At 39.5% G+C, this 71,772-nt stretch overlaps 3 protein-coding genes across 6 annotated transcripts; 2 read left to right on the top strand and 1 right to left on the bottom strand.

The window, feature by feature from the left end:
* Nucleotides 1-10,322: 10,322 nt before the first annotated feature.
* On the top strand, nt 10,323-14,075 carry LOC122653762 (sm-like protein LSM5). The gene is made up of 4 exons (XM_043847700.1): nt 10,323-10,435; nt 10,575-10,698; nt 13,482-13,554; nt 13,803-14,075. Exons 1-4 carry the CDS (start codon nt 10,402-10,404, stop codon nt 13,833-13,835), a joined length of 264 nt encoding a protein of 87 aa, XP_043703635.1. The 5' UTR covers nt 10,323-10,401; the 3' UTR covers nt 13,836-14,075.
* A 6,758-nt stretch (nt 14,076-20,833) lies between these two features.
* Nucleotides 20,834-63,094, top strand: LOC122656181 (E3 ubiquitin-protein ligase RNF6-like). 4 transcript variants are annotated; one of them, XM_043850643.1, is made up of 10 exons: nt 20,834-20,977; nt 21,673-22,913; nt 37,753-37,894; nt 38,033-38,560; nt 38,669-38,755; nt 40,078-40,266; nt 48,442-48,533; nt 62,347-62,446; nt 62,573-62,671; nt 62,762-63,094. In XM_043850643.1, exons 1-10 carry the CDS (start codon nt 20,891-20,893, stop codon nt 62,822-62,824), a joined length of 2,628 nt encoding a protein of 875 aa, XP_043706578.1. In that variant the 5' UTR covers nt 20,834-20,890; the 3' UTR covers nt 62,825-63,094. The 4 variants fall into 4 exon arrangements, with proteins under 4 accessions (XP_043706578.1, XP_043706579.1, XP_043706581.1 ...); XM_043850644.1 differs by having other exon boundaries at nt 21,661-22,913; XM_043850646.1 differs by lacking the exon at nt 20,834-20,977 and adding an exon at nt 21,471-21,540.
* Nucleotides 63,095-66,341: 3,247 nt separating this feature from the next.
* LOC122653513 (3-ketoacyl-CoA thiolase 2, peroxisomal-like) lies at nt 66,342-71,126 on the bottom strand. The gene is made up of 15 exons (XM_043847365.1): nt 70,973-71,126; nt 70,625-70,701; nt 70,437-70,521; nt 70,209-70,335; nt 70,013-70,111; nt 69,862-69,929; nt 69,636-69,743; nt 69,469-69,546; nt 69,235-69,367; nt 69,034-69,130; nt 68,396-68,519; nt 68,192-68,300; nt 66,771-66,854; nt 66,525-66,661; nt 66,342-66,481 (listed from the first exon to the last, which is right to left on the bottom strand). The coding sequence occupies exons 1-14, from the start codon at nt 71,057-71,059 to the stop codon at nt 66,552-66,554; spliced, it is 1,386 nt and encodes a 461-aa protein (XP_043703300.1). The 5' UTR covers nt 71,060-71,126; the 3' UTR covers nt 66,342-66,481; nt 66,525-66,551.
* Nucleotides 71,127-71,772: the final 646 nt, after the last annotated feature.

Genomic DNA, 71,772 nt, shown 5'->3' with positions numbered 1-71,772 from the left:
TAGTAATGATGTATGGAGCTATGTGTAGGGCAGTGAAGCAACAACATATAAACAAACTAAGAGTACCTGAAACGAGGAATGTTAAGATGTATGAGTGGTAAAACTAAAAAAGATATAATCGATCCTAACCGGATGATTACGAATTACTCCCATTTCCTATAATATTTTACTTCACCCCGGTAAGAAGATAAAATATCAAAGCAAGGTTCGGTTCATTTGAACTATGTTATGGTTCGAAATGGAATCGCGGGTTTACGTGAAATCACCACTATTTTCGACCGCGACAAGATCAACAATTCCATGAGCTTGGGCTTCTATTGCTGACATAAAAACATCCCTTTCCATGTCTTCGGTTACAACCCATAATAAAGAATGAACAAATTAGAGTTGATTTAGGAGTAGCTCCGATACATGATAAATTGCGAGAAAGTCGTTTGAGGTGACATGGACATGTGCGCTGAAGGCCTTGAATGTTCTAGTACGGAGGGATGATTTCATTCTGATCGAAGGAGCTAAAAGAACCAGGGGTAGGGTGAAAATGACTCTAGGAGAAGTGGTGAGGAAAGGCATGCATAGCTTAGGACTAGTAATGAGTAAGGCTTTGAATAGAGCTGAATAGAGAAAAAGGGTCAATGTAGCTGCTCCCATTTAGTTGGGATAAGGCTGAGTTGAGTTGAATTGTATTAAATGTAAGATATGACCCTAGATATAATGTAATGTGAACATGATTCTTTTACTCAAACTCAAGAAGTTGGGATCAAGCATTACTGATTTTGGATGGATTAAACAGTTGATGTGGAACAGAACGAGGGAAGTCAAATTTCAAGGTATTATTTGCCAATGAAATTTAGGGGGGGGGGGGGGAGGGGGAAAGAAAAAGAAAAATCAAGGTTTAGGTGGGGTTTTGATTGGAATTGGGAATTTATCAAGCTAGGGTTTAATGGACGAGAATTGGGAATATCCTAATGGTTAAGAATTAGGAGCCCAATAATGAGGGCTGATGAAGCAGGATGGTTACCAAGGGAATGATGGGTTGGTTTAGAGTTTGATAAAGGGAGATTAGGATCTTAGGAGGAACATAGGTAGGATGGCTAGTCGTCGGTTATGGATTCAGCCATAAAAATAACAGAAAATAGAGAGAAGCACAAGGATGAGTCCTATTAACATTAAATCAAAAGGTTTCTAGAATCACATTAAAATAGGCCCTTTAAAGAGATTTTCATAGAGGACCAAAACCAGAAAAGTAATTTAAAAAAAAAAAATCATAAGCCAATGAAAGCAACCAACTAGAGACTTACAAGAGCCTCCATGTTTTGGAGACATATCCCATTCATAAATAAAACTAAACCTTAAGATTCTAAAATTCGAACAAAATAAGCCTAGGACAACTAATACTGTAGCTGGAAAGAAACTGATAATGTGTAATTGATCCTAAAACTGGTAGAGTCCAGTGTCGTTAAGGTGAATGGTGGTACCATGAATGACAAAGCTCCGTACCACCCAAGGCAACAGTGGTGGAGGGCCGTGGAGGATGGGAAGAAAACTGAGAAGGGGATATCAGAGTTGCAGGGGAGAGGGGAAATCGCATAAGAAGAAGGGGAGGGGGGGGGGGGAGAAGAGCGCACAATCACTTTGGCCACGCAGGCACTCACAAACACATCACTATTCCATTCTTCAAAGTTCAAATCTGATTATCGTTTGATTACAATCTAGTATTTAAAGAAACAACTGGTGACTCCTACTCCAAAACTGACACAATCCATAATCCTAGTAGAAATCTAAACTGAAAAGACTAAAAGTGACTCAACCTTATACGACCAAGTAAAAGAATAAAAAGACCAAAAGATAAATCCAAGCTAATAAATCTAAATATCCTCCTAGACTAAATCCCAGATTTAGACACAGCTTATCTCCATCTGGATTCCCAAATGGGTTTGGGTCGGTCCAAGGTAGTGTTCCTACATCAAACAGGCACCAGCTGAAGTTGAAAGCAAGATTAAGGCACTATTCTCTCTAAGAATATTGAATAAAAGTACTTTGTAATGATCAGAAATGCTACCTTTCTTTCCCTCTCTTTTGGTCTAAGTTCTTGTTTTGTTTCCTTTTTCTTCTCACATTACTATATGATCATCATCACATAAAATGATCTAGATGTCCACCCTTATAACTAGTTACACAAATGATAATAATAACAGTACCAATAACCAAAAATAAACAAAGATAAATAAATGACACCGTAGGAAGTAGCTTATTGAAGTTGATTGTCTGAGAAAATATTCAGCAATCAGGCCAACGCCTAGCCCAACCAGGCATTTAAGGCAAGTGCCCATTTGTGTTTGGAATACTGCTTGAATCTCACACCAAACAAACATTAAGCCCAAAATCCCAAATGCCTGACATCTACAGCATGGAAGTTTCTAGTTGTCTCCAAAAATAAATATTCAAGAGGAAATCCAGTCTGGAAGATGCAAAAATATTTGTGAAAGCCCATCTATGGGCCCCACTCAACAACTGCTTTGCCAGACAGGTCTTGAACTTAATGATTTTGCCACTTTTTTGTGCCTTCTGTAAAATCCCAACTACAGATCCCTATCAGTAGGAAAGCTCCACTTTTTTGTGCCTTTTGTAAAATCCCAACTACAGGTCCCTATCAGTAGGAAAGTTCCAAAGTTATTTATCTTTTTCTTTTTCTAATGGAGCTCTGTAGTTTTTCTTTTCCCTTTTGGGGGTGGGTGATTAGGGAGAGGGGTGACGAAAGCTGGATTCAATCCCAGGCCTAAGGTATGAAAACACACGAGGCAGGAGAATTCCAAAGTAATTTCTATTTTGTTTGTCTCCATCTTATCCAGTGCCTGAAATGAGGATGTTGAGAAGGATGAGTGGCACCCCTAGGGAGGATGAAATCAGAAATAAATTACACTCAAAGAAACCTTAATGAAGAAAAGGCATGTTTAGAGGGTTTGTACTTCTGTACCAACACCATTGAATACACCTGTAAGGGATGATATGGTGCAGACTAGAGGCATAAAAGGGATGTGGAGAGTCCAAAGAAAGATGAGTTGGACTGAGAGGGTGAACAAAGACAAGGATACTTGTTAGTTAACAGCAGATATGGCATTAAATAGAATAGAATGGTGAAACAGGATTCATGTAGCTTACCCCAAATAGGTGGAATAAGGATCCCCTCCTCCCAACTGATGACAAGCTTAGTGAGTTGAATTGAGTTGTCTTCCCCCCCCCCCTCTTTGTTTTTTCTCTCTTTCTGATGAACAAACTACAACAATATATAGTGCAATAACAACAAGAAGGCCAAAAGGCCACACAATCTAAATATGGGCACTGTTCAAAAGGACAATGACCCAAATACAAGAAATCCTTATCAACCCTGCCTTTGGCTAGCTTATCAGCCAATGATTTGATCTAAACCTGCAAGAGAAAGAGAAGCTTCTATTTTAATTATTTGTAGAACAATTCATGATGGGTAAATATACCAAAGTACCCCTATAAACAAAGGAAACTAAAAATGAAAAAGAAATACCCATATGTATTACAAACTTAAATTCCATTATAAGGAACGACAACAATAAGATACAATAACAAAATACTAGCAACAACAAGCAAATTATTATTATTTGTTTTTCTTCTTATACAAAGGAAGATCCATAAGATGCTTTATGGAACCAGTTGTCAAAGAGACTGCTGAACAGAGCAAAAAACAACATACCTCGTCTTGTAAATGGCACATGCCAGGATCTTGCCTTGATGATATTACAGTTGTTACAGAGAAACATTTTGAAGAAGCACCATGTTTAGATCCTATTTCAGATGCAGAACAGCAGTAGTTGACCATTGCACATTTTTTCTCAACCATTGAATTATTTTTTGTCCTCTTCACATCCTTCTTTTTGGCTCTTCGACAGAAAGTAATCAGTGGGGTACTACTGCATGTTAAACAGGATTTATCCTTGTAAAGGGAATCTGGGTTTTCCATATCAACACTGGGACGATCAGAGCTGCAATTTCTTTCAACAGATGAATCTAAGCATACGGATTTTACTTTAAGCTCTGTATCCACATCTTCAAATTGAGAAACCGTTCTTGTTTCACGGAATGCACTCTTGCATGTGGACCCAGATTTCAAGTATGCATCTGCTTGCAGTGAGCTACCTGTTCCCTTAACAGAGATAGCCGATCCATGATTCGTTAGCAGAAGCACTTTATCAGTTAATCCACCCCCTGCCATTTGCCCCCCACACTCTGGGACCTGATACTCAAGGGAATTTCTTGAACTTTGTAGTTCGGTACAAGTAGTGCATAGCCATTGCTCATCAATAATATGCTTCAGGGAGAAAAGAAATGCGTACTATCAATTTCACATGACCAAGCAAAAAGTTTCTGTTCTAACATTTGTAAATTTCCGCATACCTTAGAAGGAGGATCAATGCATTGAAGATGGCAAGTCCGAGAGCAGCTACCACAGTGCAGCAGGATTCCTCCCAAATCAAAACATTTAATACAGAGCTGAGCAAGGGAAAAATAAAATAAAACATGAAGATATAGGATTCAGTACTTGGGGACAAATGCCAATGTTATATGTCTAAAAATTAATTTAAGATACAGAGGAATTCCACAAAGCACTTTTTTTTTTGGGGGGGGGGGGGAGGGGTTGGATGGTTGGGGAGAGGGAGAGATCCGTAGCCTATCAGTTCATTAGGCAAGGAAGCTCACAACAGATTGTGTATCTTAATATTCAAAAAATACAAAGAGACGTAGAGATATATGTTGACAACTTCGTTGTATTAGACCAGGAATTCTAACAATTGTCCTTTTAGCTTCTTAACATATTTGGTAATAGATATACAACTATTAAAAAAATTTGATATGGTTTCACAAAAGTTCTATATCTCATTAATAGCATTAGCACTTTAATAACAATAATAACAATAATAATAATAATAATAATAATAATAATATTAGCACTATTACTATTACTATTTACTACAAGGATGCCAGCTTGCTCAGTTGGTAAAGTATGTGAAGGTTTGTACCCTAGACCTAATTTTGAAAATCGTCCTTGTCTGCTGACAACTAACCATTGAATGAGCATATATACTTGTCACCCAAAAATTAATAAATAAATGAAAAACTATGAACATCTAACTTAGCCAAGTTTTCCATTTTTCCTTTTATTTTCCTAATCTAAGAAAGAGCATAGATAGACATGGCTGGATGGATGCCAGAAGAAATAATGGCTGAGGTGCACACTTGGTTGCCTAGGCATACTGAGTGTAGTATTGCTCTTTTTCTTTTTTTGAATAGTTAGGCACTTAGGCCCCAAGGAGAGTTGAACTCATGACCTCTTAATTGTGAGGTGTTGGTCTTGCCAACTGAGTTAGCCCCTTGGGGTTAAGGTACCCATGTGCTTGCTTAGCTAGCCATCACCCAGTCTAATGATGCGCCAAACAGGACTGTCTCACTGCCTCAGCATTACCTTGACAACATTGAAAGAAAACCCACTCTTGATAACAATAACAATCGCTAGAATTTATAGAAATAATAAAATTGGATAAAGAAAGTACGACTCAAGAATAAAGTGATCTTGAAGAATTTGAAGAATCTGACCAAGAAACCAAGAAACCAGTAAAATTAAGTGCACTGTGAGTCAGGAATCAAAGAAAGAACATCAACAACTGTAGAAAGATAACCGCAGATTATGCATAGAATAAAAATACACAAAAGAAACCAATAAAACAGGAAGGATTATGTTTTAAGATTCAAGAAATCTGATATGTAATGCAAGAACTGATGTGAGAATTGCAAAGTACATTTGATCAGCAAGTCAGATTAGTAAATATTCAAAAACAACAACTAAAAGTCAATCAACAAGACAGAGGCAAGAACAGGTCAGTAAACCCTGGCTGTGGCCCTTCCCAAAGCAAACCTTTATTCTTAATTAAATGAAAACGCAACCTGAACCAAGGATATGCTTTCATAAACCATACCAAATCCTTATCTTAAGAGGGGGGGGGGGGGGGGAAGAGCATCCCAGTGCATGGGGCTCCCCCGCTATTGCAGGATCTGGGAGGGGCAAAATGCACGCAGCCTTTCCCCCACTTCACGAAGAGGCTGTTTCCATGTTTTGAACCCAAAACCTGAAGGTTGCAATAGTGCAACTTAACTGTTGCACCAAGGCTCGCCCACTGATAAAATAGAAGAAAGAAATGAGACTTCGAACCAGGTTGATATACACCCCATCATGATTATGAACAAAGAGAGTTGTGTGCTTCTCTGGTAAATGTATGTCAAATGGTTTAAAGTTTTGTACTCTCACCCCAGCATCTTCTTTCTGATTTTCTGGTGAATACTTTTTACTTGATCCATCATGCTGGCCTAGTCTTGTTGCAAGATTATCACTTGGGGATTCAGAAGTTGAATAAGCACACTGAGTTCCACATGCAGGTTTTAGTCTTGAAGATGTCCGCTTTCGCCTATATGTTAATACCGGCTTACTGCTTATCATTTTAGCCTTCAAGCATCCCTGATTCTGCTTCCCAATTTGACAATGAAACCTATAGAACTACAAAAATGAATGTATTAAACTCCATGAACTTGATTTCCATTGCATACTGAAAGGAAATTAAAATCGGAAACTAAAGATACATGCTAAAATGTAACCTCTATGCATATATGCATGTTTAAAAGTCCGAACAGTGTAGGGAAGAATGCATCATTTGAAAGAGCAATAAGTAGACAAACATGTTTCTGAAATGCTATATTGTGGTGTAGAAGCTAGTTATCAAGGTCATCTAAAACACAGTGGACTGCACTCTAATTTAGAAATATTGGTTTTGTCTGAAGCAACCTATAAATAGACAGAATACCCCAACTGTTATTACTTATTAGGTGCAGTTACAGAGAATGCCAGAACCATAGGTACATGAGTTTGAGGTAAGTCCAAACACAGAAATCACATTGTTTTGATGGTAAGAAAATCATGTCATTCTACCGAACCTTCAGAGTACCAACAGCCTCTAACATACATAATGGCATCACAGTATTGGAAAGTCATGCATCTTGGCTTTATAGTTCCATTTCAAGTTTTTAAAGAAAAAAAATATCAAACAATTGAAAATCACCACAAGCCTGCCATATCAAACATGAACAAATACGCCTGTGTCACTTAAGATCTCTGATACATCAGGTCAACAATGAATCAGTTCACTGCAAGTCTTTTTATGTTGTGAGTTTACATTTTAACTACAGAAGCAGCTCCAATTAAAGACTTCCAAATTCCATATACTAGAAACCAAATCATACAATGATGGACAGCAGCAGGTGGATTTAGGCTCAGTTCATTTATGGTTTCCCTCCCACATTTTAATGGTTTGTAAGGCCATACACTTCGCATAGCACTAAGACAAATTACTCAAGAGCTAGTAGCACCACTGGGGGAGGGGGCAGGGGATACATAGGGAGCTACTTTTCTTCATTCTCATTTAACTAAACATGCAAGATCATAATTCTTATTTTGTTCATGACTCGCAAACATTTTTAAATAATCTCATTTTAATTCATCCACCAATATGGAGTGACGGGGGGCGGGCTTTGGTGCAACGATACGAGTCCGGATCCTCTCCAACGACATTTAAGAGGACATCTCTCCAACTACCTTCTCCTTACGTAACGTTTCCTATCCATTCACGGAGAGAAACCTTTGTTACCTCTATTATTTTTCTTTTCGTTTTCCTCTCTCTCCCTCTTTTACAGAAATCCATTAAACATCATTTGCACTCAAATAGGTAACTAACTCTATTTGGGTGGTGTAATACGCTCTTCCCAACTATAATCATGTCCCAACTGTTTAAAGCTTTACCTAGAAATCGTTGAAGTTTAAGTTGAAAGCTTTGACGAGACAGTTTACCATGGTTTGAGGTATTGGTATCGCATCGCCCATATTGGTATCGTAGGTCACTGATCCCAATACTGTGCCGATACTGTATTGGTGAAACGGTACAGACAAAGGGTAAAGCAGTAAAAAAAACCCATTTAAAAAAAAATCAGGGGTAAACTTATCCGATCTGTGTCGAAACTGTATCGGTTTTGCAGGTGATCAATACCCGATCGATACAGGTGACCAATACCCGATCCCATACCATGCACTAAAACCATGCTTTTTCATGTCATGCTGACTCACTGTTCTTATGTTTTCTTTGATATAACTTAATATCAATGCAAACCAATAAACTAAAATCATCACAGGTTTCATCAAGTGGGCGAGCCTTGGCGCAACGGTTAAGTTGCGCTATTGCAACCATCAGGTTGCGGGTTCAAAACTTGTAAACAGCCTCTCCGTGAAGCAGGGGTAAAGCTGCGTACATTTGCCCCTCCCAGACCCTGCAGTAGTGTGAGCCTTGTGCACTGGGACGCTTTTTATCACAGGTTCCATCTCCTTTTATCACTAGAGTTCGACAGATCATTCTCGGATAAAGAAGCACCCAATGCGGCACTTGGAATGGAAGTTGCAGGATTCTTTCGCATGGAGAGCGGCAAGGTGTGAGGGGGAGAGAGAGAGATTCGTAGAGATTCTGTCATTATCTTAGTTAACTATTTTTTTAATGGATTCCTATAAAAGAGGAAGAGAGAGGAAAAAGAAAATAATAATAATAATAATAATAGAGGTAACGGAGGTTTCTCTCCATGAATGAATAGGAAATGTGGCATAAAGAGAAGGTAGTTGGAGAGGATATCCTCTTCAATGTCATTGGCGAAGATCCGAACTCCAACGGTAAGGTTGCTCCATTGCGACCTATTGGTTGTGGGTTTGAGTCTGGAAACAGCCTCTTTGCAAAGTGGGAGTTAAGGCTGTGTACAATATGACCCTCCCCAAACCCTGCAGTGGAGGGAACCTAATGTACTGGGTACACCCCACCAATATGGAGTGATTGTGACTTTTTCAACTAGCAAAGCACCAAGATGCATACTTCCTAATGTGTGGTGGTGTGCTGGAGCTCAGAATTTTATGGAGTGCACAAAGTTATATTTGTCATCAATCTCTTACGCACTCTAGTAAACCGTTATTTCGCTGATAATGATAGTTGAACAACCAAATAAATATTAGGCGCACTTGCAGGACTAGACATGAATATTGTTTTGCTACAAAATCTGAAACCCATTATTACCCAGAAAACAGCTAAATTTGCAAACGACTCATGTTTGATTCTCACTAAAATAAAAGGAAAAAATCCATCTGCAAGACCATTATCTCTACATTTCTAGTTCACAAAGTCTGTCAAACAAATGAAAAAACGTGGAGCTTTAATCACTACAAGTCCACAGAACTATAATCTTGCTTCAGGATCAAGCCCAAAAGGTACACAAATGTTAAATTAAAAAACATAATAGGTTTTTTCTGTATCACCGGAATCAATTTGATCATGTTCCAAAAAAGTCTTCCACTTCTAGAAACCTACAATGGCAATATGATTACCAAAAATGAATATATATAAATAAACAACATATATGAGATAGAGAACGCCGACCATCCACTTTCACTTTTCCCTTTTTTTTTTCTTTTCAAAATGCGAAGAAGCAGTCCCAAAGAACAGATAAATGGTAAATGCAAATTTTGCAAGGAAAATATGAAATCTTGAAAGCAACCACAACATATTATTATGACTTTGTATTTTTTTTTTAATCAGAATAGACGAAAGAAAAATTCAACTCATGATATTTCTGTTCTCCTCTCGCCTGGAGAATTTCAAATACAAATCAAATCCAGAAGTAAAAGAAAAATACAGAGAAAAAACCACAAACAAGATTTTCTGCAGACCTGAAAGAGTCTCGACGACGACGACGAGAATGTAAAGCGCTGCAGAGAGAGAGAGAGAAAGAGTGACGAGAGATCCTTCGGTCGCTTGGGTTGTTTTAAGTAAGCATGTCAGTGACAACTGTAACGTTATTACACTGGGATGTGATGAACAAAGGCCTATGTTCATAAATGATATCAGAACCGTTGGAGAAGAAAGTCGGGTTCCAATCCAACGGTATTCCTATGTAGAACTTATTTTCGATTTATCAATCTTCCAAGCCAAAAATGCCAATCTAACGGTTTTCTGTGTACTTACAGGTGGCATGGGACCGGTTCTTTTCCTTTCTCTGGGTAAGCGAATTTTTTATAAGAACAATATGCTCATTAAATATAAATTCAGGGTTTTCAACGAAATGTGAAGATGCTTGTTCGACGATGAGATCAACCAAGGTCTAGGCGGAGCGGGCGTGGTCCTACCACAGGGATATTTTGGTCATTTAAGAGGTCTTTTACAAGTGTAAGTATTTCACTGTGCGGGAATAGGTCTCTCCAGTGCAAAAAGAGCTTTGGAGTTTGGAGGGAAAGGAGCAGCAATGTCGAACAACCCTTCCCAACTCCTCCCATCAGGTAGGTTTCTGTTCATCTCATTGATATCTTTTTTCTCTTCTCTTTTTATTTGCGGAATTTTTGGTGAAGTTTTGCATATGAGTGTTGTTTTTAAAAAAAAAAAATAAAATTTCTTTTGATGTTTCGATTTGGGTTGCAGAGCTTATAGATCGGTGCATAGGATCCAAAATATGGGTGATAATGAAGGGTGATAAGGAGCTGGTTGGAACCCTAAGAGGGTTCGATGTTTATGTTAACATGGTTCTTGAGGATGTTACTGAGTAGTAAGTAACGATTTCTCTCCTTCCCTCTCTTTTTTTTTTTTTTTTCTTTTAATCCCTCTTCATTCCGTTGGAACAGAAGGAAAACGCAGTATAGAAATTTTGTGTCCTGTTTCTTTGTTGCCTGCGTTAATGATTTATGTATTTAGAGTTCCACTTTAGTATTTTTAAGGTGACAGTCTGTGTTACATTCAGTCTTGTCTTAATAGTATACGATTGCGTTGGAAAAATTTTTTCTGCTTCAGCTTTTAGCATAGTTTTATCAAGGCTTGTTTTTTTCTTTCTTTCTTGATTTTTTTTCCTTTCCTTTTTTTTTTTTTTTTTTTTTAATTAGTGATTAGGTTCTAGAATCTGCAAATTATCAGTAGCATTTTCATGTGGCTTTTATTTTAGGGCAGAAAACACGAAATTGCATTGAAGCTGTTTGGGTCATAGGCAAGCAACTGGAATCATTACCCATCTTAACATTCTGCTACCTTGGGTAGGAAGATCATTAATGGAATTGTTCAAATTCTGTTTATGAGGGACTCTTCCTTTTATATTATTGGATGGGGGGTGGGGGGAGGGGGGAATTATTTCTCGTTTTCGTTGTTTTACAAGTCTTGTATCCTACTATTGTAGCCTATGTCTGAGTCTTGCTTATGAGCAAGTTGTGGAGTGCATATTTGTTATGTTTTTAGTTTTTACTCATAGTCAGCCAATGCGACCTGCTTTTTGCAGCTCTCTTGTCATCTATACTCTAGATTCAGTATGTGGGTTGTCAGATTCCTCCATCAGTTAGCTTATCCATTCATCATAACCTTTGCAACTGCTGGATATATTCACTGGAGTAAGAACTGATAATGGAGAGTCAGAATTTAATATCTTTCTACAGCTCAGGTTATGTTTCATGAATCTCAATTTCAAGCTCTCCTGCAAGCTTAACTCTTTTCTACTTCTTGGAAAGCAATTCAAAGAGGCAGCTGTCTAGGGCGTTATTGTTACCTTCAATCATTTGATAACATGGTATTCTGTATTCCAGAACGGTTGCTAGTGTGTTTGGGAGGTGCAGAAACTGTTCGTAGTCCTACATTCTCTTTCATTGCCCCCTTTGATTTTTAGTTTTGGATTATGTGCTAGGAGCTATTGGTCTCTCTAGGTTAGGCCAAATTAGCTCAAGGAGCTTTCAAAAGGATGGGTCATCATTGCAAGGTTTATTTGAAAAGGATAATGCTTTAATTCTTATTCTTGTGGCATTGTTATGGTCCTATGGAGCTTCTCATGCTCCAAATGGCAAAGGGTTTGATACCAACATCTATCCAGTGTATCAAGTAGCACATACACCAAGGATAATATATATATATATTTTTTTTTTTTTGGTGTGTGTGTGTGGGGGGGGGGGGTGTCTATGTTGATAGCATTTAGTAATCTTAAAGTGATCTCTTCTTGGATTGGGGCCTTGAATATTATAGGCAGTTCTTTTGCGCATTATCTTAGGTTATCGCTCCATTACACATATGTACAGGAGTCAAAAGCAACAATTGGCTAAAAAAAGGGCGTACCCAGGGCACGAGGCTCCCACCACTGCGGGATCTGGGGAGGGTCATAATGTACGCAGCCTTACCCCGCTTCATGGAGTGGCTGTTTCCTAACTCAAACCCGCAACCACTAGGTCACAATGGAGCAACCTTACCATTGCACCAAGGTTCACCCTCTCAATACAACAATGGGCTATTGCTTATAAATAACTAATTGTGTTTCCTCATCATATCCTGATATTTATTTTTTGGAATTTTAAAAAATTATGGAAGAACAAGAAAAACTGACCACAACAAATGCATGATGCATTGCTTTATCAATCTGGTGTTTTTGCTTCAAAGGGCTGTATATTCTGGACTTCCAATAATCTCTTGTGCTGCTAAACCTCATGCAAAAAGATGCCAAGGCAAATTTGCTTATCATGAATACTGATAATGCTCAATCTAAAGCTTGGTCTCAATACTCAAAACACTCCAATCAATAGAAGATAAATATGCAGATCAAGACCAGAAGCAGGGTCTATAAGTGATCTGCTTATTTCTTCTGCTCCCAATATAAGCCGATCTGCATCACTCCATAGTGGTAGGTTGATAAAAATGAAGTTCATATTTGAATTCAACTAACTGCTTCTGATTCACTTCACAATGACAATTGGGTATCATGGAATAAATTAGTCATTTCTTGACTAAACAGAGAAAATATATGATGCATGTAGCACCTCCAAGGCTTGCCAAAGCTTGCTTATTAAAGAGCATAATATGTCTAAGAAAAAAGCCACAGAATTTTAACTTTAATTCTCAGGTCATTTAGAAGTTATTTTTGACAACTTAAATTCCAATGGAGTCAAATCCACATGTCTATGGTGAACCTAGTAGGGTAACTGGAAGTCCCAAGAGAGCTTGAAGTACGAGTCCAAGATACATCAAGATTAGGTTCCAAGAAACAATACATTAATGACCCATATTGAAGTGGGAGAGAATCCTGGATGTGGTATGCTTGAAGCAACTTTGTTTTATATGGCTCGGTATTTTTTCATTTCCCTCTTTTGGTGATTGGCTGTCGTCTGTTCTTGATAAATTCATCCTCATTAGCCCCTCAAGATGAGTGTTGCGATCACTTAACTGGGTCATTATCCATCCTTGTAATAATATTTATTATTTCTTTTTCAAAACTGTTGTCATTATCTACCCCCCCCCCCTTGTTATGTTCATTTTTGCTTAACTTTGTTCACACCTGTTCATAACTTCTTATGTTTAATCCTGTTCCAGCGAGATCACAGCTGAAGGACGAAGGATAACAAAACTTGATCAGATATTGCTTAATGGGAACAACATTGCCATTGTAAGTTAACAATGATGTTCTTGATGCTTCCATCATATATAAACTTTTTCTTTTTTTGGATGGTTCACAAATGGTGTGTTTGAGTTTCATATGCAAAATTGGCAGGATAGTTTCAATTTATTACATCTCTCTCTCTCTCTCTCTCTCTCTGTTATATTTCATTACAGCTTGATGCGACACAGTTGAGTTTAATGCAATGAAAAATGGCATCTTTACAAAGATACTGAGATTGCTTGTGTCCAATGCAGTTGGTCCCTGGTGGTTCTCCTGATCCAGAATGAGAGGATGTTAGTATTTCTTCTTGGCATCCTACTTTGATTTCCATGCAATGGATTGAAGTCTCAAGTCCTGTGAGAAATTTAAAGGCGCAGAAATTTCTTCATACTCGGTCTTTGGTTGTAGAATTGTGGAGTTGACATTGGTTTGGTCATGTAGAAACTGGATGTTTACATCTCTTTTGACAATGTTGATTAGATTCTAACATTGAAGTAACATATCAGCATCCACTAAACTAGAGATTTTATCTGTTTAGGTAGTGCAAATTGGGCTTTTTTGTCTACTGATTGAAGCTAGATTGATTCAGCTTTTAACAATTTATTGCTTTCAGATTGGTAAATTAGGCTTTTAGAACAAAGATTTAAGAGTCAGGATTGGGGATCTGAGCCTAATTTAGATTGCCAAATAAAAAAAGGTTAAAATTCTTGTAAAATCACAAAACATCTTATGGAGCTTGCTTATATCTCCTAAATCTTTAGTTATTTTTCACCATTTGGAGTTGGGAGTTTGACTTATCAGCCCAAAACGACCTCAGTTGAGCAGTTTGGGAGCAAGAGTGAAAATGAGAGGGCACAATCCAAAAAATATATCACAGGTTCGCTTTCTTTCTTTCCTCTTCTTTGTTTTTTTGTTTTTTGTGTTTTGGGGGTTTGTGTGTTGTTGCAGGCACTTGGATCAGCTGATTTTCCTTGTCCTGGGCTATCCTCTTTCCTCTTACTTTCATTTTCCATTTTCTATTTTCCATTTTCCATTTTCTATCTCTCACTTTTATTGTCTCATTTCTTCATTTCTATTCTTCATTCTTCTTATTTTCTTTTCCTCCTTGTATGGATTTTAGTTTTCTCCTACTTTGCTATGAAAGGATCTATGTAGCCGACCCCATTTAGGGTTGGGATAAGACCGAGTTGTTGTTGTTGTTGTTACATTTGGATCAGCTGATCACTTGATCTGACCTACCCAAACCCGAACCATACACATACATGTACTGCCCCATAACTCAGATTGGCCATTGTCGATCTTCGCCCCCATCAGCTAATCCAGCCAATCTGTTCCTGAGTTTTAAAAAGCCATGTTGTAGAATCTTGGGACTACAATAAGAAGGGTTTTGTTTTTTTTTTTGGTTCAAAAAAAAAATATTCATTGACAAAACAGAAACCGGTCCACCTCATGATTAACATCCATAGATAACTTCTTACTTCTAGTCATAGCGAACACTTAGTAGCTATTGATACCAAACATTTAGGTTTACAAGTTATAATTGTATCCATATAAGTCATAATACTAGATGTTGGTAAAAAACACGTCAAAGAATTCCCATGATCATCCCTTAGGATTCTTCTAAGTAAGCCATTAGCACAATTCCTCGTTATCCACCCATGCTTCTAGATCTATGAATCCTTTTTCTTTTGTTTTGAACGAAGCTTGCATGAGGCATTGGGCCTTTCGTGTCAACACATTCCTTGTAAATCCATAGCTCAAGGTAGCATAGTGAAACTTAGAATTAAAAATAATTGAAGCGTAGCCACTACAATCAGATACAACATTTATACAACCATCACATATACTTGTAGGTCTATCCTAAGAGGATAACGAAAGGTAAAGGGAACAAGTCAGAGCATTATCAATATGCGGAGGGGAAATATGACCAAGCTTAAACACAATTTCATAACTATACTGATAAATAACATGAAGCACATGGGAAGGAATAAACGGGTCATAACACTTTTATTTCGAAACAAGAAGGTTTTGTTGGTTACTTTTGTTGCATGTTTGACCATGGGGGGTTGCTTTATCCTTGCCTAGTATGCTAGCTTTTGAAGGTCTAGATTTTGGGTGTAAAGAAGGAAGATACATTCTGCAGAAGATTGCAATTCTAATTTCAAATCCTTTATTTTTTTTATTTTTTTTTGGGAGTAACCTCACACCCTCACGGCCTCACCCTAAGGGTGTCAAAAAACCCGGCCAGCCCAAGCCCACCCAAACCCACCCCGAGCCCGGACATGGCTGGGCCAGGCCTGGGGATAAGCAAGGGTCAGGCTGGATTTGATATTTGCATGGCCCTGGCAGGGTCCGGCTGGGCCTGGGTTGAGGCCTCGACCCTGGCAGAGCCAGCCCAACCCTGTATTATATAATATATATTTCTAAAGTATATAGGGAATGTGCTTTGGTGCAACGATCAAGGTTTCTTTATTGTGACCAAGTGGTCTTTGGTTTGAGTCTTGAAACAGCCTCTTTACCAAAAATTTCACCTTTTTATGGCTTGTGCTTTGTTAAGTGGGTTGTGATTGGCCTTTGTTAGTACCAGAACTCAATGAGCCAAGATATTCAAGGTCAATCAGGGCTGGGCCAGGCTTAGGAAAACCCTGCCAGGGTCGGGTTGGGTTGAGGGTATGCTTGGCCCTGGCAGGGCCGGGTTGAGCTTGGGTTTAGGTTAAGGCTCCTAGGGTTGGGCCAAGGTTTAGGACAAACCTGACCCAGCCTGGCCCATTGACACCCCTACCCCACCCTCCGCAAAAGGAAAAGAGGGGTGAAATGAAACTCTTGCCTTTTCACTTTTAGTACATCCTCACATTTTCTTTTGGGGAAAATGTAAGCCTAGTGAAGTTGAGAAGTATTGGCGGTATGATGTCTTGTATTTTGTTGCTTGGATTAGTGGATTGATTCTGAAGCGTCGTAAAAGGTCGTAGGCCTTGAGGGTGTAAATGGGTTTTTCATAAAAAAGAGGTAGCATTGGAGGAGTGTGAAAGATTTAAGGCCAAACTTGTAGCCAATGGCTATGTACAGAAGGAGGAGATTACAATGAAATATTCTCTCCGATGGTAGCACACTTCTTTTCGAATACTACTTGCTTTGGTAGCTATGTTTGATTTTGAGCTTGAACAACTTGATATAAAGACAGTGTTTCTTCATGACGACTTGGAGGAACAGATTTACTTGGAGTAGCTTGAAGGTTTTAAGGTGTAGGGAAAAGAAAATCATGTTTGTCTGCTTAAGAAGTCACTTTATGGTCCTAAGCAATCTCCTAAGCAATGGTATAAGTGTTTTGATTCCTACATGGTGCAAATCGACTAAATAAGAAGTGAGTATGACTTTTGTGTGTATTATAAAGTTTTAGTTGATAATTCTATTATTCTTTTGAGGTTTTTTATTGATGACATGATCATTGTTGCTAAGAACAAACATGATATTATCTCTCTAAAGTCTTTGTTGAGTGCTGAATTTGAGATAAAGGATCTTGGTGCTGCAAAAAAAAAAAATAATAATTGTGTGGAAATCCTTAGAGATAGAAGTGAAGGTAAAATTTGGGTAACTCTGAAGAGGTATGTTGAAAAGGTGTTGGAGACTTGGAGTGTTTCAACATGAAAAAAACTAAACTGGTTAGTACTCCATTTGCTAGCCACTTCAAGTTATTTGAAAAGCAATGCCTTACATCACATTAGGAGGTGGAGTAATGTCTCGGGTTCCCTATGCTAGCACAATTGGGAGTCTCATGTATTCTATGGTGTGTAGCAGACCGGATTTGTCTCATGTAGCCAGTGTTGTCAGTTGATACATGAGTAATCCAGGGAAGGAGCATTAGAATGCAATTAAGTGGATCTTTAGATATCTGAGCAAGACTATATAGTTGGATATTATGTTCAGTAGTAAGGGAAGTTCCACAAAGTTGGTGCGATATATTTATTCTAAGGGAAAATTACACTGCCACCCCTTGAGGTATGTACTAAATACAGTGCGACCCCCTATGTTTTCAAAATATACACCTTGACCCCCTGAGTTTAGGGTACTTGTTACACTCAGCCCCACTCTGTTAGAGCATTACCGTTAGTTGTTGACGTGTTGGCCATTGATGCCTTAAAATGACAAATATACCCTTAATGGGGTGTGAGCTTACCATTTTGTCCATAGGGCAGCCCAAACTTCACACCCCTTTCCTTAGGCCATCTTCAAGCCCATCACTGACGACTTGCCTTAGGTTCCTGCTGTGGCGATCTGCTGAGGCCATCACCGAACTCAGACGAAGGCATACGAACATTGGCTTGGTACTTTGCTTCAGGGATTCCAAGATGCTCACTGCCTATGTCCATTAACATAAAAGAGCAAGAAAAAAATGGTAGGACCTTAGGGTTCACATCTGAGAAGGAAGAGAAAATTGAAAAAGACATGTTCTTGGTAGGTATAGAATTTGCTATTGACTTTGCAGGAAACGCTAAACAAACTATCAAACGCAAATAATATCAACTAAAATTTTAAAAGTTTACAGGACAAGATCCACAGAGTCAATTCATGAATTCTTCATATTTTGCCATTTGGCTGTCCCAAATTACCCATTCCATGTGCTCCTATAATGCACTTTCGAAAACTGACATGAACTAAAATCTCGTTGTTTCTTGCTTTTGTCAAACATTACCAAATGCCTCCGAAGACTACCACACATGCCTAAAAACTTCAATAAGCTATCCAACCTATGTCTGACGAATCCAACTATGCTAACTCAAGCAATACACTGCCACAACCTTTAGAAATGCTGTCATAACCCTATACATATCTATACGACCACTGGTTCCCACTGTCAATTTCTACATTGTACCAACAAACTATATCACTGTCATTCATTATGTGGTATGGGTATGTTGCTCAACTATGTAGCTTAACTACAAGTGATTATGTTGACAACAATGACACCACCACCAACCATAGTCCAACATATAAAGAAACGTAAAAGTTATCAGAATCTTTACAAAACCATGACCCATCTTCTCCCTCTTTGATCTCTTCTCCAGCCATATAAAACCCAAGTGTGAAACTAGCCCTCTTCATCTCATGTCATGTAATTTTAATTTTTTTTTTTTATGAAAAAAAAAAAAGTTATATTTAATTAGTATAAAGGGGTATAAACAGTGTTCTTGGTTTGCGCATGACGTGCCAAGTTAGAAGCTATTGCTATACAAAACCTATCTCCTGTTCCTGAAATCTAACATCATTATATGAGTCCAAGATATATGGTAGATCTTTAATATGTTTCCAAGGCCAAGTGGAGTTGGTTGGAGATGGAAGAACATCGATGATCTTAGGGTAACAACATCATGTCATGTATTTTGGGGCATTTGAAACTTCACACCATGAAACCTTCAATATGAATTTAAGAGCCAAGTTTTTCTTGACGGATGGAGAAGAAATCTCTTGTTGGTGAGGTGACCATGTGATTAGACTATTGGGTTATCATTACGCTCTCATCCCTATTGATGAATTTAAAATCACCCCTCCCTAATGCAATCCAATGGGAGTAGATGTAGAGATTCTCTATTTAACCATGATATATGGATAACTCAGCGTTGAACTTCAAATATAAATCGTCCCCCGAGTCAAATGAATCATCTCTCTACGAAAAGAATTCCGAGGATGAAATTGCTGCTAGGAAGGACATGAGGAACATTAAAAGTGGAGTAGATGGTCATCAAAGAAGTAAGTACATGGAAAATGGGAGAGAGGATGATGCTTGATCATGTGGCCCTGCGTTAGTATGAGGGTCAATGGGGGCACGTGCCCAAGCATCCTACATGGGGGTGGGATGGTCATTTTGCCACCTCCTGTGTCTAGATGTAGGGGCGTGCGACCAAGCATCATTCTTTTTTCCATGGATAATTATGTAAATTTCCAATGGGCAATTAGAAAAAAGTAATTGTCGTCAGCTTATCGCAATTAAGCTCTCTTCAGTATAATTTCTATTTGTATTTTGACCAATTTATGAGATATCATTTTGGAGAATAAGTTATGTGACATAATTAATAATCGCTCAGTTACTACTTACCACTAAACATATAATGAATTATAGAATGAGAAATAGGTTTGGTAAGCTATATGTAAAATAAAATTTGCAACTGTGGTTCCTTAATTCCTTTGCACAATTTCATCAAACATGAGAGATGCATTGCCTAAAAGACAACTATGTTTCAAAAGCAAAAAAATTTCTACTACATCTCGAGATTTACAAGGCAATCCTCAATCGGTGAAATAAGAAATGGGGCCTTTTGCTCTTCGTCTGCACTTCTAGGCTCATTATATCCATGTTGATTAGCTACCAGCCTACCATAATCAATCTGTCTCTTGAATCATACTCTCGCTCTACCTATCGTGTCTACATTACTTAGGTGTTGCATTAGGTTTGATGAAAAGTTAGGAGTGTTGTCTGCTATTTTTGTGATTCAATTGCTCGGATTTGTGGTTTTTTGTTATCAAATTCATTCGTTTCATCATTCTCCCTTGATTTGTATATATCTCTCTCTTCAAATTCAAATTTTTTTTGAATTTTTTTATCTTTTCTTAACATCCAAACATATTAAGTAATTATTTATTTTCTTTTGGGTAAATTACATGTCACCCTTTGGTTTTCAAACAAAACTCGGATCATCCCTTGGTTTTTTAAAAAACTCAAACCACCCATTGGTTTAGACCCCAAAATGACAAATTAGTCTCTACCGTTAGTTTTATGCTGTTAAATGATGATGTTAGCTAGTTAAATAAATTTAAATTCCTAAATTATCCTTGACAGATTTTGAAAGGTAGTATTGTAAATTTAATTCTAATGTTTTAGTAAAAAGGTAAAATAATCATTTTACACCAATAACTAACATCAGATTAATTAATACTGTTACTGTAGAGTAGATAATTTGAGTTTTTTCAAAAAATCAGGGGATGATCTGAGTTTCGTTTGAAAATCAGGGGATGATGTGTTATGTGTAATGTACCCTTTTCTTTTCTATCCATTCCTATCCTTCAAAACACAACCGTAGGGTACTAGGGTCTCCCTCCTGTCGTTAGCCCCATTGGGAATTGGGATTGGTTGATTAACCAGTTTTGGGTTTCATATCTCAGCAATCTATAACATGCGGTACGCTGATTCGGCATCTGATGGATAGAGAGAAAGGGTACAATGTAATACCATGAGCCCATCCAATTAAGCTTCCGCACCTGTAACTGCAGACGTGTTTCTGCCCTGGTGAAGGAAGACGTAAGAGGGTTCAAAGAACACAGGAAGGAGATCGATCGTCTAGTATAATGTATGGCTCCATCCGCTTTGGATGCGACCATCATTAGTTCTACTTCGAGGTTTCTGGCATTGTTAGATCTCACCGAAGAACTAAAGGAGGTAATCTTTTCTTTCTCTATTCTTCCCTTTGGTGTTATCTCATCAGCTTTCTTAGGATCTGTTTATCTTTTCATCTGAAAATATTATTGAGATATCTGCCTGTTCTTTTTGCCTGGATTTAATTGGTATCGGTTTCCGACACACCTCTTTTGTATTTTTCTAAAATATTTTTTCGTTTCTACCATTTTTGTTTGGAGAAACAGAACATTTAAAATGAAAATGCACTTCTGTTAATATTTTTATTATTTTCGTCGATTTTCTCAATCATTGATTCAATGAAATAAAAATCCTTTTTATGAACATCTCTATGATGAATCAAACTCCCCATCGAAAGACGGAGAAAGAGGTCTTTGTGTTTTTTTCTTCTGGGTACTCAATTATTTTTACTTTGTATCCATTAAATTTTTTTACTGTAATTTCCGATCAACAATCTTATTATTTTCCATATGTTATTTTCTGGATTTTATTATTTGGTAACTTCGAGGTCACTGTTTTTCTTAGCAGATCTATGGATTACTTTTATATCTTAATATGTTAGTTTTCCTGAGAAAGCTGATGATGAGGTGGTTCAGATTTCTGTTAGTTTCTCTTCGGATAGTTGAAATTCGATTTCAATCTAATGGTTCTTCTATTTTGTTCTTTTTCTCTCTTCTTCATTTTTTTTTTTTTTTCTTTTTTTAAAGTAACATTTTCAGAATATGGAGGATATGGACATTGATTCAGTCGTGGATGTCCCTGACACTCCCGATAGATTGACTATCCGCAAGAATAGGAGGGGAGGTGTTGAAAAGGAAATTACTTCATCTGTAGCTGGTAGTTCTAAAGATTCTGAGTTGCTGAGTAGAGGGGTTCCCAATGGACTATGGGGCCGTAGCAAGCCGATCACAGGAAATGGAAACAGCAAAAGATTTTATCCTCAGCGGGAAGAACTAACCATTCGTAATGGAATTAAGCAAGGGAGTTCACCAATTGTTAACTCATTAGATAACACTTCTGTTTTCAAGGCTCATCTCTTCAAGGGGTTGGCACACCATAATCCCAGGCTGGAGTCTGAACCTTCTGCACAGCCTAAACATTCAGTTCATGTGCCTTCTAATTCTTACGGTCATGGAGGTGATAGAGCTCGACTTGGTGCTGATTGTTCTGGCATTGCTGAAGTATTAGCTCCTGATGTTGGAATTCAAGATGGAAGTAATAGAAAACTGATTGATTTGTCAAGCCCGAAAATTAATGGTAGAAATACAAGAAGGAAGATGGTTACAGGTAATATTAACCTAGATAGAGGAAAAGGCTTGTGCACTGAAATTCCTTCTAGACATTCTGCTTGCATAAATAAGAATGGTGTTCTGAATTTGATTGGACGGCATGAGCATACAGGAATACCTGAAAGGGCATGTGGCGAATTAAAGGATTTTATGGCTGAAGAGGCTCGAAGAGGCTCAATACCAGTCAATGGTTTTTCTTCTTTACATACTGTTGCAAATTCTTCAAAAGCACTCAGCAATGGCTGCAAAGGGAAAACAAAAATAGATGATACATGTACTATTACAACTGTGGCTTCAGATCACATGAAAAGTTTTTATCCGATCAATGATTCTCAACCAAATACCAGAGAGATGATGTTAGAATCTGTGCAGCCTATTATGTCATCTAGGAGAACAGGGCAAAAAAGGCTTGTACGCAATGGGTGTATCTCTCCATTTAATATCACAAGGGCTAAACAAACTGCTGAGAACCATTGTAAAAGTTCTGTGGATGTTGAACAGGCTGATGTTGGTGGAGTGATCACCAATGCGGAGGCTCCATCATGTCAAATAAACATTGTTCGCCATGATTCTGAAAGCAACCGGGTTGACATAGTTAAAGGAAAAGGGGTAATGAGAGATTCAAATCCAACAAAAGAGCATGATGTGGAAGGCATGCAGTTGCCGAGTAGGTAGTGAACTCCTCATCAGCATTTAAGACTCTCTTTTGCTCTATTAGCATCTCTTTCTCTTTAATTGATTGCTAAACTGTAAGGACTCTCCTAGTTACCATGCATACACATGCGTAGCACTCAATGCTTCGTTTGACAGCAAAATTTTGTGGAATGCTCTTTGGTTTGTTGATTGTGTCCTGGATTTTGAGATATAGGGGATTTCTTTCCTGTGGCGACTTCTAAGATCTGGATTATGATATTGCATCGCAACTAAGCAGTCGTTTTGCCTTTCCATTTTGCTGGATTGAAGGAAATGCTTCCACCATACTTCTATTTATGTTCTCCGCCCCTTCCTTGTTTGGTCATAAATTCACTATAGATCTTGAACCTTTCTCTGAACTACCTTCATGGAGTTAATTCTAAGATAGCTCTGGTCCCCTAAATTCTCTCTATCTTTCTTAATAACAGAAGTGCTCTTTCATTTTAAATCTTTATGTTTTCTTATCTTTTTCATTTGTCAGTTTCATCAGCCTTGTCTCCTCATTCACAAGTTTCCATATTTGAATTAATATAAATTCAACAGATCCTCATATTTTTTTGGTAAATAAGTATATTACCGAACCCCAGGAGCGGGCAGGGAAAAGAACCAAAGAACCAATGTACAAGAGGGAAAGAAAAGAATAGGGGAGAGGAGAGAGAAACAGAAAAAGAAAAAAGAAGGGGGGGGCGATCCTCACCGCAAAAGGCCATTATCAAGACCCCAAGAAGTCAAAATATGTCTGTTTCTAGGGGTGTCCAAGAAGGGCCTATGACGGATACAATTGAGCTTGGAGGACACATCAAAGGAGATGGCTTTCCAAATCACATCGAAAGATCTAGAGTTGGAAGTCCATCTCCTGAGATTCCTCTCCATCCAGATATGGTGAATAGTGGTGCTAAAGACCAGCTTCCCTATAGTGTCACAAATGGAGTTCCTAGCAAAGGTTTTGAGCAACCAAAGCCATTTACGATCAAAACACCTGATCCTTCTGCTACGCGGCCAGATGGAGGATAGGGCTTTTTTCCAAATGGTGGAGGTAAAAGGGTAGTCAAAGAAGAGGTGAGGGATATCTTTACGGCCAATCCAGCAAAGGTTGCAAGAGGGTAGAGCTGGGATGGTGTGGTGAATAAGGAAGACTTGGGTAGGCAGGCAAAGTCTGAGGGCTCTCCAAACAGTTAGGCTATGGCGGAGGATGTGGACTTTGAACCAGACTAGGTTGTGCCAGGGGACAGCGGGTCTAGGGTCTTTGGAGAAGTTCCAAGCAGAAGAGGAGGAGAAGATACCAGATGGGGAGGGAAGCCAGATGACCTTATCCGCACGAGGGGAGGAGTTTTGCAACAACGGGGGAAGGGTTGCCCAGATTTGAGAGATGATGTTTGGGTTGAGGGAGGGGTTGGGGGTCCAGGAACCAGAGGAGATGAGGGATGAGACCGGGGCGGTCTTGGGGAGGCCAGAGGAGTAGATGGCTCTAGGACCAAGAAGATTATAGAGGATACCTAAGGGGTGCCAAGGATCAAGCCAGAGAGAGGTGGAGTTACCATCAACGATGGAGGAGGAGATACCACGGAGGGCCAGAGGGTGGAGGGAGAGGATCTTGCGCCAAATCCAAGAGGAGTCAGCATGGATGGGGACAGTCCAGATGGAGTCAGATTTGAGGAGATAAGAGTAGACCCAAGAAACCCAGATAGAATCCTGGCGGGAAGAGATTCTCTAGAGGCGCTTAAGGATGCCTGTCGTGTTAAAGTCACGAATGTGGCGGAGGTCAAGACCACCCTCAGATTTGGGGAGACAGATAGATTTCCAGCTGACTAGGTGGAGAAATCTGGGATTGTCATTACCTTTCCAAAGGAAGGCGCAGGAGATGCGCTCAATGGCCTTGATGGTGGACTTAGGGATGCAGAAAATGCCGGTCCAGTAGATGTAGGTAGCTTGCAGGACCGAACGGATACATTCAAGTCTACCAACGTAAGAAAGAAGCTTGCCTTTCCATAGCTGGAGACGCTTGCGAATGTTGTCGAGCATAAGAGTGCAATGGTGGCTCGAGAGTCTGGCAGGAATAAGGGAAAGGCCAAGGTAGATGACAGGAAGAGAGTCGATGGAGAACCCTGTTAAGAGGCAGAGGGATTCTTTAGCAGAGTCCGAGATACCAGAGAGAAAGATTTTGGATTTGAGGAGATTGACACGGAGGCTGGAGAGAGATTCAAAGAGATGGAGCGAGTCCATGATTGCCGAGATGGAGGAATGGGACGCCTTAGAGAATATCATCAGATCATCAGCGAAGGCCAGATGGGAGAGGTTGATGTGCTTACATTTTGAACGAGGGGAGATGAGGTGTAGATCGGTCTTGGTTTGGAGACTTCTGGAGAGGACTTCTAGGGCAAGGGAGAAGAGGAAAGGGGAGAGGGGGCAGCCTTGGCGGATTCCGATTTTGGATCGGAAAAAGCCAACGGGAGAACCATTAACCAGGACAGAGAAGGAGGGGGAGGAGATACAGGCATAAATCCAGCGAATGAAGACAGGAGGGAGGCCCATGAGGGAGAGCACATCACAGATGAAATCCCAACGAATGGAGTCAAAAGCTTTGTGGAGATCAATTTTTAAAAGGGTCGCCGGGGAGTGAGATTTGCGGTCAAAGCCACTGACGATCTTCGAGCAGAGGATGATGTTATCCGCAATGCTCCGGCCGGAGATGAAGGCCGACTGATTGGGACTAACAAGGGAGGGAATGACCGCCTTGATCCGATTGGCAAGAATCTTGGCAATGAACTTATAAATGAGATTACAAAGGGAGATGGGTCGAAAGTCAGACAGAGAAGAAGCCCCGTCCTTTTTAGGGATAAGGCAGATGAAGGTTTGGTTGATCTAAGCAAGCTGACTAGGCTTGAAAAAGATGTTGCGGATGGCTTTGAAAACCTCTCCTTTAAAGGAGTCCCAGCAGCGGAGGAAGAAGCCCATACTGAAGCCATCAGGGTCCGGGGCCTTGTTTGACTTATGGGAAAGGATAGCCTGAGAAATTTCGTCATCGGAGGGGATGGCAATGAGGGAGTTGAAGAGGGAGGGGGGGATAGTCTTATCGATGAGAGTTGAGGGAATAGGGGAAGGGGGAGGGAGGGAGGGGTTGAAAAGGGTGGAGAAGAAAGAGGAGGCAGCTTCTTTGATTTCAGAGGGAGTAGAGAGAGTGGCTCCATCAGAAGCGATGAGGAGGGTGATGGAGTTCGAGTTCTGCCTAGCTTTAAGAGAACGGTGGAAGTAAGCAGAATTTGAATCACCAAGTTCCAGCCATTTGGATTGAGATTTCTGACGAAGAAAGCTTTCCTCTGCAAGAGTGAGAGAGGAGAGCTCTTCGGAAAGACGCTTCTCATCAACAACATAAGCCGGGTTTAGAAGGTCGGACTGGAGCATTGGATCAGAGAAAGATCAAAACGGCAGCAAGAGAGCCTGGAGGGGATATTACCAAAGGTGGAGAGGTTCCACCTTCGGAGGGCAGATTTGGTATTTCTAAGCTAGTAAGCTTGCGAGCTAGGGCAACCAGAGGGAGAGAGTGAGGAGAGACCGGAAGAAAACGGTCAAGCTTGCAGGCTATGCGATTAGGACCAACACGATAGTTATGCCATGTAAGGGGGGAACCTGACCACCTGAGATCCTCAAGGCCAAGATCCTCTATGCAATCGTTGAAGGGGTCAACCACCGAGAGATCAATGGGCCTGCCGCCTTGTTTTTCAAGTTGAGAGCGAACAACATTGAAGTCCCCTCCGATTCCCCAAGGAAGGGAGTCCAAACCGGGCTTAAGGAGTAAGAGGTCAGCCCAGAGGGAGAGGCGGTCAGAGGCCTGGTTGAAAGCATAAACCACAGTGATAAAGAAGGGGGAGGGGGAATTGTGAAACGTGAGGCAAAGGTGAACAAATTGGGAAGAGGAGTGAGAGAGGGAGACGTGGAGTTTGGATGGATCCCAGAGAATCGAAATTCGACCAGAAGGCGAGTGAGTGTAATTAGACAGGAAAGACCAGGAGGGGGCGATGGAGGCAGCAATGCGGGAAGCGTTTTCCTGGAGAACACGTGTCTCAAGGAGACCACAGAAGGAGGAGTTGGAGGATTTGATGAAGGAGTGGAGCTCAAGATGCTTGGCCAAGGAGTTGAGGCCATGGACATTCCAAATAAAACCAGACAACATGGGACCTAAGGAGAAGGAGGCAGCTCGATCCTGGGAGGGGTTCTCTTACGTTGCTTGCGGGCATAGGTGACCATCGGGTTGCGCATAAAGGGCCGACGAGAGGGGAGGGGTAACGCTACCCTGGGAAGAAAGGGGTGAAATTTAGCGGATAAGGCGAGCTAGGTAGGGGAGGGGGGGGACAGTGGTGGGGACAGAAGGGGGTGGTGGTGGGTGGGATCAAAAGGAGAGATAAGGGGTTCCAAAGTGGAACGGGAGAGGGCTGGGTTGGAGGAGAAGGGAAAGGGAAGTGGTTTAGGGTAGGATTTTTGGTAGAGATGGGCTGGGGGTTGGATGATGGGTAGGTTGTATGTAAAGAAGGATTTGGGCTGTGAAGGAGGGTTCGAGTGGGCCAAGGGAATGGGCTGAGAGGTGGTTAGGGAGATGGAAGGGGAAATGGGCCGTGAAGATGGGCCAATAAAAGGGTGTGAGTGGGCTGAGGAGGTTAAATCATAGGAATTGGGAGGGGGAAAGGGATCACGTGTTGGAGACCACGTGGAGGGGGGGGGGGGGGTAGGTAGAAGGGGTGGCAGTTTTGTGAATAAAGATGGAGCAAGGGGTGGGGACTTAAGGACCGATAAAAGGGGGGGGGGTTATACCTTTGCGTAGGGGCCAAAGTTACAGATCCTCATCTTTCCTTTATATGTTTTTTTAAATGTGCAGCAACTTAGTTTTATTTTATATGTTTTTTTATCCTAGGCCCTGTAATACCTTATCTTACCAGTCTAGGAAATGAAATGCTACATTGTCCTGAATCCTAATCGATACTTCTTATTAGCGGCAACATTTTATGTTGCATTGTGGTGCCTGTCCACCATCCAACGGATATTCTCTTGGTGATTGGAGGGGAATTTAATCCTCTTAATATCTCGTCTCTATTTCTAAATCTATCAAGTACGCCATTCCTCGATCTCCTCATTAGTCAATAGTTTCAGCTGCTCGATTATGACCTTGGAATCAAAAGGTCTTAAGTTAGTTAGAACAAAGTCGGAGGATCTGGTGTGTAACTTTAACTTCACTAGGATGGTTATGGAGGTGGTGAATTTTGAGGAGAGGGAGATTCCTCAGAGTGATTATTTTTAATTTCTGGGCTCTATTGTAATGAAGAAGGCGATATAGAGGATGATGTTTCCTAGAGAATTAAAAAAGGATGGATGAAGTAGAGAGGCGTGTCCGCAGTACTGTGTGATCAACATATTTCTTTAAAGCTTAAAGGAAAATTTTATTAAACTGCCATACGATCGGCTATGATATATGGCGCGAAATGTTGGGTAATTAAGAATCGTCATACAGATAAAGTAAGTGTAGCGGAGATGAGGATGTTAAGATGGCTGTGTGAGAAAACTAGGAAGGATAAAGTAAGGAATGACCATATTAGAGTTGAGTCGGGAGTAGCTCCGATACATGGTAAACTATAAGAGAGTCGTTTGAGGTGGTATGGCCATGTTCAACATAGGCCTTGAAATGCTCCAATTCGGAGGAGTGATTTGATTAAGATTGAAGGAACTAAAGAGTTAGGGACAGGCCTACAATAACCCTATGTGAAGCTTTGAGAAAAATATATGCATAGCTTAAGTCTTGTATCTTGTATGACTTCAAAATTCAAATGGAGCTGATTGGAGAGCAAGAATCCATGTAGCCGACCCCATTTAGTTGGGATAGCTATGTTGTTGTTATTGTTGTTGATTATGACCTTTACCTATGCCTGATGTTTGTTGCCTTTAAAGTACCTGTTGATGTCCCTTTCTCCTAATTAACCTATGGTGTTCGTTTCCTCTTTTCTCTTGATATGTTACTGCTGCCTTTATGTGGACTACTGCTGCCCTATTATTGAGACTGAGTATCCTACTATTGGAGATTGAATTTCTTTCATTATTGAAAACTCGAATCTACTACCCTGGAGATCAGCTTATTTGGGATTACAACAGTGTGTTCCAAGGTTATTGGTTGCAACTACGAACCTATTTAGTTATGTGAAGCTTTTTTGGTTCATATTTGGCTCACTTTGAGAGCTTGATCCTAGCATTGTTCACTTATTCAGATCTGATCCAAGTTTTTTGTTGAAGCTTCTTATGTCCATTGCTGTCCAAATATCTTCGTCAGTTCTATTTAGCATGTGGGAGTTTATAGTTTGGAATTTTGCACACTGGTACTTCCTTGAGTGAAGATCGCTCAAGTTTTTGCAGAATGGTGCCTTCTCCTTCTACAAATTAGACCTGTTTTTTATAATTCAGATCTGATCATTGGAGATTGGCATTTTGGAATTAGTTTGATCGATTGAAAGAAGGTTGTAAATTATTGTGTTGCCTTGTTCATGGTTCATTATCCCACTGCTTCTTTTCACTTCACCACCTCCCAAACCATACCTTTGGCATATACCCATAACCACCTTGGAAGTTTATGGTATTCTCTAAGTGGCTATTTCTTCTCTTTCCATTACCCTTGGCACCTATTGGAAAATTCCGGAATATTATGTTTTTGCCCTATCACTTACATCATCTCTGTTATGTCCACGTGTAATACACGTGAGGGGGGGATTATGTACAGTATACTGTAGCCATTGCAGAAAGCAGAACTTGCAGGAACACTTGGTGCAAAACATAGAAGATTAGAGTTTTCACCATTGCTAATAGGTATCTACTTGGTTATTGGGGTGAGTTTGCCGTAAGGGGGAGATTGGTATTAAAGTACTGAAGATGTTTGGTTAGTGCCTGCCTATATGAGGTTCTACAGTTGGGTTGATTTTTTCCACTGCTTGATCTTTTCTGCTGCTTGATTCATCTGCTCGCTACCCTAGTTACTTATCTTCAAGATTATCATTCAGAGATTCATCACTGGACAGCAATAGAAGATTGGTGAAAGCCGCCTTTTTGGAAGACTTTCCAGTCCCGGTTTGCTGATCAAGTCGGCCCAAGTTTTGAAGATCTATTTTTTCAAGTTCTTGAAGGTTTATTTGGGAGTTGCATTCGTCTTGAAGTTGGATTCTGCTATAACTTTTTTTTCCCCATTTTGTTCAAGTTAGGCATTAGTACCTTGTATGCGCTAACTTGAGAGGGAGTGTTAGCATTATTATGGAGTTCTTTTTTTTTTTAGTTCAAGCTGGATTTTCTTTCTTTAATTATTTGTATAATCCAGCTTGAGGGGGAGTGTTGGAATATGTACTCCAGAATACCGTGGGGGTATTCTGGTCCTTTTGGGGTAGTTTTTATGTTATTAAGTGTAAGTCGGCTATGTGGGTTTTAGTCACCACATCACCTATTTTAGTCTCTTGTAACTTTTCCTTCTATTATAAATAGAGGGGCTTACCTATCAATTAATACAAGCAATTATTCTCTCATTCTCTCTTTTCTAGCCCACGATTCTGCCAACAGCTTCAGTTTCATTAATACTTCTAGTCACCCACAAACTTTTCTTGAGTGGTTCAAGTGATGTTTTTGTAAGGGCTTGTGGAAGAGGGAGAGGGAGAGGGAGAGTTATTTATTTGAGTAGGTTATGTAGGAGCTGGAGGTCAATTCCATTTTAGTGTTAGTGTTAGATATGGAGTCTTTGTTTCTTTTTTTTTTTTTAATCATCAATGGACAGATTTGAATAGAGAAATGAGATTATTCGTTGGTTGCTGCCCAGAGCTGTGAGTGCTTGTACTGCTGTTTGCTCTCTTCTTCTGTTCTTAGATTTGTCTCCTTCCTTTTTGTTTCTTCTTCCATCTTCCTCTTTTCTTTGTGTTGTACTGCTACTGGTATATCAGTGCTGTTCTAATGTGACTTACAGTCCAGCAAGTGTATATTGATCTCCCTCACCCCTCCTTACTTCCTCATATTTTGGGCATGGATTGTCCTCCATAGGTGACCTTAGCTCTATATTTTCATACCCTAAGACTTACTCTGTTGCAAGAACCAAATTACATTAGTGAACTGTTTATCACCTTGCCGCTAGAAATAATTTCAGCCCCTTTTTATCCAAGTCAACCTTGGTTTCTGGAACCGATCTTGCAAAATCTGAAGAAGTTCTCGTGCTATCAATCAATGGCTGAAGTTTCAGGTTGAATTGAGATTTACAGGGTGAGTTCTAACATCTGATAGCAAACTGATTGTACCACCAGTACGATATTGTGAGAAGAAGAGTGACAGTATTGTAGATCACCATATTCTTTTCTTTACATTATTACCCTTCCCCTTTACTTTTTATCCAACCTTTAATTTTATTTTGTGTGGCTTCCAAGGTTACCCTTGGTCTATAAATCCTAAACCCCGTTATATCCTTTTCACTTTTAACTACCAAGTAGCCCCTTCAAAATTCTGGTTAATCACCAAATTTCTACTCCCATTATATGGCCTATTTATGTGCTTGGGTGGGCCCATAGAAATCCCACACGAAGTTTTTGAACCTGGGATTGCATCAATTGCTATCGGAGCTGAATATCCTCCTCCATACCCTGAATCATGGTGGCCAATAGTGAGGTTATTCAACAGCGCAATTCCTATAGGGAGGAAACCTGGCGGATATTGCTTCTCTTTCAGATCGTGTTGACACCCTCAACACCACTGTTAATTCCCTTCAAACAATGATGGCATCCTTGCAAGCCCACTGACAAGTTGGCAGCTTCTGATAAGGGAAAGTTCTACTTCTGGTGGGGATTCTTCCAACTCTATTTTTCAACCACCACCACCATATGGAGCTGTTCAGAATGATGATTATCTTTAGAGAGCCAAACAGGCAGCGAGGTTGGATGTCCTCGATTTCCACCCAGATCAGTACCTCGACTGGGTCCTTAGTTTCGAGACATTTTTCCAATGGAATGGGTTGACTGAGGCCAGAAAGATTCTATTTGCAGAGGCTAAACTAAAGGGCACAACACGAATTTAATGGATCAAATACCAGCAGCAGAATCAAATTCGAGGCGGCGAAGCAATGAACCAGATATTCCTGCTTATCGACCACTAAAACCGCATTCACTTCAAATTTGCACAGTTGAGATAGGACAACAAGCTTGTGGAGTATGTAGCCAGATTTTGCCACTCAATTTGATTTTGAGTGGGATAAGGAAGTATTGGTGGCACAGTTTCACAATGGCTTTGGATCCTCAGATCAATGTTACAATAGCATCCAGTTGACTACCTACGATGGAGGATGCAGTAAAGTCGCATATCAAGTGGAAGAAAGTCTAAAGAGGTCCTACACTCGGAAGACTTTTACAGACACTTTCTCTCGCAGTGATAGCCTAAGCCAACAACCTTCTTAATCGGAGAAGTTCACAAGTTAGTGGTTCCTCTATGGCATTCTCATTGCCGAATCGTCCTTACCCTCCACCTCAAGGTCGTGGTTCTGACAGACCTTTTGTGATGCTAAAGGTTGCCATTTAGTGCTTCATGTAAAAGGGTATGAGCATATCATTGTTCAGTGTCTATGCTGTTTGGTGGCCTACATTGACTAGGATTCTTTTATACCTCTTGCCCTAGAAGAGCAACGGAATCTTGAGATAGTTTATTTAGAGGCAAATGTGTCCTGGTGAGGACAATGACAATGACAGTGATTGGGAGCAACAATCTTTTTAGGTTCTTTGTCATATTTTGACCACTCACAAGGTCTCTGAGGATGAAGACTGATGCCGCAACAGTATCTTCTCGTTCCAACTGAAGTGCAACGACTAATTATGTAGCATGATTGATGGAGGTAGTTGCACCAATATCGTCTCTGAAGACTTTCGCAAGTTGGGCTTGATGATAGAGCCACACCTCACTTCATACAAGGTTGCATGGGTGGACAACACCAATCTCAAGATTATTAACAGGTATTACTTGTTTGTTCACATATTTATTGGTGGGTTCGTCAGTTCGTGGATATGGTACAATATGGCGTCCTCCCTTTGAAGGTGTGTCACATTCCTCTTGGCTGACCGTGGTTGTTTGATAAGAAGGCACAACATTGTGGGTATGCGGATGTATACTTTTTTAATAACAACAACAAAGACATGAAGCTTCTTCCTGCTAAGGACCTCCCTGAGGTGAAGCTCAAAAAGGTAGCTGATTCTTTTTTCCTCCAGCAAGTTAACTTAGATTTTATCTTTGTTTCTTGTCCAAACTTGACGGAGTTGAGTTATTTTCAAAGGAAGGGAGTTGATGCAGTAGCACCAGAGTGGTTGGACTGACACGACTAGATTTGGAAACCCAAGCCCAGACAGAACCAGCCTAATCCAGGTATTTGGACCAACAAGGGTTGCTAGGATTTATTTTGTAATCTTTATTCTTTTATTTACTATGTTTTACTTTGAGTAGGTTACATAGAAGGTATAGTTCAATTCCTTTCTCGTTTTAGTATTAGATGTAGAGTCTTTGTTTCTGTTTTTTTATTTATGCAAGCCTTTACCCATTGATGGACTGATTTGAATAGAGAATGAGATTTCTCGTTGGTTGCTGCCAAGAGCTGTGAGTGCTTGTACTGGTATTTCCACTCTTCTTCTGTACTTATGTTTTTCTCCTTCCTTGTTCTTTCTTCTTCCATCTTCCACTTTTCTTCATGCTACACTGTTATTGGTATATCAGTTCTGTTCTATCGTGATTTGCAACCCAGCAAGTGTATATTGATCTCCCTCACCCCTCCTCCTTTCTTCGTCATATTTTGAGCGTGGATTGTCCTTCCATAGATGACCTTAGTCTTATAGTTTCTGACCCTAAGACTTGCCCTGTTGCGAGAATCAAATTAAACTAGTGACCTGTTTCTTACTTCGCCTCTAGAAATAATTTCATCCCCTTTATATTCAAGTCGACCTTGGTTTCTGGAACTGATGTTGCCCACTCTTAAGAGGCCTGTGCGCTACCAATCCATGGCTGAAGTTTCTGGTTGAATCGAGCTCTATAGTGTGAGTTCCAACATCTGATAGCAAACTGATTGAATCGCTAGTACGATATTGTTGGGAAGAAGAGTGGTGACAGTATTTTAGTCATCACCATATTCTTCTCTTTCTATTATTATCCCTCCCCTTTACTTCTCAGTTCTCATCCAACCTATATCTATCCTTATTTTGTATTGCTTCCAAGATTACCCCTGATCTATAATCATAAACCCCTTTATATCCTTTAAATTTTTACCTACCAAGTTGCCCCTTGAAAATTCTGGTTAACTATCAGATTGCCACTCCCATTACATAATGACCTATTTAGGCACTTGGGTGGGCCCATTGTGATCTCAAATTAGGTTTTCGAACCGAGGATCACATCAACACTCTTCTGCAATCTCCTTGTTATCCCTTACCTTCAAGGTCATATATTTTTTGCATATATTATAAGTTTTTTTTTTTTTTTTTAAATTGGAGAAGAAATTTTATAAAAAAGCAAAAATGGAAGTACAAGGAGGTTTATTTAAGTAACTGCCCAGGAAGAACTGAATAAGAGAGAGAGAAGGGAGAATAACGCAAGAGATAAGCCAACATTTAGGCCGCTACTAGAGAGATTATTTTCAAGATTAACTCCTATCTACAACTTCCATATTGTCACGTTTGCATCACAACCTTAATGGGGGGATACAAACTTAGGAGGCTAGCAATGAAACTTCCTTAAACACATGGCTTGTGTGTCTTTGTCTAATATATCAAGAATTGAAAGAGAGAAATGATAATTTGGCTAGGAAAGTTTTAGAATTTAGTCAAATTAGGGTTAGGGTTGGTCTAATCAATGTGAAGGATATATCTTGACATTGAATCAGAAAGGTTAACGTTTGGATGAAAATAAAAATTTATGAAATCGATTTGGTTTTTGGACAAGTCTACTGGTATGTCTGCATAATACTTGCATGAACATTTTATTCTGCAAATTAGTACATCTTATGCAAATCTCTAGATAGCCACTCTACAGAGCATAGATAATAATAGGACTTGTATTTCTTTGAGACAGTACGAATGAGTCATCTTGGAAGCTTCTTTTATGTGTTTGAGAGACATATTTGGGCACCCGAATGGATATTTGTCTAATTGTGTTATTGTATAGTACCCATGTCTTAGTAATTTATGTAAAACATGCAATTTGATGGGTGTAAATAAGGTTTAAAGCATGGTTTAAAGTATCGGTCCGTATTGTATCGGCCGATACTTATCATTATCGAGACGTCTTTTTAAAAAAAAAAAATGAATTGTATCAAATGTATCGATGTATTGACCGATACGTATCGATACAATACGATATGGTTGATACTTATCGAATATCGATACACTCGATATGTACTAATATTACTGTTTGTTTGGGTTTTTAAATGAATCGATACGTACCGATACACATGCCTTTTTTCATATTATACACCAAACATGAACCCAAACCCCCCCAAAGAGATTTGTTCGCTTGCTACGGGTTGGGCCGTCTATCGGCCCAGCCCTCCGCTTCACGAACTAAATCTCAACTTTTTCTCCCTTCGGGTTGCGCCACAAAATATGTCAGGTCGGGTCAGATCCACATTGCACTCGAATCCTTGGAATACAAGACATACTCAACACTTGAAGGGAAAGGTAGGTTTTTCTCAAAAAGCTTGATCTTTTGCTTCAATTCTTGCATTTTAGTTCTTTTTTTTTTGCTATGATTCAAGGAGAATAGGTTCAACTAACTATTAGATGCATGCTTTGTATACATTTGCAAAGATTTGAACTCAAATCTACCATTTTCACCCAAAATCGAAAATGGCTTCTTAAGGGTCAATATTGTGCCTATGTTCAGTCAGTACACAACATCATCCTAATTGCTCTTATTCTTGAAGACCCTTACAGACATGAGTTTGATCCACCCCGACTCTGTATGTAAGAAATCTCATCTTTTATAACAATTTCAAAGTGCCGCACTTGTCTGGTTATACATTATTCACAATTCTTAGTGTATATGCTCGATACATGACATATATTGCTTGTTTATATTGTTTTTTGTGTCCAAAAGTATATTTTCATGTGTATTTTGATCATTTTCATGCGTTTTTGCACCGATCGATATATATCTCCGATATGATACGATACGACGATACGTCTCTTAAAATCGCCCGACCGATACGATACCCGATACCGATACTTTAAATCGAGGTTTAATGTATCAATGATCGTATCGGGTCGGGTGATTTTAAGAGATGTATCGTATCATATTGTATCGGATATTAATAATGTGATCAACTCCACCAAGAAGGAAAGATGGTCCGGCCTCACAGAAAAACCCTCAGGTAACCTACCAGAGCCCAGTGAAGAAGAGATGTGCCGGGGGCAATGGCAGGGGAGGGATAAAGACAAAGTGGCCGAGGCACCCCACTCCAGTCCGGTGAATAAGGAAACGCCTTGCCCCATCTAAAACAAAAAAAAAAAAAACATGAAAAAATTTTTGTGAGGATAGCCCTCCTGTTAATATAAAATATCACCACAAATCATATCTTTAAAAAGTTTTGAGGAAAACCTATAGGGAAAAGCTATGTGAGCTGCCCCCGACCGGGTAAGGGAGAGGAAAAACAAGAGCCCACAAAGCCCCTTCGCTGACCTTCGTAAGACGAGATGCGAGCCCACTCACGAGAAATCTTGCGTGGTTGAAATGATAAGGTTTAACCATGATCGAGATACGTCGAACACTACAAAAACACATTGAACTAAATGGTCAAGATACACATGGAAATACACTTTTGGAACAAAAAATAATATAAATAAGCAATATATAACAAGTATTATGCATAAACACTAAAATGGAGAATAATGTATAACCAAACAAATGCATTAAATTGAAATTGTTATAGAAGATGAGGTTTCTTACATGTTGTAATCATCTATATCCATGAAGAGTATTGGATGATGTTGTAGCACTCCTTGATTCGTTTTTGAGTCCAAAAGTGTGAAAAACCAAGATTAAATGCAAGATTTTTTTTCTTTTTTTTGAAAGGTAATTTTGTGTTTGATAGGCATGGGGGAGGGAAGGTGTGAACCAGGAGGCTTGAATCCAAGACCTCCTGGTAGCCATGGGTTTTTGCGCACCACAATCTACCTAGTGCGCTAGGCACTTGTTCACAGATTTTAGACTATTGATTGACATTTTTCCATTAGAATAGGAGCTGTATCGAGTCTGTGAGTGAAAAGGGCTTTTTATGGAATGTATTGATGGTATCGATATGTATCAAGATGTATCGAGCCATATCGGCCGATACGTATCGATACATATTAAACCATCCACAGATTCACAGAACCCTTTACCGGACGTATCAATGGTATCGATAGGTATCGGTCCTGTTGTATCGTATCGTATCAGCCGATACATTTCGATACAATCCGAGAAAGTCCATTTAAAAAAAAAGAGACGTATCGGCATGTACTGTATCGATACCGACCGATATCGATACGATACGTACCAATACCTTAAACCATGGGTGTAAATGCAGTATTATGTACCTCTAGACTGCTTTAACTGTCTTCTGAAGTCTGAACACTGGCAGCATATAATTTGATGGGTCATTGGATTCGTAGACTTTCTGTTGTTTACTCCTTCTAGATGGTTTTCTTTTTAAATATCCTGAACTATGACGGCTGATGGTTGTGATGGATTAATTCACATTTGCTTTCCTTACCAACTTTACACTTCCTAGCTGTCCTGACGCATGATATGTTTTTGCAGAGATTCTCTAACTCATATGGAAGAGGATATTATTGCAATCAGAGATGGCAGTGGTGGTGCTTTCAGATGCTTTGAAGGTATTGGTGGTTGGAGAAGCACTCGTAGTCGTTCCAAAATGCCATCTGCACCACCATTTGATGAGGTTGTGGGCCCTTCCAGAAATGATCAGAGACATGTCAACAGAATACCATCTGCACCACCATTTGATCAGGTTGTGGGCCCTTCCAGAAATGGTCAGAGACATGTCAGCAGAATACCATCTGCACCACCATTTGATGAGGTTGTGAGCCCATCCAGAAATGATCAGAGACATGTCAACAGAATAGAAAGTGGGGATCATGTGGGTGTTGAAATTACTGATCGGTACTCTCTTCAGCATAATCCTAATTTGCTTTTAGTGCAATCATCTTCTAGTGTTCTGTCGGAGTCAGACAGAGTTAATGGACAACAACGTCGAGCAAACAAGCTAGTGAAAAGGCAGAAGAAACAGGGCTCAACTCGCAGTAATATTGGTGAATGCTCTACTTTAACTCCTGATGATTCAAGCATTGCTCATCTCTTGTCATCTGGGGAACCTCTCAATGCTAGATCCACTAGAAGAAGAAATACTAATCGCCATGGCAACTCAGGTTCAGTTATAGTGATTGATGAGTTTTCACCTGAAACAAGAGGTGGTAACTCTGTAGATATTAGTCAATTGGTTGATAATGACTCAGAGACTAGGGCAAGACAAGTGGAAGCTGATGAGATATTGGCTCGTCAACTACAAGAACAATTCTTTTATGAGTTGCCAGGAGCTGTTGGAGAGGTTTGTTGTTCTCCATATTTAGTGATCATGTTCTATGTTAAACTGTTGATTTGTTCTTACTTTATATGCTGACTGGATGCTTGATTTATTTTATCTGCCTATCCACAGTTGGATGCAAATATTGCCCGAACACTACAGCAGGAGGAGGATGCCCAGCATGCATCTTATCATGGGAATCTACGTGCACCACATCCTGTAAGTTGGCATTTACCCATGAAATGACAGTGCTTAAAATATCTTCTGCGGTTGAATGATCATTTTTCTAATCATATTGCTATAATCATCATCATTATCCACCGTTATCATTATTATAGGGAAAATTTCTTTGCACGACCCTGTTTAGAGAGGCTTCTCTAAATGGCCACCATTTTAGAGCCAGGTGACTTGCTGATCTTGATGATTCAACCATTGGATAGTTAGAGCTCCCCCTGGTTAGTCTACATGTTAGATTTTGTGGCTTATGTCAAATATATGGTCACCATCTAGTTGATTTTCTATTGTGCATTTTAAGCTGTTAAATCATATGATGAAATCAGTGGGGGCTGATGTGGTGATTCCGACTGTTCGATAGATAAATGACCATTTGAATTGGGCAACTATTTCAATTGCAAAATCAGTTATATGGTCCACCATATAATCACTCTTTTCCCTTACCATCCAAATATTGACCAAGATTGAAATGTTGATAGTGTCATGTGGTGTAATGCTTTTAGGCTGAAACCTGCTAAATGAGTCATTGGTGATGTAGACAATATAGCCACAAATTTGAGATCCAGCTAACCTGCCACATGTCATATTTTTAGGGCCGTTCAAAGAAGGCTCTCTAAACGGACTGTGTAAGAAACATTTCCCATTATTTTGTTATTTTTAGATTATAGGATTTTTTTATTGGGGTGGAATGTTGGGCAGTTAAGAAATGTCATATAGAGAAGCTATGTGTAGCAGAGATGAGGATGTTAAGATAGATGTGCGGAAAGACTTTGAAGGATAAAGTAAGGAATGATCGTATTAGAGCTGATTTGGGAGTTGCCCCGATCAATGACAAGTTGCGAGAATGTTGTTTGAGGTGGTATGGCCGTGTTCAACAGAGGTCTGAGGATGCTCCAGTACGGAGGAGTGATCTGATTCTGATTGAAGGAGCTAAAAGACCTAAGGGCAAGCCGAAAATGACCGTAGGAGAGGATGTGAGGAATGACATGCGTAGTCTGGGTCTTGTACCAAGTATGACCTCAGATAGAGCCGTTTGGAGGGCAAAGATCCATGTTGCCGACCCCATATAGCTGAGGTTTCCTTGACTTCTTGGGCTGGGCCTATTTCCTCTTACTTTCATTTCTCTTTCGTTTTTTTTTCCGCACTTCTCATCTCTTGTGTCTTCATTTCTTCTGTTGCCTTACTTTGATGTGCAAAGATCCATGTAGCCGACCCCATTTAGATGGGATAAGGCTTAGTTTGTTGTTGTTGTTAGGATTTTTGTATAACCTATTCCTATAGACTAATTTGATTCTTGTTTTATGCAGAGAGACCCATCAATGTCCCATTTGTATAGACAACATCCGTCTCGACCTTTCCGGAACCGTTCAGTTCGGACAACAAATCGTGCTCAACAACCTAGGTCTACAAGAAATGGGCGATTGAGGACTAGCTCTCGTACTTTGTCTTCTGGGGGGAGGAGTATTCAGTTTCCCTCAGATGTGGATTTTGAGACGGTATTGATTTCTGTGCTGACCTCATACATTTGGTATTAGTTGGTCTAAATTTTTTATTTGACAATTTTAATGTTTATTGGATGACATTTTCTTTATGACCTTTTATCTTTTCCAGCGTGGTAATTTTATTAGACCATAGATATTGCTTAGGTAAGGTTGCTCCATTGTGAATGAGTGGTCACGGGTTCGAGTCTCTGGAAACAGCCTCTTCGCAAAGTGGGGTTAAGGCTGTGACATTATGACCCTCCCCAGACCCCGCAGTGGCAGGAGCCCCGTGCACTGGGTACATCCCTTTTTTATATTTTTTTTAAAGATTTTGCTTAGTGATGCTGTGTACTTCCAGTCTAGCTGTTACATAGACTTTTTTTCCCATAATGCCATATGGAGGGCTGGTTTGGCAGATCCAAACATCCAAATTATTTGGAGCTTGAGATTGTCTAAGTGGGTAGTTGCCTTGGCAATATTACTGTTGAAGTTGTGGTGACGTTTAGTTGCATGGTTGTGCTAGTATTAGTGGTGACACTAATACCCTTGTTTATGTTTACGAGCTATGGTGTTGTTTAGTAAGTGTGGTGGTGTTTAAGTTAAGTGATAAAGCAAGGGAATTAGTGTCATTGTAACAGATTTGGGTTTATTATTATTTTGTAATACATGCTATTGCTCATGGTTGGATAAACAAGCAAAACAGTGGACCTCTTTTTGATGAAGGGCATCCTTTAGATCCAGCAGCCAGCCCATAAAAAAAGGCTCAGCCCAAGCCCACAGTCCAGCCCAAGTTCAAGCACGGTTCAAACATGGACTGATTTATTTTTATGGTCCAGCCAGTCCAATTGTGGATCCTTGGGACTGCCAAGTTCTGGGCCCACAAGTCAACAAAGTCAAGTGACTTTTCAGCTTCCTAGAATAATTTATGATTTCCTGTAACTAGTTTCTTGTTTATTGTTCCTAGGTTTTTTGGGTATTGTTTTCTATGTATAGGGTAAAGTTCCTACGTGTAGTAATTGCCTTTTAAATTTCCTAGTTTGAAGTTTGAAAGTAGTAGTTAATGTTTTATGGGGTTTGGTTTCTAGGTGTTGGGAAATTCCATTTAGTTTTGGAGTTCCAACAGTCTTTTAATTCATTTGGATGTAATCCAAGAGACTATTAAGCCTCCTGTTCCCCTAAATAAATAGAATTCGTGGAAAGCTGCTGCTGAAATTCCAGATTTTGGAAACAAGACTGTCTTTTCTCTTGAGAGTGCTTGTGAGTTTATCAAGCTTGCTTGGGTGGGACTCCTAAATTGTGGCCTAGGTGGGACTCCTAGCCGAGACAATAGTGGGACTTTAGTTGTCTACACTTATCTTATTTGTTTTTTGTATATTATCAAGCTCCATTCATCATCAACTACACCTACCGAATTCACCAAGTAAGGTAACCATCTTCATCATTACCACCACCAATCTTCATCATTCCTATCCCTATTCTCTACCGAATCGATCTTGGCAGCAGCCATTCTTGAATGCATCACTTTTTTCTTCCTAGCTGATCTCTGATGTAGTTTTATCATCAAATTGGGTTTCTTTCCCCAGAAATAAGTCTAGGGTTGGGTTATGGACATGTTGGGCCTTTGATCCCATGGGTTTTCTATGTAATAGGCCACTTTAATGTGCCTAATATATGGGTACATAAGTTGCATACGGGATTAGCCCTATACTTAATTTATTTTCATGTTTTAGTGTTTTAAATTGAACCGGTTGAATCATTGGTTCAATTTAAGTGATTTTAGAATATTCTTTTAGGATAAAATCTTTTTAACTTAAGTCATATTTTAGGGCCCACACCTCTACACGAATATAGAGGGAGGGTTTTGTATTTAGACTCAGCCGGGGATTTATTATTCCTAGGCTGCAGAGGAATTTAGGCCTTTGGCCATTATGAATAAAGGCAAACCGTGGGGCTCCTCTTTACCTCATTGTTTATGAATTTTCTCTCTTGGAAGCTGCTGCAACTTCTCTTCTCCTGAACATATGCTTTGTGTGTGATCAAAGCAAGGTGGGATTGGTGTGTGATCCAATCCACACCTTGCGTTGTGAAGCCCGGGTGGGTCGTTGGTGGGATTGGAGTCCGATCCAATTGACACTCTGCAGTGTGAAGCCCAAGTGGTTCTCTTCAAGTTCTAGTTTCAAGTTCAAGTTCCTCCCTCAACAAGCTGCTGCCGATTACATTCTGCCATTACAAGTTAGTATGAAATATTCCCCATTCCCCAATTCTGTTTCTAATCCTCTACTGCCCCAAACCCTAGCTTTCCCCCTTTTCTATTTTCAATTTCCAATAATCTAAAATCTCCACCGACCTAACCAGCCTGCCAAAACCTGTCATATTTGGATCGATTACTCCTCTGCCATATTGGGAAACTCGATCCAAAGCCATTCAAACTCTAGAAAACCCCACTTCCATTAAAACCCCATAAACCCTAATTTCTGCCCAGCCCAGCCCATCCTAACCATCAGAACATCACCCCAAGCTGGCCGAGTGCTCCATTCCCTCTAGGGAACACTTGATCCAAACCTGGTTCCAATCCCTTCATCCTAAACCCTAGATTCCTTCAATTTTCTTTATTTAAAAATCAGAAACACTACACCTAATTTGCTGTTAATTCAAGTTTACACACTTCCGCTCATCAAAACATCACTGAACCAATACTGATAGACTCCCCTATACCTGCCTAATAAAACCATACCTTCAAACCCTAACCCTAATTTTGACCTAATTCCATATTTTTCGCTAATCGGACCGCCTGTTCATAGCAGATCCTGTGGTACTGGTTCCTACTTCCTAGTGGGTCTTATACCTATCTAGGACTACATTAATGTCTCTCTCTTTCTTGGTTCTCTTGTTCTTACTCCTCTTCTATTCTACTTCTTTTTCTCCTCCTCTTCTTCTTCATAGATTATGGTTAGTTATATTTGATTTGGTACATCATATTAGAGCCATAAAGAAGAAGAAAAAATATATTTGAAACCCTAGTTGTTGAAATATGAAAGGGCAAGGGTTTCCTCCAACACCCGTGTACTAATTGGGGTGAATGGGAGGGCTGGGTTGCGAATCGTACATAAGGCTATTTTTTCCTTCTGAGGACGGAGTGTGTGGGGTCCACTTTTTTGAAGATGAAGAGCGTGTAGATTCTTTTCCCAATATGAAAATTAGGGTTTCTTGCGCATGAAATATTCTTGCTAGATATTATCTCTTGCGATTGGTAATCCTGCTGCTACCGCTCCTGTGTGGATCTATTTTGTCCTACGGATATTCCCTGCGGTTTCTGTTTGATTGTGTTCTGCTGTTGCTGCTCTTCTGCACTGACTTGTAGATGATGTGGTGCCTTATTGTCTCCCTGTTTCATGATGTTATTCCCTGCGGTTTACCCTTTCTGATTTTCTGCTGAGATGTATGGTTGTTGTGGTTTACTTCTTATGGCTACCCTCTTTTGGGTTTTATTATCTTTGTTATGTTGCTTATGGTTTCATCCCTTTGTGGACTGTACAGTGGTAAAGTATGATGTGTTTATGGGAGATTGCTTCTATTTTCTTGGTCATCAGATCCATTTTTCTGCGGTTCTTGGTAACCTGCTAATTTGGTGAATGTGCCTTGAATTGATTCTGTTTTAGCAGTTTTGCTTATTATACTCCCCTTCATTATTTGTCCACATGTAGTGCTACACGTGAGGGGGAGATTGGAGATTATTTCTGAGATATTTGAAGATTATTATTATTATCTACTCATGTCATTAGTAGAGTGCCATATTTGCTTATCTGTTCGTGTCATCAACAGCATGTTTTAGCCGCACTAGGACAGTTACAAAGATGATCAACATTGATGATAAGGAGATACGTCAAAGCGAGTATTTCAGATATATGGGCTCTTATTGTAAATAAGGAAAGCGATATAAAGGATGATGTCTCCCAAAGAATTAAAATAGGATGGATGAAGTGGTGAGGTGCGACTGGAGTATTGTGTGAACGATGTATTCCTTTAAAACTTAAAGGAAAATTTTATAGGATTGTCATATGACCAGCTATGATGTATGGTGCAGAATGTTGGGCAGTGAAGAAGCATCATATAGATAAACTAAGTTTAAAGGAGATGAGGATGCTGAAATGGATGTGTGGCAAGACCATGAAGGATAAAATAAGGAATGAGCATGCCAGAGCTGAGTTGGGAGTAGCCCCTATGTGATAAGCTACAAGAGAGTCGTTTCATGATGATATCCAATGGAGGCCTTGAGTTGCTCTAGTTTGAAGGAGTGATTTGATTCAGATTGAAAGAACTACAAGAGCCAGGTGCAGGCCCTAAATTAACTATAAGTGAAGTTGTGAAGAAAGACATGCATAGCTTAGGTCTTGTATCTTGTATGACGTCGAACAGAACTGATTGGAGAGCAAGGATCCATGTAGCCGACCCCATTTAGTTGGGAAAAGGCTGTGTTGTCATCAGCAACATGTTTTCTTATGAAGATGGTTACTTGTGGTTTGCAGTAACAATCTTGTTGTTTGCTTGTTATTGTTGTTTGCAATAACTTTGTGCTGTGTTATTGTGGTTCTTACCAACCTTTTGCTGTTATCTGTGGCTGGCAGCAACCTTATGCTATTATCTGTGGTTGGCAACAACCATATGCTGTTATCTGTTGGCAACAACTATGTTATTATTTGTGGTCCGCAACAACCTTATGCTGTTATCTGTGATTTGCACTTCACATCAACCCTTGCTGCTTCTTTTTCTTCTTCATATCTTTTTTGTGAAGATTACTGCTTGCCTTGAGAATGTCTTATAATGTTGTTGTTACTGCTATTGTATTCTGGTTTGTAGTTGGCATTTTCTGCTGTTTATTTTGTTCGTTGCTGTCTGAATCTATTTGATACAAAGATATTTGGAGACGTTGTTCCTGCTGATGATTGGTGCTCTTCTGTTGGTGTTGCGACCGAAAGGAAGTTCTCTCTGTGGTCACTTGCGTCTACGATTGCTATATATATGTTCAAGGCTGTTTCTGCTGTTTATGTCTGTTCTTGTTGTTCCAAGCTGGAGCCCTTGATATATATTCTCCGTTGTCCCTCTCTTTTTCTTCTCCATAGATTCTGGTTAGTTATATTGATTTTATTACAACTAGCTATATCGCTGACATGTCTTCAATGCTCTGTCTTGCACTTCCTTGTTTAGTTGATCTTATAAATTTCCTGTCAGTCTTTGATCATGTAGAAGTATAGCATTATTTACAGATCAGATATTTTAGATGAGCAGTTTCATCAGCCGTGTTGGGATAATATCCACCAAATAAAAAAATGGGAACCAGAATAATGTCTTCAGAGAAGATGAATAATATTAATTAAATTTCTAAGAAACGATTGGGATTTCTTTTTAAAAATATTTGTTATAGAGAATGGATAACTGATATTATTAGATACAAGTTCTGAATAACTCAATTGGAATTCTGGGATAGGAGTCACACAATGATGTTAAAGCGCATATGTGTTCCCAGCCAAAACCACCAAGGTGGCCTTGGTGATTGCATGGTACTGTGGATGTGATAAACTTTTTCCCATATCCTTTCTTGTTTTGTACATATATGATATAGCCATATAAATTATTAAAAAAAAAAGAAAGAAGATGATATCAACTGTAAATACAAATATAGAAGTTACTTATCCCAATTGGCATGTGGTTGCGGATTATTATGTATTAGCATATCATGCAACATTGTCAGGGGTAAAGCCAGCTAAAGCCATAACTAGGCTGTCATCTAGTCACTTAAATACACACCTAGAAGTCTTACTGCTTATTAATTGTTATTCTTCACCAATTGGTATTGGTTGTATGGCTGCTCAGCTTGTCATGTAGTAGTAACTGTCATTGTATATGTGGTTGATACAGTGTGACAATGATTTAATTGTCCATTAGATGATGTGTGGATCACTTCCCTCTCCTCACATGTGATTGTACTATTCAAAATGGTTAACTACAAATGCTGTGAGGTCACAATCCAATCCAAGGTTCAAAAATTCGTCTCGACCTGGTTGAGACAACTGAGATCTCGGCTAGTTATTGTAATTTTTTTTGGTTTCGGTGGGCAAATGGCCATAGTTGGCTCCGAAACTTTAAGGGAAGCTTGTTTTAGGCTTAATAAACATATGTAAATCTTCAAATTGTAGGTGTTTTGGATTTGCACCCTAGGTTGGCAGAAAACATCAAACCTGTAATGTAATAAAGGTTTTAGGTCTCGGTTTCGCCAGGCCACGAAACCGAGTTCTACTGTTGGCGAGATGGGGTATTTTTCCCCGTCTCAACTCGGTGATGGGTTTTAGTGGCCACATGGCCAAGGTAGGTCTTGAAACTTGACATCCACCCTATTTAGGCATTTTAAACACAATGGAAACATTTGGAATGAGGTGGCCAAAATGGTACTTTGACTTCAGACCCTAGGTTGGTAGTGTACGGCGTACATGAGGTCTGCCCTCTAGGCTATTCCACACAATATTTAGAACACATAATTAAAATAGAGGTGTAAAACAACTTAAATAAGCATTAGGAATTAACAAACATCAAACCATTAAGCATTAGGCATCATATTCATAATCATACATGGTGATGGTTCGACGGTTTGTGAATAATTGTTAGAAACTTCGAAAGAGACATAGATTAAACAAATACAATTGTACTTAAATCTGTTCTTGAGATTAAATGCAGCTCCCTCTCTTGATGTTGAAGATTCAATCTTGAATCTCCAAGCTTTAATCTTTAGTTGAGGTGAGATTTCCCAAAAAAAAAAAAAGAGCACCAAAACCCTCACCTCCAAGTATGTTTCCTTCACAGCAGAGTGAGAAAGGCGAGACAAAGGAGAGTTTTCGAGTTGAGGTCGAAATCTCACAGAGAGGGTGCCTTTTTATAGCTTGGTTTGGTCCCCAGTCAAACTGAGACCGAGATAAGTACTAAGATCTCGACCGAGATATTGTCATTTTTCTATATCGCCACTGGTCTTGTCTCGAGTCCTGGCGAAACTAAGATAATTTCGAGATGTTGCACCACAAATGTAACTGGTCTTGTCTTGAGTCCTGGTGAAACCAAAATAATTTCGAGATGTTGCACCACAAATGTAATATTGCCTATTCTACACATTGTTTGAGTGCTATGAGACATAATTGGCAGTAAACGTCAAACCCTTAATTTCGACACCATGAAGTTGTAGATTGGCCTCCGGTGTCTGACATATAAAAAATCTACCCCCATACAACAAGTATTTGTCATATATTTTTTTTTTCAAAAAATAGTTTTTGGGAATAGTAACTTTACCTGAAATAGTTGAATGTAGCCAAATCTTCCACAGTAAAGAAATCGATCTCTTCATAGTGATGTGGCAAAAAAAAAATTAAGATCCTAGTTTTCCCCCCTTTCTCTAGGTCCAAAACCACGAAACTGTCGAGTTTTCTTCGAAATTTCGAAGAATGGGTCGAGTTGCTGCCTATTTATAAGGTGGTTTGCACCATTTCGGCGAGATTTCATTACTTTACCGAATCTTGCCAAAATTTTGGTCGAGTGTCTTGAAACAATGTCGATTTGAGATTTTGTAAGAGATCTTGTTTGGCGAGATTCTCGAGTTTTCCGAGATTTCGCCGAGTTTTTGAACTATGATCCAATCACATGTCAAATAAATATGTTTATCCATTATCCCCTATTTTATTGGATTCCCATTATCCAAGATCGTATTTGACGTGTTCAGATAGGCCAGTGAGCTAACTTTGAGGTTGTTTCTTTGAGGATAACTTAACCCTATAATTAGCAAGTGTACTTCGGTTCTGCAGATAGAGTATTCCTGCTACCTGCCATCTGCATAATAAAAAATTCTAGATATAAGGAAATTGCTATGCTTTCTCATCTTTGACACTAAAATTTCCCTCTGTCTTTGTTCGTTGCGAAACTTGAATTTAGGATGCTCTTCACTTGTTAGGACCATTATTCTTGAAATTGACACTTCCCACTTAGATGAACTCATTATTTAGGGGTTTAGGACTTCTCTTAGTGGAGAATCAAATGCATGCACATTGTCAGTTAACATATTGAGTTGGTATATAGGTTGCAGGCGGAATGGATTCTATATATGTATTTTATCACTGGTACATAAAGATTAAAATTTTGTTTTTTTTCTTCCAGAGAATTGATATATTGGAAGCATTAGAAGCAGCAGTTGGCAACAGTAATGACATGAGACGGGCTGGTCATGTATTTCAACGTGATTTCAATGAGTAAGCATTTTTTTTTCCCATTGTTAATTAATCTATAATCTTGTGGTTTCTTTTAATTGTGCTGTTTTAACTACTGGAGAAAAAAATTAGACCTACTTGGCAACTGGATCCATTTCTAGTGTTAGCATTCCCACCACTGAATTGTTCTTAAATTTATTTATTTTAAGTGAGCTTATTGCCCCTTCTCTTATGCTTTTGAAGTTAATAAATTTTTGTTGCTGATGTAAAATTAAGAAAAGGAAAATAAGAATATGCTCCCCTTTTTGTCCCTTCTTAAGAATAAGAAAACATGGACTAGAACTTGTTGAGAAACTTCGTAACTCCTTGGGGGTGGGGGGCCACAAGGGCTAATTTAAGTTCACTTACATGGTTGATGATGATAAGTTGCAGATTGCTCATGAACTAAAAGTTCTGAATTCGTCATTTAGGCACAAGTAAATCAGTATGCTCATTAATGGTTGAAACTTTACAGTTTAACTGCTGCTGGATGACTGGCTTCATAATTTAGCGTCCTGTTCTGCAAAAGCTTAGCCTGTTGACAGAAACGATATGCATGGGGGTATGGGAGCTAAGATTTAAAGATGGATCGATTCTAGTAAGAGAGAAGAGATTTACAGCAAGAAGGAGAAGGAGGAGAGAAGAGAAGAGAGGAAGAAGAAGATAGGTTGAGTGAATCTTGTGTGTTAGGAGAGATTTCTCCTAACACCTATTTACTTCATTACCAACCACTTTAGGACATTACAAAGGCCTCCCTAGGGAGGTAAAAGATAAAAAGAAATAAAAGATAAAATTACAACTCTAGTGACTTATAACAAAGACATGGACTAAAGTACCCCTAATACATAAACTTTAACACTCCCCCTCAAGTTGGAGAATAAATGTCATACATTCCCAGCTTACACAATAAGGTACTAAATAGACCAGGAATGAGACCCTTCGTGAAGATATTTGCTACTTGATCACCTGTCTTCACAAAAGGAGTACAAATGCAACCAGAATCCAGCTTCTCTTTGATGAAGTGTCGATCAACCTCAATATGTTTGGTTCGATCATGTTGAACCGGATTGTGGGCAATACTTATAGTAGCTTTGTTGTCACAATAGAGTCCCATTGGTCCTTTAGTGTCAAAACTCAAGTCTTGAAGTAGTCTCTTCAGCCATATAAGTTCAAACACTTCATGAGCCATGGCTCTAAGCTTTGCCTCTGCGCTAGATCTAGCTGCAACTGGTTGTTTCTTGCTCGTCTAGGTAATTAGATTACCACCCACAAAAGTGCAGTACCCAGAAGTAGATCTCCTATCAGAGACTGAACTAGCCCAATCAGCATTTGTGTAACCTTCAATCTGCAAATGGTCATGCCTGGCAAATAGAAGACCCTTTCCTGGGCAAGATTTCAAGTACCTAATGATGCGATACACTGCATCCAGATGTCCATTCCTAGGAGCATGCATGAACTGACTCACCACTCCAACTGCATAAGTGATATTTGGTCGAGTCAAGGAGAGATAGATTAGTTTCCCATCGAATCTTTGATACTTGCCTGCATCTATGAGAGGAGAACCACATTCATCACCAAGCTTATGATTCGGATCAATTGGAGAGGTTGCTGGTTTACACCCCAACATTCCTGTCACTTTCAGAAGGTCCAAGACAAATTTCCTCTGGCATATGTTGATTCCTTACCTTGATCTAGATACTTCATTACCCAAGAAGTACTTCAAGAGTCCAAGGTCTTTGATCTCAAACTGTTTAGCCAAATAAGACTTCGATCTGTTTATCTCAGCAACATTATTCCTAGTTACTACAATGTCATCAACATAGACAATGAGAGCTGTGATTGTACCATTTCCTCTCTTGATAAACAAAGTGTGGTCAGCTTGACTTTGGTAATACCCATTCTTCAGGATGGCTTTTCTAAATCTCTCAAACCAGGCCTTAGGAGACTGCTTGAGGCCATAGAGAGCTTTCTTCAAGAGACACTTTCCCTTCAGCTGAGGGACACTTAAAACCAGGTGGGAGCTACATGTACACTTCTTCTACTAGATCTCCATGAAGAAATGCATTCTTCACACCTAATTGGTACATTGGCCAATCTTTATTGGCTGCTATTGATAGAAGTACCCTGATTGAGTTATGCTTGGCTACAGGGGCAAAGGTCTCTTGGTAGTCAATAGTCAATATCATAAACTTGACTGTACCCTTTTGGAACCAGCCGAGCTTTATATCTTTCCATTGTACCATCTAATCTATACTTGATGGTATAAACCCATCTGCATCCAACTGGAATTCTCCCCCTGGGAAGATCAACCAGTGTCCAAGTATTATTCTTCTCTAGAGCCATCATTTCCTCAAACATTGCTTGCATCAATTTTGGATCGGATAAGGCATCTGTGACATTTTTGGGAATGGAAGAAGACTCAAGGGCAGTGGAAAAGGCAATACCTATAGGAGATATAGAATCATAGAAGACAAACTGGGCTATGGGATTAGTACAGGCTCTCTTCCCCTTTCTCATAGTAATGGAAAGATCTAATTCAGGAGGAGAAGTGTTACCTGACTGGGGGAGGATGAGATTGAGGATGTGGATCCAAAGAGGGGTTTTGGCAAGGCTGCTTCCCTTTTCCCTTCAAGCATTCACCTCTTTAGTACGCAACATCTTTGAATCTTCCCTTGTGCTCTTTTTCCCTGCTAGCATCACCACCACTACTAGCATCAATATCAACAATACCATCAACATCAACATCCACTTCTTTGTATTTTCCAATATCAAATAGGAATGGGGAAGTGGAGGTAGGCAAGGGAGATAGAAAAGGAATGACATCAACATCCTGTTCATTTCTAGTACTGCTCTCCCCCTGAAGAGGACGCTGAGGGGGAGAAAAGTTGGGAATAGACTCAAAGAAGGTGATATCTTTAGAGAGAAGTCGCCTTCGGGAAGGAAGGTGGTAGCATTTATACCCTTTGGTTGAATCAGAGTAGCCCAAGAAGATGCACTTGAGAGCTTTGGGGTCAAGCTTGGTGTGGGCTGATTTGTTGACATGAACATAACAAACACAACCAAAGACTTTTGGAATCAAGGAGAAGACTGAGGATTGAGGAGAAAGAAGTACCTGGGATGATTTGGAGCCAAGGAGTGGAGATGGCATCCGGTTAATAAGGAAGGCAGCAGTAAGAAGTGCATTAGACCTAAAAGTCTTAGGCACATGCATACCAAAGAGAAGATGGTGATTTCCAACAAATGGCGGTTTTTTCTCTCAGCCACCCCATTTTGTTGAGGGGTGTCAACACATGCCAGTTGATGGATAATGCCATTATCAGTAAAGAACTGTTGGAGCCTCCCATACATTTGCTCACCCCTCTTATCAGCTCTAACAATTTGAAGTCGAGTACTAAATTGAGTACTGATAAATTAATAAAAATTCTTGAAAGCATAAAAAACATCACTTTTTTGTTTCAACAAAATAGTCCAAATTGACCTAGAATAGTCATCAACAAACGAAACAAAGTAACGAAATCTAGACAAAGAAGTAGTGGCAGAAGGCCCCCAAACATTAGAATGAACAAGAGAAAAAGGAACAATGGATCTATTACCATGATAAGAATAAGATGTTCGACAATGTTTAACAAAAATACATGATGCACACTGAAAAACATAAGAAGGAAAAGAAGTAAACAAATGGGTAATTGTCTCCTCATAATAACAAAAGAGGGATGACCCAAACGTTGATGCCAAAGCATTGGAGACTCCAAAGTACTACGGTCACTCCAACCACAAACATGAGCTGCAGTAGTAGATGAATCAGATAATCGTGATTCAAGAAGGTAGAGTCCTCCTTTCTTAGTCCCACTACCAATAACCCTCTTTGTCTCTAAATCCTAAAAAAGACAATAGGAAGGAAATAAAGTGACAAAACTTTTAGGATTTGGTTAGGTGACTCACTGATAATAGGTTAGTAGAAAAATCAGGGACATGAACAACAGACTCAAGAGAAATAGAGGGAGTAACCCTCACACTACCCTTACCAGAAACAAAAGAAAGGGAACCATCAGCAACCCATTCCTTGTTCCGGCCAGAGCAAATGGAATAGGAATCATAATACTGTAACATACCAGTCATGTGGTCAGAGGCTCCAGAGTCAATGATCCAAGTAGGAGCAGTAGAAGGTACAGATGAGACCTGCAGAGCTAAGGCAGAAGCAGCTGACCCTCCAGGGGTAGAACTATTAGAGGAATGACCAAGGTATGACATCAACCGGCGGAAAGCTACAATATCATCCTGTGTAAGAGAATTAGGAATAGACTGGGGTCCAGATGTCTTAGTTTCGGATGTCACAGAGTGAGCCCGAGCTCCCCCTCGCTTGCCACCACGGGCATCAGATGAACCACCATGGATACCTGGGGTCTGCCCATGAAGGTCCCAACATCTGTCCTTAGTGTGTCCCAATTTTCCACAGTGATCACATTTAAATCTTTCACGGTGATCTCCACGAGTTGGCCCTTAGCCTTTCCCCCCACTCTTCTAGTCTCGATGGGAACTAGAAACAAGAGAATATAGCTCCATTGATGGTGCAATATCCATAGTTGCTCTCCTAGTTTCCTCACTTTGTAAGTAACTATACACTTTATCCAAGGATGGAAAGTGAGACCTCCCTAAGATTTGCGGATGAATGGGCTCATACTCTGGGTTGAGCCCACCAAGTAGAGAGAAGATCATTTCAACTTCCTGGTTCTTGTAGACCTTAACTTCATCTTCAGAGTTAGACAGTCAAAGGTACCCGTAGTGATCATATTCTTACCATAGGCTGATAACAGTGTTGTAGTAATCGGAGATGCTCCTCTCACCTTGCTTCATATTGATGACCTTTTGGTGGATTTGGTAGACCTTTGCATAGTTACCAACTCAATCAAAGGTCCTGGTGATACTATCCCACGTATCCTTTGCAGTCTCCTTGTCCATAAATCTCCTACTTATCTCAGGTTTCATGGAGAAGACCAACCAAGTCATAACTATTGAGTTCTCAGTCTTCCATTTCAGATATCCTGGATCAGTAGTACCATACTCTTTAATAGAGCCAGTAATATACCCCAACTTTCCCCTACTTCTCAAGGACATCTTCACAGAACGAGACCAGTCTAAGTAGTTGGTTGTGTCCAACTTCACAACCGATATTTGGGTGTTGGGGTTATCAAAGGAAGCCATAGTGGGGAAACCACTAGCCAGAATTGGTACACTGATCTCAGAATCAGTCCCAGACATAGTAGACATGGTACCAAAATACCCAACAAATCATAGTGGTGTCTTGCACAATGGGGAGTAAACTCTACCCAAACACAAGCAAGATATCCAGCAAACAAAGGGCAATACACTGCCCAAGCAATCACTACAGCAAAAAAGGAGGATAAAAATCCTTAATAAAAACCTAAATCAAACACCTCATGTGCATCCCAACTTCATTCCATAACAACCAAAGTCACTTAAGTAATGTAACTCCACAACTCATAGCAGCCATTCACCACATAACATCCAAAAAACTTCAAAAGAACTTCAGTTCATAACACCCAACAAGTGTAACAAGATGTAGACTTTCCATTCTCATCAACTAATAACCATTCAATGCATTGCCTTCCAAAAAAAGATCAAATAAGAAGCAGAAACAGAGCTGGCGGTACCTTTGGAGCAGCAAAGAGTTGAGCTATGCTCCTCAAACTGCTTCTCTCTTCAACCGAGTGCTGGGGGGTCTGAAAGGATACCCCTAGGCGATCCAAAAGCATCAAACCTCATCCCAAAAGGTTGAGAGATGAGGAAGAAACGAAAAAAAATCTGTAGAGGCTGGCGGTAACGTTGGGTACAGCTGCTAGAGCTTCAATCTTCTTCAACAGCGTCTACTGTCCCTCCTTTGTATGTTGGTTCAAAGAATGGAACTCCAAGGGATGTATTACTTCACATTGTACAGCCCCTAGCATAGTTGTCAAGGCGTCGCCTAGGCGTCGATTAGGCAATGCCTAGGTGGGTGCTTAGGTTGCCTTGGTCGTCTTGGTCGCCTAATTGGTGTCGCTTGGAATTTGGACCCTCTCCACCGCCTTGGGTCGCCGAGCCGCTGTGACAGCTATGGCCCCTAGTGGAACCCTCTATCTTTTTAGGGTTCCAAAGAGAAGTAAAAGAAATAAACTGAGCTTAGCCGACTCTCAAACTAGAGGACTCAGCTCTGATACCAACTTAAGATTTAAAGATGGATCGATTCTAGTAAGAAAGGAGAGATTTACAGCAAGAAAGAGAAGAAGGAGAGAAGAGAAGAGAGGAAGAAGATAGGTTGAGAGAATCATGTGTGTTAGGAGAGATATATCCTAACACCTATTTACTTCATTACTAACCACTTTAGGAAATTACAAAGGCTTCCCTAGGGAGGTAAAAGATAAAAAGAAATAAAAGATAAAATTACAACTCTTTTGACTTATAAAAAGACATGGACTAAAGTACCCCTAATACATAAACTCTAACAATGGGCACAGTATATATGGACTCTGATATGTTCCAAACTTCTTCCCTTGATTTTTCTTTTGGAGGAGGGGGGGGGGGGGGAGGCTTGGGTTGGACATAATCAGTATTCTATTAATATATGAAAATGAAAGGGCAAGCCCCATCGGTTGAAAGATGGACAGCAGAATCAGAAAGAGAGAAATGGGTCTCACAGGAAGGTTGTTTAATTTAATTCTTTTTCATTTGTCTTGGGAAACTGCCTGACTGAGAGAGGAAGGAAAACCCATACTCGTTCCTCTGTTCTCCAGAAGAGGAACAGTAATGCAACCTAGGGTTCCAACCCTGATGTAGGTTGCTTTGGGCCCACTAAAGTGAATAAATTCCCAATATAAAAGAGCAGTGGCATCTGTAAATTCTGAGCATAGTTCAGGACCCTGTTGGAAGGAATAAAGGACTTCGCAACTGATGTAGGACAGGTTTGGGAATCCACGTCTTTCATCACAAACTAGTCCTATTCTACCTACAAGTATGATTTATTGGGGTTTATGGGCTGCAGTAGTTGAAAGAACAAATGGAAGGTTCTTAAGAATGAAATTGAAGGTTGGGAGAAATTAGATGGAAAAAAAAACGTGGGGATCGAACATGGATGGTTTGCTGTAGATACAGAGTTTGAAAGAGGAGTGGATAGAAGAAGAAGAAGAAGAAAAAGATAGTCAAAAAAGAAGATCATCTTGGCTTTACACCATCTTGGATTCACTCCAAGAATTGCATAGAATCACTCATGCTTTCATTCATCCGTTCCTTCTCTTCCATCTTGATGCAGATACAACACCAAAAGAGGCTTATTTTGATGGGAATAAGTCTAGGGTTTAGGTTATATACATGTTGGGCCTTTGATCCCATGGATTTTTGATGTAATAGGTCACTTTTATGGACCTGAAGTACGGTTGCATAGGTTGCATACGGGATTAGCTCTATACTTAGAGCCCGTTTGGTAACGCTTCTGTTCCAGAAACGTTGTTTTTTATCTTTCATTTTTTTTCTGTTTCTGTTCTGAAAACACGTTTTTGGCCTCTAAGATGGAGTTTGGTAAACTTGTTCCAAAACGTTTTCAGAACAAAAAAACATCTGCTGATTCATTTGGTAAAACTTGTTCTGGAACATTTTTTAACCAAAATAATCAGTCATTACAGAAATGCCATTACCATCATAATACCATGAGAACTGATGAATGGCATGGCTATAAGACAAGTTGGGCAATGATAATTTTTTTCCCCTATGTGCTCTATATATATAGGTTATTATAACTAGGAATATCTAAATGCCATAAGAACTATTGAGCCCGGTATAAAGGGAGAAGCAGCAAACACTGTATGATGCTAATGATTGCCTTGACTGACTATGCTATGAACATTGGAATAAAAAGGGTCTTGGTGGATTCGAACCACCATCCCCTTAGAACATGCTTGAGACATGCTCATGTTCTAAGTGCTCTACTAATTTGAGCTAAAGACCCAACAATTAGAGTTTGAAATTTACAAGTAACCCAATTCTTGTTTGCATTCAATTTACTTCAAGTAGAGTTTGAAATTTACAAGTAACCCAATTTTGAAGAGGAAAATCAAAATCAATTGTTTCTTCAATGAAAGGAATTTGAATAATAATCATTAGATAACAAGTCATCAATGTTAAAAACAGTATCTATGTTCCACTATTCAACATATCTAAGGAAGCTCAGAAACCCAATTCTCCAATTCTTGTTATTCATTGCATTCAACTTACTTCTACAGCTACATCTTAAGGAGACCATGGTTTTCTTTAAGATACATAAGTGAACATCTCTGCATGTTGTGAACATGGTGTTAGGATTGATACTCTGCAATCAAAGACTGAAACTCAATGGATGCTGCTGTCAAAACACCATACCGCAGGCACTATTCTGGACTTCAAACAACAGATTTTCCAAGACAGTAACTAATGAGATATTTTAACATCAAAGAAGGCCTGACATTACCTAAATAGCCCACGACAAAGGAGGTACAATTGGTGAACTTTGCAGGACAGAATATCAGTTGGAAAACAAAATAAAAGAAGAAAGAATAAGGGGGAGGAGGATAGGGATGGGCCTCCACCATGGCAAATATTAAAAGATCAATTATCAAATCAAGGGGCTGGGTATTAGTTTGACTGGAGAGTTTTCTAGGTTAGGTAATCAAGTCAGCTAGGTATCTAAGTATCTAACGCACTATAGATCACAGATCCACACAAAATAGGTCCTATGGTGCCTCAAAACAAACTGTAATGCAGTACCTTGTATCTATGTTAAGTTTCCTATTACCAGGTTAATTTCAAATACACAATGGAATTTAATAGAACTGGTAGAAATCAATTGTATTCACTAATCAACAATTACAGTCCAGGTTCATAAACAAGTGCTATTTTATGCAGCAATAGCTGTTAAACTTCAAACAAAAACTAAACTTATAGAAGATGTCCTAAAGTAGATTATTAGTCTAGATGCATTGAAATCATGGAAACAGAACTCAAATTTTCTGATTAGGTATTGATACAGAGAATCCTGCTGGTCCAGCAACCAGCCCAGCATCAAGAAGGCCTGATCACTATTTTGCCAAGAAGTATTCTAGGCCGCAGGCCCAGTCCATGCCCACAGTCCAGCCTAAGCTCAAGGCCCAGCCCAAGTTCCCACTCGGGTTTAGTAGGAACTGAGTTTATTTTGGGGCCCAACCAGTCCAATTGTGGACCCTTGGGACTGCCAAGTTCTGGCCCACAAGTCAACAAAAAGTCTTGTGACTTCTCAGCTCCCTAGAATATATTGTTATTTCTTGTTTGTTGTTCCTAAGTCTTGGAACTAGTTTCTAAGTTTCTTGTCTGTTGTTCCTTGGTATTGAATTAAGTTTCTAAGTTTATTGGGGAAAGTTTCTATGTATGGAGAAGTGTTTTCTAGGTGTGGGAACTCGACTTAGATTGGGAAGTCCAACATTCCACTTATTGTGATACATGTATCCAAGAGACATTTTGAGCTCTTCCTCCCCTATAAGTAGAATTCGTGGAGGCTGCTTCAGCCATTCCAGATTTTTGAAAAAAAAAAAGAAGACTCAAGTCTTCTTCTCTTTGAGAATACTAGTGAGTTATCAAGTGGCCTAGGTGAGACTCCTAAGGTGGGACACTAGTGAGACTCTTGTTCTCTACAATTATCTATTTTCTCTACATTATCAAGTTCAACTCATCAACTATACCAGCCGAAATCACCAAGTAAGTCAGCCTTCCCTCATCACAATCCTTCCCTGCATCCTCCTTCATTTGCAACCTTTTTTCTCCATACAACTCTCCATCAGTGGCCCCTTCCTTTACCTTCCATCAAACCAGAATCGATCTTGGCAGCAGTCTTCTTTGTCTGCACCAGATATCCAGATTTGAGAATTGGAAACTGGTAAGGGAACTCAATTTAAAATAGATCAACATTCAAGACAGAGAAGAGTTAAATGATTGAATATAATACCAAATTGGTGAACAAGCAAAACAGAGAACCAAAAACTGAAGCAAGAGAAATTCATCAAGATATTGTCTTGCAACCTAGTCCACTCCAAATGAGAAATTAAAACTGAGACAAAAATTTAATTCATTTTCTACACAGCCGAATGCTATATTCGTAATCTAATCATATAAAAGAAATTGAAGTAAACACTAGAACCAAAATTATACAAAGACTAACTCCAAATCCAAAGAACCCTAAGTGAAATCAAGAGGAATATCGATAAGAAATCATGGCCAAATGGTTCCAATCACAGAAATAGTGAGAGATCGAGAGGGTGCAAGAGAGAGAGAGCGATGTAAATTTTATTGTTGCTCAAAATTATTAAGAAGAAATCCTAATTTTCTAAGATCAAAAGATCAACAAAGAAAGCCGACAGAAGTGTGTGCTCACTAGGTAAAAATATACTTGTGTTTGGGTATTTTCAGATCGAAAAAGGGCGCATAGAGGAATACACCTCAACACAGAAGAAGAGAAAGGGTTTCTTACCTGTATGAAGGGTTCGATTGCAGGTGAGGAGATGGACGAACGGAGATTTCATAACTCTAGAATCTTCTTCAGTTAGATGGACTGATGTAGGGCTTCAGTTGCAGGTAAGTTCGCTCATCGGGTCTTCAGTATGCTTGCTTCAAAACCGATGTCCAGGTGAGGGCTTTGGTTACGGGGAGGTTGAGGTTGAAGATGAGAGGCAAATTACCTTTGCTCCTCTCTTCGTTCAATCCAAAGTGAAGGTTGCTTCTCTCTTCGTTTGAGCCTTGGCAGAAGACGGTAGAAGCTGCTTGAAGAGGGCTTTGAAATTATTGAGCACAACTTCTCTTTTTTTCCCTCTTTTGTTCCACTCAAAACGTTTTTAGAATGGAGAAAAAAGTTTTTTTGGTGTTTCTCTAATTGTGTTTTGGTTGTTTTTTTTAGTCCGGTTTGTTTTTATCAAACGGAAAAACAGACCAGCCTTACCAAACAGTAGATTCCGGTTTTTTCTGCCAGTACCACAGAAAAACATAAAAATAATGTTCGTTTGAAGTGTTACCAAACGGGCTCTTAGTTTATTTTCATTTTTTTTTTTTTTTTAAAAATTGAACTGGTTGAACCACTGGTGCAATTTAAGTGAGCTTAGTAGTTTTCTTTTAAGTGTTTAGTGGGGCTAGGTTAGGACTCTGTTTTGAGTCTATTTCAGTTTCCTAGTCAGTTTAAGTTACCTAATAGGTTAAGGATTGGGTTAGGCCTCTCCTTTTTATTGTAGGAGTCCAATTATGAGTCTTTTATATAAGGTTGTAAGGGGGGCAAACATTAAACTGGAATTTTGATATTAATGAAAAGCTTTTGCTGCTCTTCTTCTCCATTGAAGATTTTTGTCTTGTGTTTGATCAAGGCTGGTGGGATCGGTGTTTGATCCCATTTACACCTTGCGGTGTGAAGCCCGGGTAGTTCGTTGGTGGTTGGTGTTTGATCTAATCGACACCTTGTGGTGTGAAGCCCGGGTGGTTCCTTTGAAGTTCTACTTTCTAGTTTCAATCAAAGATTCAATTTTATTCAAGTTTCTCCATCAACAAGCTGCTGCCAATACTTTTCTGCCATTACAAGTAAATTGGAAGCATCCCCATCCCCATCCTTCTTCTAATCCTCTAAAGTCTAAACCACCAAACCCTAACATCCCCTCCATCACTGAACTACATTCCCATAACCTAAATTCTGCCCAGACCAAACCAGCTAGCAAAATCCCATCTTTTTTAGATCAAACTCTCCACCCCTGCCCCTATAGCACTCGATCCAAACCCTAGTCCATCCTCCCACTCTAAACTCTAGATTCCCCTATTTTACTCTTTTCAAAAACCCAAAACCCTAAACCTGTACTGCTATTATTTCAAATTAGCATACTTCCATCCATCAAAACATCTCAGGACCTTCACTGATAGACTCCCCTACCTTGACTTGACATAACTCTAACACCAAACCCTAACCCTAACCCTAATTTTACCAAAAACCCTATTTTAACTTAGCCGATTCACTTGTTCATAGCAGATCCTGGTTTACTGGCTCCTGGCTGGTTTCCTACCAATCTAGGACTACATTACATCTCCAAATATGGTTTTTTTAAACCACCCCCCCCCCCCCCAAAAAAAAAAAAAAAAAAAAAACCTAATAGTTACTTTTCCAACAATAAGTACTCCCTCTTAAGTATTTCTCCAGCAATAACTCCCTAATAACTCCTTTACAACATTAGTATATAACAGTTCTGGCCCCAAATAAAAATTCAGCAAAATAAGGAAAAGAACTACACACAATGCCGGTCTAGCCATAATGAAGTGACATGTGGCTGTATAAATCCTTCAGTGATGTCCTCATTAGCAACAGGGGAAATAAATTTAAAAGAAAAGGACTTTCTGGAATTTCAATTCATAATAGGGATAGCTTAGAAAAGAAATCCGAAAAGGGTTCATTTTATGCAATTATTAGAAAGATCATATGCTGACTTGTAAATAAGAATAATTTCTTCTTCTTCCTATTGACCAAAACAGTATACTAAACTAGATTTGAAGACAGGTGATAAAACTAAGCCATATGAACTCTGATTGGTCTGAAACTGTAGGGATGGAGTCACCCAAACTCATTAGTTTTATGAATCTGTAGTTGTTGTAGCTCTGAATATCGCCTTTATTTTTGTTGATCGGAACTACAATGCTTCTCGTCCATTCATTTGGCATTTTCCTTGTGTTCGTAATCTTATTAAATAACTTGGTTCACCAATATACCCCATATACTCCTAGGGCCTTCCATACTTCTATTGGTATATCATCTGGGCCTAGTGTCTTGCCTACTTCCATCTTTCTAAAAGCTTCCTTCACTTCTGCCACCAACATTTCGTACATATCTGAGACATGTGTTGTCTTGATGAATAGTGCAATCATCCTAGTCAATCGTATTCAAACTATTTCCATTTAGTAGTACACAAGTATGCTCATCCCATCTCTTCACAATGTCCTCATCCCTAACCAACACTCTTCCATCCTCCCCTTTAATACTCATTTTAGCTATCTTATAGGTAGCTTTTTCACCTTCCTTTGTGCTTAGATTAGTATAGAGATCTTTATACTTCTTTGCCCTAACCATCCCCACAATCTTCTTAGCCTCATTTCTGGCCTCATTATACTTCTTTTTATCTTCTGTTTCTTGAGTCCATTGCCATGTCTTAAAACTCTCTTTATTGGTCTTGATGGCTGCTTGGACCTTGTCGTCCCACCACTAAATCTCCCTAGGGGCCTAACGACTACCCTTCGCTTCCCCTAGGACTTCCTTGGCGACCCTCTTAATACAAGTCATCATCTTGTTCCACATCCCATTGGTTCTCCCTCAAAGTCCCACTTTCCTTGTTGGACCACTTTATCTGTAAATGTGCCTAGGGACTCCCCTTTAAATATCCACCATCTTATCTTAGGATACATAGGTTCCCTCTTCCTATGATTCTGTGCACTGAGGCACCTCTCCAGGACCACTAGTCTATGTTGAGCGATTACTCTCCCCGGGGATAACCTTACAGTCCTTACACAACATTCTGTCTGTCCCTCTAGTGAGGAAGAAATCTAGTTGATTGGAATGGTTCCCACTTTTGTAGGTAACTAAGTGCTCCCCTCTTTTGTCAAAGAAAGTGTTCACAATGCAAAGATCATAAGCTACCGCATACAAGACAACCAAAATATTTATTTTTTTGCCTACCAAAAAATTATTTTCATAAAATCATCTAATCTGAAGAGTTGGTTGAACGCTTTTTTCTTGTGTTTTTTGCAGAAATGATTACGAGTTACTTTTGGCCCTTGATGAGAACAATCACCAGCATGTTGGTGCATCTGCACATCATATTAATAGTTTGCCACAGTCAACTGTCCAGGTATTTTTTTTAATTATTAATTTTGTTTCTTAGAAGCCATTTACAAGGGAGAAAAACATTTAAAAGTCATGTCTCAGTATTAAAGCCTGCAGATTCTTTGCTATTGATTGTTATCCTTTGTCTCAGACTGAGAACTTCGACGAAGCTTGTGCAATCTGCCTCGATACCCCAAGCACTGGAGATATAATTCGTCATCTTCCTTGTTTGCACAAATTTCATAAAGATGTAGAAACACTCCTCTTTCCAAATAAAGAAATTGTTTTGGGCTGAAAGATAGTAGTATAAGACAATTAATTCATTTACTTCTAATTGCAGTGTATTGATCCGTGGCTGAGGAGAAAAACATCATGTCCAGTTTGCAAGTCTAGCATCACTTGATTTGCATCAAAAATTGAGTTTGTTCAAGCCATTACATTTGTAGCAGTTTAGACATAAATTGCATGCAAATGTGTTCATGCCTAAACAGGTGATCAGGAATTCCATACCTTAAGTTGTGAATTTATTTGCAACAGCTGATGGTTTGCTATTTGTTTTATTTTACAATTTGATATTTTTATTGTCCATCAAGTATCAGAGATCTGAAATCCAGAATCCTTTATTTATATGTTAGAAGATTAGCTACATGAAATTGAATACCTAATAGAAGAATAATTCCATCTGTCCGTAGTCTCTTATGATTTTTTGCTTACTCCAGGGGAGTTGTGTTGAATACATTCACTCAGTTTGGTGTCTTGTGGTATTGGGATTGAACCAGGTGGGATTTTAACAGGATCTGATTTGAAGTTTATTACTATATAAACTGTTGTGGGCTTTAGCGTTTCAGTGAATTATCCCAAACATTGAATTAACAATTATGACAAAGTGGTAAATGAGCCCTAATATGTCATGTTGCTGTTTGCAAGTTGATGACAACAGAATTGGTGTCATTGCATTGTTATGTACTAAGCTGTGGCTTAAACTGGCTTCCTATCTGTCACTGATGTAGGTCTCTGGGCCATCAAGTTGGATCCATTATACTATTTTAGTGACATGTAAGATTGGGGTTAAATACCAGAATTTGGTGAGTCTTAGGAGAGGAAAGTAGGGGGAATCAACAGCATCAAAATTTCACAACCCTGTGTTGGATTAGGGTCCTGTGTACCGTTGGCCATTCCACTGGTTCGTGGCCCTCACTGAGGTTCTTGGAGATGGCAGTTTCCCTGCGTTTGTTGTTAGCCTCCATGAATCTGATTAGAATGAAACAGAGGTTGGAGCTCTACCATTTATACATCATGTGCTTTGATGAAATCCCTGTCACAATATTGCTACAACAACTCAAATCTGGATACTCTCTGGTCTTATTGACATTGTTAGTCAATGGTTATGGCAGGACTACTCATTGAAGTGGGGAAGCAAGACACTTGGTAGCCTCATTGATTCCCCCCCACCCCCAACACACGGCCTCTCGATCTTGTTTATACAGCTCTTGAGAAGCATTGATAAGATCCTACGAACCAATTCTTCCCCTGATTCCACTAGCTATGAAACAAGATTCATCGTAAGTAACAATTTTTTCGTGATCGCTCACAGTTGCGAAGGGCACACACAAAAAAAATGTTGCTCAAGATCTTGCAAGACTAGAAGATTAGCCAGCCATGTAGTAGATAGTGGAGAGTAGTTATGTCTTGTAAACTGACTGGCGTTTCCCTGATAAATTTAGTTTTTTTTTTTTTTTTTGTTGTGGTAAACATGATAAATTTAGTTAATGATCGAAAAAGAGAAAGGAGAAAGGTTTGTTTATTTTTCTGCCTGTCACAAAGCATCTACTCAACCACGTGGATAGATTATATGTTCATTCTGAATTTTTGACCATTGAATAGAGAGGACAAGGTTTAGAATCGCCACGCATGGGTTTAGTCCCACATCGGGTGTGTGTTGTGTATAGCACCCTTGCTCTCTTCACATGAAATGACCTTGTGCTGCCTTCCTACATACGCAGCCATTTTGTTGTTGGTGCGTCCCTCATGTGCCATTGGTGAGTTCCCTTATGCTGCTTGCTTGAAGAGCTTTCTTCCATATTAAATTTAAGGATGTTTGATAGAATATAGTTCCTCTGCAATGACGTTAACCACTAAAGTCGATCTCACACCATCCATAGGATGTGGGGAACTGGGGATGGTGTGGGGATGGTGTGGGGATGGTGTGGTATCAACTCTGGTGGTTAAACGTCATTAGAAAGGAATTGGACTCTTTGGTATTGGACAAGACCATGTAAAAGGGATGATACCATCAGTTTGATAGATAGGCCTGCACATTGGCCACGTCAAATCTGGTGTTCAAACTCAACCATTTGCCCCACCTTTTATTGGAAAATTATCGCCCCCAGTATTGGGGGCGGTCCAGTGCGCATCGTGCGGCTGCGCATCGCCCATGTGTGTATAGTGGACCCCACCGTGTACACATGGATGGTGCCCAACCGCACGATACGCATAGAACGCCCCCAGTACTGGGGGTGATAAAGATCCCCTTTTATTACACTTCATTCCTTGTATTTTCAATTACTAAGCCATGGTGATTATTTTTTAGTCCTTGATTTCTATTCATTTTCTAACTTTGTTTTGTTACGTGGTAAACTCTACACGGTGTGAGTATGATAGATGCATTAGAGGAGTGTGAGGTCAATTGTGAACCAGATTCTTGGTTCCTGGAGTTTGTGGACACGAGTTTTGTGGACAGGTAGACCCAAAGTCGGCATATGTCAGGTTTTAGGGTGAACTTGCAAAGCAGATTTGGTTGCAGCATAAAGCCTTGAATACCCACCAAGGAAATCCAACTTTACAAATGGACATCCTGACTCCTGAGCACTAGCGCGCCAGAACAAGAAAGACAGGGCTTCTGTTGTGCCCCAACAAGAAAAAACCTATCGATATATAAATGAGATAATGCCCATGCAACCAAGCAACGTCTAGCTGATCGTAGAGCATCTTTGCGTTAACGCAACAAGAAAAGCGCTAACCCCCAACTATAAACCCCTCTCCCCCCACCGTCTTCAAAAATATAAAAATAAAATGGACACCCAAACATGGAGGATATATGATCAAATTTAGATTCAAGATGATTGGTCATTTTTTTTTTTTTGGGGGGGGGGGGGGCGGAAGAGGAGGTTGTCATTGAAAAGATAGAGACCAGTTGGTCAAGGGATTAGTTTGTTGGGAAAATCATCACCTTCAATTCCCCAGTTCCTCTAATAGTGGGGTGGTAGACCCCATCCAGGCAGAGTGTTCGGGCAGGAGTAGGGTGGTCATCCCAACCCCCCCTTATTAGAGGAACTGGGGAACTAGGCCGGGCAGGGAACTGGAGGGGATAAGACCAAACACGAAGTAACTCTCCCCTACATAGGATTTTGGGTTTCCACGATGCGTCCAACAAAAGGTAGAAAGTAGAATTTCTGATTGGGGAGTTGATGGCATCAGTTAACTTCTTATGTTTTACATCGCTTTTTTACAGGGGATTTTGCTAATTCCTTCTCCGATGGCTATTAGGAAACCATTTCTGATTGCCTATACTCCTTCAGCTTGGATTGAATTGATTTATGGAAACAGAGGCAATAGACTTTGAATTGAAAGACCCGGATGATGAAGGTGAACATGTCAAAATGCTGGTTCTGCCTGAGCTGCTGAACTGCGTGGCTTGTTGAAGATCAGGGCAGGAAGTACTGTAAGAAACATGGGTGGCATCACCATGGTTTGTCATGAAAATAAACTATAAGATGGAACATCAGAGAAAAGCTTAAGCTTTTCAATGAGTCATGAAAATACATACCCTTTTGAGAAGTTTTCATTTTATGACTAGATTCATCTCTCTTCAATTTGAAGTGTATAACTATGCAGTAGACTACACCACTGGATTCCAGAAAAAAAAATGAAAAAGGCCTTTCACTCTTCACTTGAATAACATTTGATCTAGTATCAAGATACATTATAATTCCATAAATCTTAAAAATTGGTCCTAATTAATGCCCCCTTATTACATTGCTCTATTAGCATTTCCAATACAGCAAGAGGTTGTCATAATTATATGCCCCTCCCCCCCCCCCCCCCCCAAACAATTCTCAATGAACCAAAATCTATCGAGCATCTCTGGACAGGAAATTTTGAGTCTCAACCTTTCGAACATTGGAGATGCCATCAACACCGTCTCCTCTTTCAAAGACTGCTGCAGCCCCCATTCCCGTGCCTGCAGTCGTCAAAACTAGGCAGTCAGGCAAGTTTATTTAAAAGAAAAAAGAAACATAAACATCAGAAACATGTCCAGCAGTTGTGGATGGAAGAGGGTAGCCACCCACCAATGCACATAGACACTACTCCAAAACGGCAGTCTTTGCCACGACGTTTCATCTCATGCAAGAGGGTACCCACACAACGTGCACCTGTGACAGAAGATAGGCGGTTTACCATAATGATTTTAACTGATAAAAGAAAGGACTATTATGCTTAGTTTCTGCTGATTAGAACTAAGACAACATCAAATTCATGCACCAAACCAAAATTTGCCTAGACAACAAACATGAGAGGAAAACCAGGTCTACCTAAATAGTGAGAAGAAAACCAACTTCATTTTGATTCTTAATGTCTAATCTGCAGGAACTTGCTTTCTCACTACATTTGTCTTCACACCTACAAGGCTGCTGACAACGTAACAAGGAGACACCAACTAAATGAGGATTGGATTGGAAATAACCTATACTGGAGATCAAGCAGTTGCAAGTATGACCTGGCAGCAAGGTGCGCCTCAAGGGTTGATGTATACACCTTTTCACAAAAGAAAGGATGAAAGAATAACTCTTAGACCAACGTCGTCTATATCGCTAATGTCCAAATATACAAATCCCATGCAAGTGAAATCATTCTGAAGTAATACTACGGTTCTGCTACTTCTGAGATTCTATCCATAGCATACTCCATCTAGAGGGACATTCTTTTCTCTTTTAGATCCTATCCATAGCATACTCCATCTAGAGGGACATTCTTTTCTCTTTGATTCATTTTGTTGGTGACCTTTAAGACTTGACTTCTGAGCTTATGTACACTTGGTTCTAAAAGTACTGTTTTTCAAGTTAAAGAGGATATAATTATGTAATGCATAAGTCAATTTCAAGTAATCAATTAGACGAAAAATATAGGCAGTTGCCTGATCGTAAAACTACATACAGTACAATGAGGAAGCACAAGACCAATTGTGGTTTTGAAAGAGCTGTGGAGGAAACATAAAAGCAAGACCTTCTAAGCATACAATATGCTGCAAGTTGAGATGTTATCTAGAAATACAACAGAAGATTCTGATTTTATATGACAAAAAAGATCTACAACTCCGAGCTTAAAAAAGCCAAAATTGCAGATTGAGAATGATGTATAATTTGAGACTGATCAGTAAGATACATATAAAATTAAAAAACAAATGATGTATAATTTGAGACTCATGGCACTTATAATTGACGAAAATTTTCAGGCTCAAAAATATCAAGAGGACAATTCATAGATTAAAATTGGAACACAATAACTTATGTATATTACTGTAAACTAGAATGAATGATAAATCATCCCTAGAAAGAATGACAAAATAAGAGACTGACAACTACACCTTCATCCCAAGGTTAACTTTTTTTTTTTTAAGAACATAATGCTAAAGATTCTAAAAATCGGACAAAAGTGGGGTTTTCCCATTTTCTTTTAATTTGTTTGCTATTAAATGCACTATTTTAAATACCTGTTGCACCCAAAGGATGCCCAATAGCCATTGCACCTCCATTAACATTAACTTTCTCTGGATCAAGTTCCAGTTTCTTACAACTGTATACATACTGAGAGGCAAATGCCTGCACAAGAAACATTAGTTTGCAAATGTTAGTTACAAGCATGAAATGAACTTTTAAGGGATGAAGTTAGAATTTATCATATTGTCATCCATTACCTCATTTATCTCATAAAGATCAATATCATCAAGTTCAAGACCAGCAGACTTTACTGCAGCTGGAATTGCAACAGCTGGACCAATGCCCATGACCGATGGTTCCACTCCAACAGCAGAAAAACTCCTGTATGAATTGGCATAGGAGTATGTCATAAGCTTTGTAGTGACCTTTCAATTGTTTGTTCATTCTCATGCTAGCCCCTTTCTTTTTGTGGTAAGACACAATTTATTGCAAAAGACAGACCAGATTATAAATAACAGTATGGCATATGGTGGCAAGCACATAAAAGCAATCATGACAATACTGTATTATAGAGAAAACAAACTTTAACAGACAAATATTTCTAACACTGAAGAGGGGAGAAGAAGAGAGATGCTAACCCAGGAATAGAGTGCATCAATTCATGGAGAAAGAACATTCAAAAAGAAAATAATAAGCGTGATCCCCATAAGCAAGATTAGATCCGAGCTTGCATTTGTAAAGACATCAGATTGCTGAAGATTTATGAAAGGCATAGAAGAGAATGCAGCAGAAATGAACAATAAAGGTCATTGGGTTGAAGAAGCATAGGGCTATAGATAAAACTCACTAGCTCAGAACATGGGTTTGGGAGAGTCTTTCAAGAGTAGGCACAAACCTGAATACACCAAGAATGGGAAGCCCTTTCTGCATGGCTAGACTTCTCTTCATGAGGAGGACTGCTCCAGCGCCATCAGTCACCTGGCTAGCAGTGCCTAATCATGCATAGATCGGAAGAGTTAATTACAAGGGAAAAGCATGGGATCTACTAATAAGTGTATTGGTCAAAAACAATAACGTGAAAGGTATAATTCTATACCAGCAGTGGTGGAACCATCCTTCTTAAATGCAGGCTTGAGTTTTGCCAGTACTGCTAGGGATGTGTCTGGTCGAATTCCATCATCAACAGAAATCGTAACAGGTTTCTCCTCCCCCGTTTTAGGATCCACAATCTTTGTAAATGGAACATCAATCATTTCCAAAATGAGAACCAAATGACTTCACAAACAGAAAATAAGTAAAAATTCTAGAATAGGAATAAAATAAATTTCACCTTGGTGGCCACTGGAATGATTTCATCTTTGAATTTACCAGCAGCAGTTGCAGCAGCAGCTTTCCTATGAGATTCAACCTAACCATGCATGTCTAAAGGAATTAGATTATCAAACAAAATAAACAGAGGGGAATGTCACACCTTAATAACAGAGGTACAGAACTCACAGCTGCTTGGTCTTGCTCCTGCCGTGTTACACCATAACGTTCTGCAACAATTTCAGAGGTAATACCCATGGGAAGAAGACAATCGCGGGCCCTTGCAACCAACTCCACCTAGAGTATGGAAGGAATACAATTTGTCAACCCATACACATTTAATTAAAGCATCCATGTATGAATTCCCCTGGGCACAAAATTAAAATGAATGGAAAAGTTCAGAGTGAGAATATACCCTTGGATTAACTGCACCTTCCCAAGCTGTTGAATTTGTTGTCATGGACTCCACTCCAGCTCCAATTCCTGCAATCAGAAGTAAGGGATAATCCGATGATTACACGATCGATACAATGTTTACAACTGTCAAGTTTTCACATGCTGTTTACCAATATCATAGAACCCAGATTTTATGGCGGCAGCAACATCAGCAATCGCCTGAAGCCCAGATGAACACTGCCTATTCACGGTCCTGATAGGAACAGAATCTGCACACACATCAAGAATGAGAGGTATAATGATGATGATGGTTAGGGTGAAGAGATTTAAATCAAGATTAGCAAGTATGTATCATAAGATAAATACCAGGGAAGCCAGCATAGTAAGCTGCCATCCTGCATTCAATTGCTCTGAGGGAGCCTGGTGCCAACACAGTGCCAACAATGATGTCTCCAACTTCACTTGGGTTCAAATTTGTTTTCTCTATCAGTGCCTTCAGCAAGAAAAGAGAATGAGGTAAGGAAAATGAAACATTACTGGTGCTTTGGAATTCATTAACCAAAAATTTCAAGTTTTAGATAAGCATGTAGATACCCTAAGAACAACTGCTAGTAAATCATCAACAGGGGTATCCTTGAAACCACCCTTCTTGGCCTTGCATAATGGAGTCCTGTATGCACTGTACAAGAACAAAAAAAACAAAAAAAAAACTGATTACTATTATCACGGGTTGACACAAGATAACAAGCAACAATGGAATTTCAAAATTTAAATTAACTTACGCCACAATCACAATATCATCCCCAAATGCAGCATTCCTTTGATATGCTGCGCTATCTCCGGCCAAGCAGATAGAAGCCTAGTCAAAAGCATCAGAAGAAATTCAGGGAAAAAAAGGAAGTACAGAGAATAACAGGAATACGAAAGCGAAATATATTCTACCAATCAAATCACTCATCCGGACAATACAAAGCCAAAAAACAAAACCCCATCTAGTAAAAACCATCATACACCGATATTCCAACATAAAATCAAAAGTCAGTTGCAGCCAAATAGTCAAATTCTGGTAAATCAAAGAAAAAATAGAAGACCCATCACTAGAAAAACTATGGAACATAAGAAAGACTTACGGAGAGAGCAGATTCACTGCTCTGAGATGAAGAAGAAGGGCGAAGATGGTTGAGCAGAACTTTCTGTCTCTCGATGGCTTTATCCATCTCTCTCTCTCTGTTTGTAGGTAAATCGCCTGAACGAAGAATTGGTTTTCTGGGATCGAAGATACAATACGAATTGACAGTTGAAGACTGAAGAGAGAAGGTTGTAGGCTTAAGGTGGTCTTTTCCTTTTTCAATGTTAGGAAGGATCAGCTCTATATATACTATGTTGCAGTTCCCCACCCCAAAAAAAAATCCCAATCAAAGATGAGTTGGGATGGGAAAGATGCCATTCGCTTCCAAGAAATGGGTGAGAAGGTTACACCGTAATTTCACCATAATTTCAGTGAAGCCGTGAAGGGTTCTTTCTTCTTCGCGACAAAATGAGAGTAGTTGTTGATCTGAGCTGACGTGATGATTCACAGTCTCACTCTCAAGTCTCAAGTGTGAAAACTTTAAAATTTGTCCATTTGATAAGTCAATGCCTTCGCTGACGTTTGACTGTGAGACGAGCCGAATTCGATTCCCAGTTCAGATGCTAATTCTTGAACCGGTCGGTTTTCTAGAGTCTTAAAACCGAACTACTTTTTTTTTCACCTTTTTCTTCACCTGCAGGGGAATCAGGGACCAAATCAGTCTTATCGATTCTTAGCAGATCGGAATTGATCCCCAAAAAACCCTAGATTCGGCTCTTATATTTGAAAACTTAATGATTCTATGGTTTCTTGACATGAATCAGCCATATCGGTTCGGCCAATTAATCGATTTACCGATTC

The sequence above is a fragment of the Telopea speciosissima genome, chromosome 3 (assembly GCF_018873765.1).
Source record: "Telopea speciosissima isolate NSW1024214 ecotype Mountain lineage chromosome 3, Tspe_v1, whole genome shotgun sequence".
NCBI lineage: Eukaryota > Viridiplantae > Streptophyta > Magnoliopsida > Proteales > Proteaceae > Telopea > Telopea speciosissima.
This window is presented reverse-complemented; position numbering and strand designations above follow the sequence as displayed.

What these genes read in the sequence shown, in the direction of transcription:
- LOC122656181 (XM_043850643.1), top strand. Translation starts at nt 20,891, where the DNA reads ATGGCTCCATCCGCTTTGGATGCGACCATCATTAGTTCTACTTCGAGG. An exon ending in ATCTACGTGCACCACATCCT is followed by an intron (nt 38,756 to 40,077) that starts GTAAGTTGGCAT and finishes TGTTTTATGCAG; the next exon opens with AGAGACCCATCAATGTCCCA. An exon ending in TGCCACAGTCAACTGTCCAG is followed by an intron (nt 62,447 to 62,572) that starts GTATTTTTTTTA and finishes CCTTTGTCTCAG; the next exon opens with ACTGAGAACTTCGACGAAGC.
- LOC122653762 (XM_043847700.1), top strand. Translation starts at nt 10,402, where the DNA reads ATGTCGAACAACCCTTCCCAACTCCTCCCATCAG. An exon ending in TTCCCAACTCCTCCCATCAG is followed by an intron (nt 10,436 to 10,574) that starts GTAGGTTTCTGT and finishes TTTGGGTTGCAG; the next exon opens with AGCTTATAGATCGGTGCATA. An exon ending in CTTGAGGATGTTACTGAGTA is followed by an intron (nt 10,699 to 13,481) that starts GTAAGTAACGAT and finishes ATCCTGTTCCAG; the next exon opens with CGAGATCACAGCTGAAGGAC.
- LOC122653513 (XM_043847365.1), bottom strand. Translation starts at nt 71,059, where the DNA reads ATGGATAAAGCCATCGAGAGACAGAAAGTTCTGCTCAACCATCTTCGC. An exon ending in GATGATATTGTGATTGTGGC is followed by an intron (nt 70,522 to 70,624) that starts GTAAGTTAATTT and finishes GTTCTTGTACAG; the next exon opens with TGCATACAGGACTCCATTAT. An exon ending in TCATTCCAGTGGCCACCAAG is followed by an intron (nt 69,368 to 69,468) that starts GTGAAATTTATT and finishes CCATTTACAAAG; the next exon opens with ATTGTGGATCCTAAAACGGG.